Raw genomic sequence first — 72,089 nt, 5'->3', positions numbered from 1 at the left:
GTATCGCCATCGTCCTGCGTTTCCCCCCAGCCACGCACCAGTGATGGGCCCGAGCTGCGTTGGGTGCCACCCCTCTGTGAACACGCTTCATCCTCCTCCACCTCCTCCTCGTCCTCCAGTAGTGGGCCCTGTCTGGCCACATTTGTACCTGGCCTCTGCTGTTGCAAAAAACCTCCCTCTGAGTCACTTCTAAGAGACTGGCCTGAAAGTGCTAAAAATGAACCCTCTTCCTCCTCCTCCTCCTCCTGGGCCACCTCCTCTTCCATCATCGCCCTAAGTGTTTTCTCAAGCAGACATAGAAGTGGTATTTAACGCTGATAACGGCGTCATCGCCACTGGCCATGTTGGTGGAGTACTCGAAACAGCGCAACAGGGCACACAGGTCTCGCATGGAGGCCCAGTCATTGGTGGTGAAGTGGTGCTGTTCCGCAGTGCGACTGACCCATGCGTGCTGCAGCTGAAACTCCACTTTGGCCTGCTGCTGCTCGCACAGTCTCTCCAGCATGTGTAAGGTGGAGTTCCACCTGGTGGGCACGTCGCATATGAGGCGGTGAGCGGGAAGGCTGAAGTTACGCTGTAGCGCAGACAGGCGAGCAGCGGCAGGATGTGAACGCCGGAAGCGCGCACAGAGGGCCCGCACTTTATGCAGCAGCTCTGAAAAAAAGTGTGAATGAACTTCTGCACCACCAAATTCAGCACATGCACCAGGCAAGGGATGTGCGTCAAACCGGCTAGTCCCAGAGCTGCGACGAGATTTCGCCCATTATCGCACACCACCAGGCCGGGCTTGAGGCTCACCGGCAGCAACCACTCGTCGGTCTGTTGTTCAATACCCCGCCACAACTCCTGCGCGGTGTGGGGCCTGTCCCGCAAACATATGAGTTTCAGAATGGCCTGCTGACGTTTACCCCGGGCTGTGCTGAAGTTGGTGGGGAAGGTGTGTGGCTGACTGGATGAGCAGGTGGAAGAAGAGTAGGAGGAAGCCGAGTAGGAGGAGGAGGCTACAGGAGGCAAAGAATGTTGCCCTGCGATCCTTGGCGGTGGAAGGACGTGCGCCAAAGAGCTCTCCGCCTGGGGCCCAGCCGTCACTACATTTGCCCAGTGTGCAGTTAGGGAGATATAGCGTCCCTGGCCGTGCTTAGTGGTCCGCGTATCTGTAATTAGGTGGACATTGCCACAGATGGCGTTGCGCAGTGCACACTTGATTTTATCGGATACTTGGTTGTGCAGGGAAGGCACGGCTCTCTTGGAGAAGTAGTGGCGGCTGGGAACAACATACAGTGGGACAGCAAGCGACATGAGCTGTTTGAAGCTTTCTGTGTCCACCAGCCTGAATGACAGCATTTCATAGGCCAGTAGTTTAGAAAGGCTGGCATTCAGGGCCAGGGATCGAGGGTGGCTAGGTGGGAATTTACGCTTTCTCTCAAATGTTTGTGAGATGGAGAGCTGAACGCTGCAGTGTGACATGGTGGAGATGCTTGGTGACGGAGGTGGTGGTGTTGGTGGTATATCCTCTGTTTGCTGGGCGGCAGGTGCCAACGTTCCTCCAGAGGCGGAGGAAGAGGCCAAGGCAGCAGCAGAAGAGATAGCAGGGGGAGCCTGAGTGAGTTCCTTGTTTTTAAGGTGTTTACTCCACTGCAGTTCATGCTTTGCATGCAGGTGCCTGGTCATGCAGGTTGTGCTAAGGTTCAGAACGTTAATGCCTCGCTTCAGGCTCTGATGGCACAGCATGTAAACCACTCGGGTCTTGTCGTCAGCATATTGTTTGAAGAACAGCCACGCCAGGGAACTCCTTGAAGCTGCCTTTGGGGTGCTCGGTCCCAGATGGCGGTGGCCAGTAGCAGGCGAGCTCTCTTGGCGGCGGGTGTTCTGCTTTTGCCCACTGCTCCCTCTTTTGCTACGCTGTTGGCTCGGTCTCATCACTGCCTCTTCCTCCGAACTCTGAAAGTCAGTGGCACGACCTTCATTCCATGTGGGGTCTAGGACCTCATCGTCCCCTGCATCGTCTTCCACCCAGTGTTCCTCTCTGACCTCCTGTTCAGTCTGCACACTGCAGAAAGACGCAGCAGTTGGCCCCTGTGTTTCATCATCAGAGACGTGCTGAGGTGGTATTCCCATGTTCTCATCATCAGGAAACATAAGTGGTTGTGCGTCAGTGCATTCTATGTCTTCCTCCGCTGGGGAAGGGCTAGGTGGATGCCTTTGGGAAACCCTGCCAGCAGAGTCTTCAAACAGCATAAGAGACTGCTGCACAAGTTGAGGCTCAGACAGTTTCCCTGATATGCATGGGGGTGATGTGACAGACTGATGGGCTTAGTTTTCATGCGCCATCTGTGCGCTTTCTGCAGAAGACTGGGTTGGAGATAATGTGAACGTGCTGGATCCACTGTTGGCCACCCAATTGACTAATGCCTGTACCTGCTCAGGCCTTACCATCCTTAGAATATCGCTGTAAATTCTGGCGTCTACTGGGACTTGAGGTAGTTGGTACACTAGGACGTGTGGCTGTGGCAGAACAGCCACGTCCTCTCCCAGCACCAGAGGGTCCACTAACACCACAACGACCATGTCCGCGTCCGCGTCCCTTACTAGATGTTTTCCTCATTGTTACCGTTCACCACAATAAGAAAAAAATTATTTGGCCCAATGTATTGAATTCAAATTCAGGCCTTTTTTTACAGGCACCTAACACTATCTAGCTATCTATTTAGGTACCGTATTACACTAATACAGGCACAGCAGTAACAACAGATTTAGCTGAATATAAATTGTAGGCCTAGTATTTAGGCGGTGGATGACAGGTATATGTTTACAGACAGAATTAGACTTGGTGATGCACGGTAGCGTTTGAAGTTATTGAGAATGACCCTATCCGCACCTTCAATCTAATATACCCTTTTATGGATCAATTTAAACTTGGCCTGATACAGCAGAAAAAATATATTTAGGGGATTGCTAAGTTGGGAATTGTATTCAAACCAGAACAAAAACTGTGCTTTGGCGGACACTAAATAAATTGACCAACGCAAACGCCCCCTCAATAAAGGAATAGATTACCAAGGTAAATCAAATCTGTAGTTTCGAAGAAATGACAAGTTGGATCAACAGAAACCACTAGAAATTTCTGAAAACCTGGCACCCTTGGAGGTCATGGAATGATGGGCAGTGATGTGAAATTAGCTGATAACCCCATATCATAACAAACCACTGATGAGCTAGAGTCATCTAACCGACACCCTGATCTAGATCTTGAGCATAGTTCCTTAGTTCCTCAACTCATACACAGTTCTACTGAGCACTGAAATAGCTTAAACCTCGATTACTATCTATCCCCCCTCCACCCCCCTCCTCTTCTTCATCTTTCTTCTCTTCTCCCCTTTTCTTTCTTTTTCAATATCTTTTTCTATCTTATCTTTTTTATGTATAAATGGCATATGGTCCAGACAACCATGGTCCCCCTTGATACTTTGATATACTTTGCTATGCAATTCTTTACTTAACACCTCTAGGAGTCATATAGGGGACTGAGATCATTGCTATACCGCATGATATTACTTATGGATCTATAAAGAAACGTCAAATAGTTAATATATGTAATGTATATGACCTGTGATATCAACTTTGTATACTACTTTATATGGCCAAATGGTCATTGTTTGTTTTGAAAAATTCTGAAAATAAAGAATTTGCAAAAAAAAAAAAAAAAAACTTGGCCTGATACAGCAGAAAACAATTATTTAGGGAATTGCTAAGTTGGGAATTGTATTCAACCCAGAACAAAAACTGTGCTTTGGCAGACACTAAATAACTTTGCCAGGCACAGCAGTAACCACAGATTTAGCTGAATATAAATTGTAGGCCTAGTATTTAGGCGGTGGATGACGGTATACGTTTACAGACAGAATTAGACTTGGTGATGTACAGTAGCGTTTAAAGTTATTGAGAATGACCCTATCCGCACCTTCAATCTAATATACCCTTTTATGGATAGATTTAAACTTGGCCTGATACAGCAAAAAAATATTATTTAGGGAATTGCTAAGTTGGGAATTGTATTTCAACCCAGAACAAAATATATCCTTTGCCAGACAGCAGACAGTATTACAATTGGCTAGCCACAGCTGAAACACCAGATTAAGGTACTGCTATTTTGGCAATTGTATTTTACCCCTCAATAAAATAGCAAGCACAGCCAAGCCCCTGATGTAGGATATAGCAAAAAAACAACAACACACTATTGATGGTTAAAAATGGACTTGGTGACAGCTTGTGCTGGCGCACCACAAGACACAAAATGGCCGCCGATCACCCCAGAAAAAAGTGACTGAAAAACGGCCTTAAAACAGTGAGCAATTGAATAGCAGAGGTTGTATGAAACACAGCTGTACATCGATCACTTCAGTAAGTAAATCACTGCCTAATCTGGACCTAACAGCAGCAGCTGCATCCTATTCCTACACTGATCAGAGCAGAGTGACGTGCGGCACTACGTGACTCCAGCTTAAATAGAGGCTGGGTCACATGCTGCACTGGCCAATCACAGCCATGCCAATAGTAGGCATGGCTGTGATGTCCTCTTGGGGCAAGTAGTATGACGCTTGTTGATTGGCTGCTTTGCAGCCTTTCAAAAAGCGCCAAGAAAGCGCCGAACACCGAACCCGGACTTTTACGAAAATGTTCGGGTTTGGGTACGTGTCACGAACACCCCAAAATTCGGTACAAACCCGAACTATACAGTTCGGGTTCGCTCATCCCTACCTCCGAGTCCACCAGTTTATATGGGAGTAGTTAGCGGGCTATCAGTTTCGACAAGCCAGCGTTCAGCCGTTGAGCGAGAGGGTTATCCAGCGTCTTTAAATTTTTGCGTTCGAACATTTGGGCCACAGAAGCCTGCCGTTTGCCAGATGAATGCGACGACGGCCCGATGAAAGGTGGAGTGGAGGACAAATGGGAGGAGAGAAGAGAGAGAGAAGAGGCAGGACGTGGAGCGCCGGGAGTGTGGCTTTGTGGGTTCTGACGGTGTTGCTCCGACTGGGCTCGGTGAGGGGAGGCCAGGTTCATTTTTAAGTGCTCATCCCTAGGTGAGTGTTGGGCTTACTGAGACGTATGCATTGACAGCACAGGCTGCAGATGTCAACACTATTGTCAGCAGCTGATACGTTAAAAAAAGCTTCCCGGGAATGCAAGATGTGACCGTGCATTGTGGATGGCTCGCTCCAGATACATTTGCAGTCTGCTTTTTGCCTCCTGTGCACTGCGAGTTCTGCCTGCTTCTCCTCCTTCTACCCCCTATCTGCTGCTCTGTGTCTCCCTTTGAACTCCCCTCCTCTTCCTCTCTTGTGGGCAACCACGTGACATCCATCAACACCTAATCATCGTCGCCTTCACCCCCACTGACACTGAGATCTCGGAGTTGGCAGCAACAGTGGGGACCTCCGTCCTTGGGCTGATCTGGGTACTGTCGTCAGACCGCTGGGTGGTGGCCGTTGCTACCTCCTCTTCCTGCTCCGATGCCAAGAATGGCTGCGCATCGGTAAGGTCTGGGAATAGATGGGAAAATAATTCCTCTGACTCGTGTGGAGGGGCTATGGTGGTGGTGGTGGTGTCTTTGGGGGTGCACACAGCAGAGAGTGAGAAGGGGCAGATACAGAGGATGAGGAGGGTGCAGAAGCAGAAGGCTGATTGAGCCACTCAACCAACTCTGGTGCGTCCTTTGACGTAAATGCACGCACCTTCTCCAACTTCCCACTTAGGCTCCGGCCTGGTGCACCTGCCCGACCATTACCACCCCTGCGGAATGGCCTGCCTCTTGCTCTGCCTGTCATTTTCAAAATGACCCTCTGCCTAAATCCGTATAGAAGAGCAGTATTTGTGGAAGCAGGTATATTGCAGGCCTCAATCAATATTTGGTGGAAGCCGGTATATCAATCCCCTCTATCAGTATTTTGTGGAAACAGGTATATAGAACCCCTTAATGAGTATTTTCTGGAAGCTGGCATATCAAACCACTTAATCAATATTTGGTGAAAGCCGGTGTATCGCAGGCCTCAATCAATATTTGGTGGAAGCCCGTATATCAACACCCTCTATCAGTATTTTGTGGAAACAGGTATATAGAACCTCTTAATGAGTATTTGCTGGATGCCGGTAAATCAAATCCCTTAATATTTGGTGGAAGCTGGTGTATCGCAGGCCTCAATCAATATTTGGTGGTAGCCGGTATATCAATCCCCACTATCAGTATTTTGTGGAAACAGGTATATAGAACCCCCTAATGAGTATTTTCCGGAAGCTGGTATATCAAAACCCTTAATCAATATTTGGTGGAAGCTTGTGTATTATAGGCCTCAATTAATATTTGGTGGAAGCCGGTATATCAATCCCCTCTATCAGTATTTTGTGGAAACAGGTATATAGAACCCCTTAATGAGTATTTGCTGGAAGCCGGTTAATAAAACCCCTTAATCAATATTTGGTGGAAGTCGGTGTATTTCAGGCCTCAATCTATATTTAGTGGAAGACGGTATATCAATCCCCTCTATCAGTATTTTGTGGAAACCGGTATATAGAACCCCAAGATGAATTTTTGCTGGAAGCCGGTAAATCAAATGCCTTAATCAATATTTGGTGGAAGCCAGTGTATCGCAGGCCTCAATCAATATTTGGTGGAAGTCGGTATATCAATACCCTGTATCAGTATTTTGTGGAAACAGGTATATAGAACCCCAAAATGAGTATTTGCTGGAAGCTGGTATATCAAACCCCTTAATCAATATTTGGTGGAAGCCAGTGTATCGCAGGCCTCAATTAATATTTGGTGGAAACCGGTATATCAATCCCCTCTATCATTAATTTGTGGAAACAGGTATATAGAACCCCTTATTGAGTATTTGCTGGAAGCTGGAAAATCAAATCCCTTAATCAATATTTGGTGGAAGCTTGTGTATCGCAGGCCTCAATCAATATTTGGTGGAAGCAGGTATGTCAATCCCCTCTATCAGTATTTTGTGGAAACAGGTATATAGAACCCCTTATTGAGTATTTGCTGGAAGCTGGAAAATCAAATCCCTTAATCAATATTTGGTGGAAGCCAGTGTATCGCAGGCCTCAATTAATATTTGGTGGAAACCGGTATATCAATCCCCTCTATCATTAATTTGTGGAAACAGGTATATAGAACCCCTTATTGAGTATTTGCTGGAAGCTGGAAAATCAAATCCCTTAATCAATATTTGGTGGAAGCTTGTGTATCGCAGGCCTCAATCAATATTTGGTGGAAGCCGGTATGTCAATCCCCTCTATCAGTATTTTGTGGAAACAGGTATATAGAACCCAATAATGAGTATTTGCTGGAAGCTGGAATATCAAACCCCTTAATCAATATTTGGTGGAAGCCAGTGTATCGGAGGCCTGAATCAATATTTTGTGGAAGCTGGTATATCAATCCCCTCTACCAGTATTTTGTGGAATCAGGTATATAGAACCCCTTAAAGGGAATCTGTCGCCTAGTTTGAGCATATTAAACTGTTAACATAGCAATGTTCAATAAAGTACCTTCATTCCAGCATGTGTCTTCTTTCTTTTATTCAAGTTTTCATTTTGATCAAAAAGCAATTTTTCTAATATGCTAATTAAGCTTCAAGGTGCCCAGAGGGGCGTTATTCCTCTCCTCTAGTGCCCAGTAACGCCCCCCTGCAGTGCCCAGCCGGCCTTTATTTCAAGCTCAGCACGCCTCCTCATAACTTAATTTACTCCCACATTGGAGCCGAACGGTGCCGCCCCCTCCACTACGTCATGTCATTTATTCACCCCACGATCCATGCGTCCTCCTTTCTTTCCCCAGAAATCTTGCGCAGCCGCAGTATTTGCTGGAGGCTGGTATATCAAACCCCTTAATCAATATTTGGTGGAAGCCGATGTATCGCAGGCCTCAATCAATATTTGGTGGAAGCCAGTTTATCGCAGGCCTCAATCAATATTTGGTGGAAGCCGGTATATCAATGCCCTCTATCAGTTTTTTGTCAAAACAGGTATATAGAACCCCTTAATGAGTATTTTCTGGAAGTTGGTATATCAAACCCCTTAATCAATATTTGGTGGAAGCTGGTGAATCGCAGGCCTCAATCAATATTTGGTGGAAGGCGGTGTATCAGTCCCCTCTATCAGTATTTTGTGGAAACAGGTATATAGAACCCCTTAATGAGTATTTGCTGGAAGCCGGTATATATATAGATATATCTATATATCTATATTGTGAGGGTTAGCTCGCTTCCAGGGGTCACGCTTACATATTTCTTCTCAGACCTCGTATTTTTCATAACCAAACCGTGCTTTATTGCGACACAAGCACCAAGAGAAACAGTACAAAATAAAAGCCTGCCCGTCTCAGTAACTGAAGCCCTGACTCAACTACAGGTTACAATTCATTCCTGGCATCAGGCCCGGCTTTCCCAGTCAAACAGTTCACCAGCCCCCAGGCTGTGCAAATACGAGTCTCTTTAGGGGATTGTGTTCCAGCAGTCCTCCCGACTCTGGCCTTGTGACCCTTGTGCCGCAGGCGTCACTGCGTCCCCCAAATTACAGGCTGTCACTTAGCCTTGTGGTCCCTCAGCCTACCCGGCTGAGACCACTAAAAACCTCTGCAGGTCTCTGTTCCCTGATAACACACTCCCCCCTAACTGACACCCTGGGAGGTGCTTTATCCCAGTCTGATTATCGCAGACCTCCCCTGCGATCCTCGCTGGACCAAGGGAACCCCATCCTGGAAGGGTGTGGATTGGTAGATCCCACTTCCAGTACTATCTGCCAATCCAACAAAAATCCATCCAACTATATACAAAAAGCAACCTTGTCTCAGCAACCTACATGCTGCTGAGACTATTGCATCCCAGATTTTAGCTACCCCACCCAACTGAGGTATATGAGTGGATACACACACCTTCCTGCACTGTCCACCTTATCACAGTATATATACACATCATGCCTGGACAGTCTACAGCTATCAGCCTACAGCAGGGCATGGTGGGAATTGTAGTTTTACAACAGCTGGAGAGCCGCAGGTTGGCCATGCCTGACCTAGAGCTTGGTAAGAACGTGGTAAAAGGTATAATAGATGCAGTGGGTATATAAAGTATATAAAAGTATATATAGCAGCGTACTGATAAGTGAGGTACTAGATATAAATTACATCTTATAACTCACATATTAGTATACTGCTGTATACATCAAATATCTGTACAAAGTGTACCTTGTACCTTACATGTCAGTACCCTGCTGTATATACTATATATTTTACACACTGCATTTATTATACCTCGTACCTCACATATCAGTATACAGCTGTATATACTATATATCTGTACCAACAGCATATGTTATACCTCATACTTGACATACAGCATATACAGCACTCTTATATATATAAAAATGTGTTGAGTGAACTTAAGTGAAACATCCAAAGCGGAATTTGGTCCAAAGTTTAGTAAAAGTTTGATTCTAAACAAATCCAAATTTCCTGGCACTTCATGGTAACCAATCAGTTTTCCTAAAATGGTAGCTGCACGTGTTAGAAAGTGAAAGCAAGTGGCGAGGAGACAAGTTTGGGAACGCAAGATCCCCCATAATTCCGTGCAGCCCACTAATCCGCAGGTAGCCTTCCCCCTGTGATGGCACAGCTAGACAGGGCCCTATGAAACCCTGATCAATCGTGGTCACCGCCATTTTCCTTTGAGCTGAGCATAGGGAGAGACGTGATAAGATGCTCATGCACTAGGGACAGTGTTGCTGAAAACTTTTAACAGAGAATGTAGGACAATATTGGAGAGGGAGAGTGCAGGAAGAGCATAGGAGAATGCTGAACTACAGACTCTGCTACAATCTGTATACCTGCGGTAATGAAGCAAATCCGCAAACAAATGCTGCACTACCCAAAGGCACTATATAGAAAGTATATTATTGGTATATCTGCGGAAAGGGGCGGGCACTGTGGAGGTCACTGTTTTTAAAAGGGTGGGCACAGTGGAGGTCACTGTTTTTAAAGGGGTGGGCACAGTGGAGGTCACTGTTATTAAAGGGGCAGGCACTGTGGAGGTCACGTCAGTGTTATTAAAGGGGCGGGCACTATGAAGGTCCCTGGTAAACGGCCGGGCACTGTGAAAGTCAGTGTTAATGGGGCGGTCACTGTGAAAGTCACTGTTAAAGCAGCGGTCACTGTGAAAGTCACTGTTAAAGGGGCGGTCACTGTGAAAGTCACTGTTAAAAGGGCGGTCACTGTGAAAGTCACTGTTAAAGGAGAGGTCACTGTGAAAGTCCTTGTTAAAGGGGCGGTCACTGTGAAAGTCACTGTTAAAGGGGCGTTCAGTGTGAAAGTTACTGTAAAAGGGGCGGTCACTTTGAAAGTCACTATTAAAGGGGCGGTCACTGTGAAAGTCACTGTTAAAGGGGTGGTCACTGTTAAAGGGGCGGCCACTGTGAAAGTCACTGTTAAAGGGGCGGTCACTGTGAAAGTCACTGTTAAAGGGATGGTCAGTGTAAAAGTTACTGTTAAAGGGGCGGTCACTGTGAAAGTCACAGTTAAAGGGGCGGTCACTGTAAAAGTAACTGTTAAAGGGGCGGTCACTATGAAAATCCATATTAAAGGGGCAGTCACTGTGAAAGCCACTGTTAAAGGGGTGGTCACTGTTAAAGGGGAGGTCACTGTGAAAGTCACTGTTAAAGGGGCGGTCACTGTGAAAGTCACTGTTAAAGGGGCGGTCACTTTGAAAGTCACTTTTAAAGGGTCGGGCACTGTGGAGGTCTCTGTTAAAGGGGCGGGCACTTTTGAAGTCACTGTTAAAGGGGCGGCCACTATGAAGTTCACTGTTAAAGGGGTGGTCAATGCTAAAGGGGCGGTCACTGTGGAGGTCAATGTTAAAGGGGCGGTCACTGTGGAGGTCAATGTTAAAGGGGCGGGCACTGTGGAGGTCATTGTTAAAGGGGCGGGCACTGTAGAGGTCACTGTTATGGGGGAAACTGTCAATATCTTTTTATGACACACGGAAACATAAAATGAAATAGATTAAATATATCCGTGCGAATATATATAACTCACATATCAGCAGTGTACTGATATGTGAGTTACACAGTATAAATAATGCAGTGTATACAAATATATGGTATATACAGTAGTGTAGTGATATGTGAGGTACGAGGTATAATAGATGCCATGGGTACAGATATATACACTGCGTGCAGAATTATTACGCAAATGAGTATTTTGACCACATCATCCTCTTTATGCATGTTGTCTTAATCCAAGCTGTATAGGCTCGAAAGCCTACTACCAATTAAGCATATTAGGTGATGTGCATCTCTGTAATGAGAAGGGGTGTGGTCTAATGACATCAACACCCTATATTAGGTGTGCATAATTATTAGGCAACTTCCTTTCCTTTGGCAAAATGGGTCAAAAGAAGGACTTGACAGGCTCAGAAAAGTCAAAAATAGTGAGATATCTTGCAGAGGGATGCAGCACTCTTAAAATTGCAAAGCTTCTGAAGCGTGATCATCGAACAATCAAGCGTTTCATTCAAAATAGTCAACAGGGTCGCAAGAAGCGTGTGGAAAAACCAAGGCGCAAAATAACTGCCCATGAACTGAGAAAAGTCAAGCGTGCAGCTGCCAAGATGCCACTTGCCACCAGTTTGGCCATATTTCAGAGCTGCAACATCACTGGAGTGCCCAAAAGCACAAGGTGTGCAATACTCAGAGACATGGCCAAGGTAAGAAAGGCTGAAAGACGACCACCACTGAACAAGACACACAAGCTGAAACGTCAAGACTGGGCCAAGAAATATCTCAAGACTGATTTTTCTAAGGTTTTATGAACTGATGAAATGAGAGTGAGTCTTGATCGGCCAGATGGATGGGCCCGTGGCTGGATTGGTAAAGGGCAGAGAGCTCCAGTCCGACTCAGACGCCAGCAAGGTGGAGGTGGAGTACTGGTTTGGGCTGGTATCATCAAAGATGAGCTTGTGGGGCCTTTTCGGGTTGAGGATGGGGTCAAGCTCAACTCCCAGTCCTACTGCCAGTTTCTGGAAGACACCTTCTTCAAGCAGTGGTACAGGAAGAAGTCTGCATCCTTCAAGAAAAACATGATTTTCATGCAGGACAATGCTCCATCACACGCGTCCAAGTACTCCACAGCGTGGCTGGCAAGAAAGGGTATAAAAGAAGAAAATCTAATGACATGGCCTCCTTGTTCACCTGATCTGAACCCCATTGAGAACCTGTGGTCCATCATCAAATGTGAGATTTACAAGGAGGGAAAACAGTACACCTCTCTGAACAGTGTCTGGGAGGCTGTGGTTGCTGCTGCACGCAATGTTGATGGTGAACAGATCAAAACACTGACAGAATCCATGGATGGCAGGCTTTTGAGTGTCCTTGCAAAGAAAGGTGGCTATATTGGTCACTGATTTGTTTTTGTTTTGTTTTTGAATGTCAGAAATGTATATTTGTGAATGTTGAGATGTTATATTGGTTTCACTGGTAAAAATAAATAATTGAAATGGGTATATATTTGTTTTTTGTTAAGTTGCCTAATAATTATGCACAGTAATAGTCACCTGCACACACAAATATCCCCCTAAAATAGCTAAAACTAAAAACAAACTAAAAACTACTTCCAAAAATATTCAGCTTTGATATTAATAAGTTTTTTGGGTTCATTGAGAACATGGTTGTTGTTCAATAATAAAATTAATCCTCAAAAATACAACTTGCCTAATAATTCTGCACTCCCTGTAGTATATACAGCATTGTATATACAGACCTGTCTCCATACAGCATTAAAATGTATTTGCTACGCTGCACAGAGGCAAAATTCATTAATTCCCGAGTTTCACAAGTCTTTGGTGAAGAACTTCGGTCTTCGATTCTGCTGTACAACTTTAAAAACATTATAAAACAGCAATACAAAGTCGGCTTCTGTACCTTGGTACCAGTCAGTACTTAAGCTGACTTCGGATTGCTGTTTTATAATGTTTTTAAAGTTGTAGAATTGAAGGCCGAAGTTCTTCACCGAAGACTTGCGAGACTTCGGGCTTAACGAGTTTTGCCTCCGCGCAGCGCATACATTTTAATGCTATATGGAGACAGTACTCCGTACAGAATTAAAAAAAAGTTGGGGAACGAATCGACTTCGGATCTTGGACACGATGCGAAATTTGCTCACCCTTAATTTTCAGCTGTGAGATCTTATATAGACAAGGCTGTATCTTTCCAAATAATATCCAATCACTTAATTTTTTAAAATTTTCAATTTTGGGACTCTTTAATCCCTTCCTGATGCAGCAAATTTCAGTTTTTGCATTTTCATTTTCGCTCCCTGCTGGCCATAACTATTTTTCTAATCATATAGTCATGTGAGGGCATGTTTTTTACTGAACAAGCTGCACTTTCTAATGGCCCCATTTAATATTTCATGGAATGTAGTGGGAAGCTGGAAAAAAATTACAAATAAGGGTACTTTCACACTTGCGTTGTTTGATTCCGGCAGGCAGTTCCGTTGCCTGAATTGACTGCCTGATCAGGCAAACTGTATGCAAACGGATGTCATTTTTTCTGACTGATCAGGCATTTTTCAGACTGATCAGGATTCTGATCAGTCTGAAAAATGCCTGATCAGTCAGAAAAATGCATTGCAATACCGGATCAGTTTTTCCGGTGTCATCAGGCAAAACGGATTCGGTATTTATTTTTTTCTCATTTTTAAAGGTATGCGCATGCGCAGACCGGAAGGACGGATCCAGCATTCCGGTATTTTGCCGTATCCGGCATTCAGGCAAGTCTTCAGTTTTTTTCGCCGGAGATAAAACTGTAGCATGTTACGGTTTTCTCTTTTGCCTGATCAGTCAAAATGACTGAACTGAAGACATCCTGATGCATCCTGAACGGATTACTCTCCATTCAGAATGCATGGGGATATGCCTGATCAGTTCTTTTCCGGTATAGAGTCCCTGTGACGGAACTCTATGCCGGAAAAGAAAAACGCTAATGTGAAAGTAGCCTAAGGTGAAATAAAAAATAAATAAAAAAAATTCGGCCACAGTTTTATGGGTTTTGTTTTTACGGCGCTCACTATGCCAGATTGCATTTTGTATGGGATGGAATTTTCTCCATTATCAAATACAGAAATATCTATATTACAATTCAGTGCTACTACCTGCTGGCCTGAGTTGTAACATACAAGTAATGAGCCTGGAAGCCTAGTTCAGGCTCAGACTCATTACTGACATGGAACACCTTGCCGGATCTCTTTCGGAGGGAGGCCTTCCTGCCTGTGAAGCGCGCTCTTCCGGATTTCCGGCTTCTCAAATGCTGTGGTCACATTTTACCATGGCATCTGAGGGGTTAAATGTCTGTGATTGGGATTTCTGCTAATCGCGGACATTAGCTGCGTGTGTCTTCTGTATGAAATAGCAAGCACCCGCTAGCTATGGTGCTCGCTCCGCTCCAGAGCAGGCGCTATCTTTAAAGACCCAACATCCGCCATACTTGTACGGTGGATGTCGTGAAAGGGTTAAAGTCAGTATTCTGATAAATTCTGTAAGGGATTGCGCTCACTCAGGGGGTCGCAATCACAGATGTCTCGCCAGACAACGGATTTAAAATCCAAATGATGCTTTATTTTGGCACCAGCACAAACATAAACAGAATGAAATAAACTTCTGTCCATCTGGGCTCTAACTAACACAAAGTTCTATTCCCAGACTCACCTTTAAGCACAGCTCGTACACTGGGTCTCAAGCTTCAACCCTTAGCAGATACTCTCACCAAACACAAGTCCACACAGGGAAGAGATCTGGCTAGACACAGCCTCATGGCCCCCCAGCCTTCCTGGCTGAGACCACACAGAGCCTCTGCAGGCCTCTTGTTTCCAAGTCCTCTCTTTTTAAACTGACACACAGAGGGTTGGTTTTATGCCTCCTTAATTGCAGCAGGCCTCACTTGCGATGACCTCAGGTTAGTGGAAAACATGCCCTGGAATGGGGGTGGACTGAGAAGGTCCCACTACCAAACCTACCTTCCCAGTCCAAATAAAATCCAGCCCTTGTACTTTAATAAACAAATAGCTCCAGCAACTATGTTTTCTGAAGCCAGCGCCATCTTCCTGGATTTTACTTATCTCACCAAGTTGAGGAACCTGGGTGAGATATACACCCCAAGACTTTACCACAATTCCTTGATATATTTCTCCCCCATATGTCATGTACTACTGCTCTTGCCCAACCTTTGTCCTCTGTATAAGAAAAATATTCCAACAAAGCAATCCATGGCAAGAAAATCTGCTGTTCTTTGTTTATTTTACATGCCTGGGGCCAGTGTTAGGACATGTTAACTAAGCAGAAAAAGCACAATTTTCTTTCCAGTCACAGTTAATGTTTGTTTACATGAGTAATTGATTAAATATTCCAACATTTTGCAACTAAATGGACAAATGCAGTAAGAACAAAAACACAAGTTACATCACAGCTGATAATATGTTTGTACTGTACGTTTTGTGCATATACTGACCTTGAAGGAATCATTCTTAGAACAATTTTTTATTTTTTGAATCAAGACAGGAGTGTGATAAGAGTCAGACGAGCTGTGTTGGAGGCTTACTCACAGTTACAAAATCCCAAAAATGATTGCGACGAATACTCAAAAACTGAACGTTACATGGGAAACATAGGAAAACAGCCTAAAGAAGCACTAGTACAAACATGTCATTTCTGATTCGGAATCTAAACATGTAAGAGCACACACTGTTGATTTGTGTACTTTTATCTGTAACACTTTATCTGAAAACATAGACATCCAAATGTTCCCAAAAACTTTTGGGGCTTTTCCTTATATTTTATGGTATTCACAAATAGCAAATTTGTTGCAGAATTTTCTTAGATTTTTTTTCCTACAACTGAATTTGGTTTGTAAATCCCTACATACACTACATGAACAATTCAGATATACGGATTACATTTTTATTCCATTTATTTTACTAGCAATTTTTTCTATAAACATACAAATGGTTACATCAGGCATGCTCAACCTGCGTCCCTCCAGCTGTTGTAAAACTAAAACTCCCACAATGACCTGCTGTAGGCTGATAGCTGTAGGCTGTTCGGGCATGCTAGGAGTTGTAGTTTTGCAACAGCTGGAGGGCCGCAGATTGAGCATGCCTGGGTTACATAGTTGATAAGGTTGGCAAATGACACAGGTTCAACTTATAATATTACCTGTCTGGCCTGGCCCTCAAAGCAGCGATGGAGAGGCTAGCCACAGAAAGGAGTGAAGTTTGGGTGCAATGAGAGCAACCGTGATGCCCTTGTTGCGCCATACATTTAATTTGCATATTAGGACTATTAGGAACGGACATCAACAAAAGAAAAAAAGTTTTTTTATCAGGTGAACTACAGCTATGTGTTTGTGCAAACAGTTGGATAGTGAGGTCGCTGATGCCACACTCCATTTGAGTGAGAAAAATTCCTTCAAAACTCCATATAGGGCAATCAGAATAAATCCCTGGATTAATGCCCCTTCAGAAATCAGCATCCAAGAAATGCATCCATACCCTTCTCGAACATGTTCAATGAATCAACCATCACAACTTTCACTGGCGGAGGGTTCCATAGTATCACTGCTCTTGCATTATCCCACTGCTAGTGCAGTGCTCCACTGCTAAAAGGGTTCAAATGTGCTCCACTCTGTAGGCTGCACAGTAGGCTAATCAGCTCTTCTTAGAAACCACAGCTAGTTGGGGCTTCTCAATCTTCCCATAAGGAGAGGTTGTTTACTAAGTGCAATGTAAAATGAGACAGTGAGAGAGAAAGAAGCAAGGGAAAAGCCGTAAGGAGAAAAAAAACAGCCAACTGTGAGACAAAGCCGCAAAACTAGAGAAAGAAATTGAGAGAAATTAGTGGGCATTACAGCCTTTAAGGAGAGGTGCGTGATAAGAGACTGTGGAGTTAACCTGTTTAAAGCTTTGTGACTCCATGGTACATTTGTCTGGGGAAAACAGGAACAGGTCTTCCAAGTATACTTTAGAAGCAAAATGACCATCTACTAGAGGACTTTGCTAAGCATTGTAGTGCCACAGTTTGATAAAAGAGATTGAAAGAGTCAGCAACCTTTAAAAGAAATGGAACTTAGGCCTCGATCACATTTCCGTTTTTCACTGATGTGTGCTGTTCAGATTTTCCACCGACAGCACACGTTCTTATTTATTTTAATGTGTGTGTTCACACATCAGTATTTTTTTTACTGACCGTGGGTCAGGGAAAAAATCACAGAGACGTGCACTACTTTGGTCTGTAATGTAGACCAAACACACCAATTGAAGTCTATGGGTCTGTGAAAATCATGGGCACAACACGGATGGCATCTGAATTGCATCTGTTTTTTACTGACCACTGATAGGAGAAGTTTTTGAAATGAAAAACAGTGTACATGGAATACGGATGACACACAGATTTTTTTCAGTGACGTGAAACGGCCACGGGAAATGTGAACGTGGCCTTTGTCTGTCATATTGGGACAAAGTGTGATAGGGCAGAAAGCTAGAAAATAAATATTGCACCTTTATGGTTGTATGTGAGAAGTAAAGTTTCAGTAAGTCTCTCTTTACTTAGTACAACATGTAACTTCTGCCACAGTTTTAGGCCCCTTTCACACGAGCGAGTTTTCCGTGCGGGTGCAGTGCACCCGCACTGAATCCTGACCCATTCATTTCAATGGGTCTGTGTACATGAGCGTTGTTTTTCACGCATCAGTTCTGCGTTGCATGAAAATCGCAGCATGTTCTATATTCTGCGTTTTTCACGCAGCCCTGGCCCCATAGAAGTGAATGGGGCTGCGTGAAAAACGCATTGCATCCGCAAGCAAGTGCGGGTGCAATGCGTTTTTCACTGATGGTTGCTAAGAGATGTTGTTTGTAAACCTTCAGTTTTTTATCACGCGCGTGAAAAATGCATCAAAATGCATTGCACCAGCGCAGAAACAACTGAACAACTGAACGCAATCGCAGACAAAACTGACTGAACTTGCTTGCAAAATAGTGCGAGTTTCACTGAACGCACCCTGAACGCATCCGGACCTAATCCCTCACGCTCGTGTGAAAGGGGCCTTAGGCTGCGTTCACACGGGCGAGATTTCCGCGCGGGTGCAATGCGGTAGGTGAACGCATTGCACCCGCACTGAATCTGGACCCATTCATTTCAATGGGGCTGTTCAGATGAGCGATGATTTTCACGCATCACTTATGCGTTGCGTGAAAATCGCAGCATGCTCTATATTCTGCGTTTTTCACGCAACGCAGGCCCCATAGAAGTGAATGGGGTTGCGTGAAAATCGCATGCATCCGCAAGCAAGTGCGGATGCGGTGCGATTTTCACGCACGGTTGCTAGGTGACTGTCTATACACTGTATTATTTTCCCTTATAACATGGTTATAAGGGAAAATAATAGCATTCTGAATACAGAATGCATAGTAAGTGATCAATTGAGGGTTAAAAAATAAAAAAAATTAACTCACCTTGTCCTCTTGTTCGCGTAGTTCTCCCGGTCTTTAGTTCTTTAAAAAGATGAACTATGGGCTAAAGGACCTTTGGTGACGTCAGATCACATGCTCCAATCACAGGGTCCATCACCGCGGTGATGGACCCTGTGATTGGAGCATGTGATCTGACGTCACCAAAGGTCCTTTAGCCCATAGTTCATCTTTTGAGAAGTAAAGAAGAGACCGGGACTTACGCGAACAAACGGAGAAGGTGAGTTAATTTTTTTTATTTTTTTTAACCCTCAACTGATCACTTACTATGCATTCTGTTTTCAGAATGCTATTATTTTCCCTTATAACCATGTTATAAGGGAAAATAATAACATCTACACAACACCGAACCCAAACCTGAACTTCTGTGAAGAAGTTCGGGTCTGGGTACCACAGTCGGATTTTTATCACGCGCGTGCAAAACACATTGCACACGCACGATAAAAACTGAACATCGGAACGCAATCGCAGTCAAAACTGACTGCAATTGCATTCCTACTCGCGCGGGTTTGCCGCAACACACCGGGACGCATCCGGAACTAATCCGGACACGCTCGTGTGAACCCAGCCTTATAGTTTTTTTTTTTTACATTCACTATGCGGTAAAACTGACTTGTGCTCTTCATTCTCCAGGTCAGTATGAATCCGGTGATACCATGTGTCTAGTTTTATTAGCATTTTAATATCAAAAAAAAATATATAATTTTGAAAAATCACTTTTTGTAAAAAGAATTGGGAGATAAAGGGATGAAAAAATGGCGAATCAGCCATTTTTTTTTCCATGACACCATTCACCATATGGAATAACTTTTTAAAATATTTTAATAGTACGGGCGTTTTCACACACGCCAATGCCGATGCCTGCGGTATGAAATATTGGGCAACATCTTTAAAAACCCAACATTGGCAGTTCCTGCAACCCCATCTTAGAGCTGAACGGGAACATGTTTATTTTAGCTAGGCTCTGTTTTTTACAATCTATTAGACTGTTCACTTTACATTATATTATTCATATATGTTCAGTGTATATGCTGGAGAATTCTCCCAATGTGCAGGGCTGTATGTACTATTAGGCACCTGGGTCACGTGCATAGCGTGGAGCCCAGTGGGGAAGAGGGGGGGAACCAGCAGGGGGTTTTATTTATTTTGTATTATTTTCACTCCCTCTCTGCCAATAAGTTGTCCTGGTCACTTTGGGTGGGAGGGGAGATGGGGAGGTTTAGCTGTGGTGCTGTGACCAGTATTTACTGTGTATCTGCTGTCTGTTGTGCTTAAACACCATAACTGAAGGACTTGTTATGAGTCTGACGTCACAGTCATGAGGCCAGTTGAGCAGTGGAAGTGGTGATGAAGGACCTGTGATGACGTCACAGTCATGAGGCCAGATCAGCAGTGGAAATGGTGATGAAAGACCAGTGATGAAATCACTGTCATGGGATAAGTGGGGGGAAAAGCAGAGATCATCAGTGGAGAAAAATCAGGAAGGACCTGTGATGACATCATGCAATTTCTAGTGGGAGAAAGAGATTTTATATAACTGGGATTCAGGGATTGTATGTTAGAAGGACTGAAGCGATGTTATTTACATGGGACTGTATGTTATAGTAAACTGGATGGGAGAGATATTATTTAGATGGGACTGTATATTATAGAAAACTGGAGGGAGGTGACTGATGTTGTTTACATGGGAATGTATGTTATAGAAGATGGGAGGGAAAGGAGTGATGCTATTTATGTACATGGGACTGTATATTGGATGCAGCTGGGGAAGGTAGTGATGTTATTTTCATGGGACTGTGTTTTGGAGGCAGCTGGGGACAGGAGTGATGTTATTTACATGGGACTTTGTGTTGGAGGGGGTTGAAGGCAGGGGATTAATGTTATTTACATGGGACTGTATATTGGATGGGCTGAAGGGAAGAGAGCAATGTTATGTGGCAGTGTGATGGCTGTTTAAATAAGAACCAGTTATTGTCTAGGGGGCTATTCACATCGCTGCTTTCTTAATGGCCAGTGAATAGAAGCTGTCAAAAAATAAGACTGTCCTATTTTTGGCTGTGAAATCAATGGGATTGTTTTTAATGGTCAGTTAGACAGGTATTCAATTGTCTAATGGCTGTTAAAAAGGTGTACACTAAGGAAAAAATAGCATCTCAGGGGTTAAAAAAACCAATACTCACCTCAACTTACTGCATGCGTGGAGACACTTGTTCTTCACGGAATGCAGTAGGACCTGTACTCCTAGTGTGATGACATCACATGATAAGGTAAGTCGTTTTTTAATTGGCAGTCAAAAAAATACTGGGGGGGTGGGGCATTATTAAAAGGGTTATCCCATGACTAATGTAAAAAATGAAAACAGTACATGACAACCTCTTTCTAACAAACCTAGCCCTGTACCTCACATTCATTGCTCTGCTAGATTTATTGAAGCTGGCAGCTCAAGGGGAGTGTCCTTTCTGCTGCAGCTCAGGGGGCGTGTCCATACTCTCCCTATCACAGCTCAGGAGGCAGTTGAAGGATGAAACTGATCATGTGTGACCTTCTCAGTGAGCAGGACAAAGACATAAGAAAAAGAAACAACAGGTGGCTCTATACAGATACATATTATTGAATAACTCAGTGGCTATGCAACATTTTTTTATTACATGAAATTAAAAAAGAATTCAGATCCAGGTGCTGTTTGGAAAACTAGAAAAAAAATTGTGGGACAACCCCTTTAATGCTGAGGGACACTAGGGGCAACATCATTTAGGGGAAGTGAGGGGAGTGATGTTATTTACATGGGACTGTATTTTGGAGGGGCTGGGGCATTATAATTTCTGTTCAGTTATTGTGAGCCAAAATCAGGTGCTGGTCAAAAACACAGGACAGCAGCAAATCTTTCGATTATAGCTTATCTCTGTGTAGGCTTTACTACTGGTTTTGGCTCACAGTAACTGATGAAAATAACTGAAGTGGGAACTCTACCTTACTCCAGTGGACTTCTTAATAACACTGGAATAGGAAATATCATCCTTAGTATAACCTGCCCCATAGGGTTTTGTAGATTTTTTTGCAGTGCAGCTTGGGGAAGTCATGAGAGATAGCTGATAGGCCTAGGGAATGATTCACCGTCAACTATCTAATTGTATGGACTTCAGTAAGGGGTGAGGAAGCCAGCACTAAAGTGCCTTGGGCAGCATGAACTCTAATGGCCCTGCCGATGTGTGCATAGAATGTAAGCCTGCGAAGTATGCAACTACATGCCAATATGTCTAATATATTTTGGTGAAGCCTGATTATATGGGGTTGTTTCACAGCCAAAGGCGTTGGATACTTGACCAGGATCGATGGCAGTCTTAATGCTGAGCTATATGTGAGTATCCTACAATATAAGTTACTTCGTACACTCGAGTACTGGGAGTATGAAAAGGATGACATAGTGTTCCAGCAGGATAAAGACCCGAAGCATACCTCGAGATTGGCAAAGAAGTGTTTAAATGACAATGAAGTAGAGATGCTGGATTGGCCCCGACAGTCCCCAGACCTCAACCCAATTGAACACTTGTGGGTAGAGTGGAAGAAAAAGCTGTATTCATACCCAAGTGAGTCGACCAGTATGCACCAACATTGGGAACATGTAGAAGAGACCTGGGAATAGATTTCGGTTGAGACTTGAATTTGATTGAAAGCATGCCCAGAAGGATTCAGGCAGTGTTGAAAGCCAAAGGTGGATTTACAAAATACTAACAAAATAATACAAATTTTTAATTTAGAATTTTAGGAACAAAACAGTAACAATGCAGTTACATGACAAGAATCTGCATAACTAATCATATGCTAAATAGTTGCAAGTCCAATCTATGTATGAGATAGCCAAGATGATTGTCTATAACAGGCATGCTCAACCTGCGGCCCTCCAGCTGTTGCAAAACTACAACTCCCAGCATGCCCAAACAGCCTACAGCTATCAGCCTACAGCAGGGCATTGTGGGAGTTGTAGTTTTACAACAGCTGGAGGGCTGCAGGTTGAGCATGCCCGGTCTATAAAATGATGGTATTCTCACGTTCGAAGCTGTAGTGGATGGTGAGATATGGAGCCTGAAAGTCAAAAATTCAAAACATTGTTACCCTTTTGCTCATCAGTGTATATCGCACTTTCTAATATAGCCTTTGTTGATGTCCTGTGCCATGTTCTATATTTAATAAGGTATGCACCCTTGTTTGACAAAATATTTTGGGCTGTCCACACAGAGGCCTTGTCCATAAAATGGCTGCTGATGAAGGGTCATGTGACCAGACAAATCACCTCAATGTGATGTCTTCATCGTTCAAATACACTACCTCATGGGCAGTCTGTTGGGAGTCTAGTACAGGTACGTACAGTGTATTAGAATAAAGGAGACATCACATAACCCTCCTCCTGCAGCCATTTTATGTGTGGACGGCCCAAAACACATGGCTAACAAGGCAATGTGACTTAAGAAATATAGCAAACGGCACAGAGTATCAACAAAGACTATGGTGGAGATTTATCAAACTGGTGTAAAGTAGAATTGGCTTAGTTGTCCATAGCAACCAATCAGATTCCTCCTTTAATTTTTTACAGCTGCTTTGGAAAATGAATCGTGGAATCTGATTGGTTGCCAAGGAGTGACTAAGTCAGTTCTACTTAACACCAGTTTAAAAAAAATCTCCTCCTACATTACTAAGTGTCATATAGTGATCTTATATACAGATTGTTCACAAGTAACCAGAGAGTGACAAACCAAAATTTGTATATGCCTGACAGATATTTTCCAACAGTCCTACTGAGCCAAAAGTGCAACAGATCAATTTCGAGAGAGATGAAAGTACTGGCCCTCTATGTACCCTGTTCTGAAATGTTTTCCTTAAATCCTCTTTGTAATTAATGGCTTGATGCCAAATGTATGAGTCAGAGAGACTTGGCAAACACTGGGGCTCCTCAGTTTAAATACTGAAGATTCTGCCGTTCTGCACACTTTGGAAGAAGAGCAGAAACTGCAAGCACCAAGAGCATAGACTAAAGGGAAACAGCAGAATGGCCATGTTCTGGAAGATATGTGTCGTAGTCATATTGGCTCTATGTTCTCAAGTCTTTGCACAAACAGGAAAAAGGTTGCCTTTGGGCGGCTGGGCAGATGTTAACGAAAACAATGAACATGTGCAGAATGCATTGAAGTTTGCCAAAGACGAATATAACAAAGAGAGCAATAAAGATTACATCACTGAAATCAGCAAGATCATCCGACTAAGAAGGCAGGTTAGTCATGAGAACAGATCATAATGATTTACACCACAAAAAGGGATCCCTTCTCCAGCTGTTTTTTTTTTTGGTAAGCAGTACATATGGCACAACCACAACATGGAAAGGCTTTCCCTTTGGTTACTAAGACTGGGAGACATATGGGGATGGGGCATGTATGGTGTGAGTGTCTCTGCAATGTTGTTTTTTTTGTTTTTGTTTTGTTCAAATACAAAAATTGTGGAGCATCTTTCCTTGTAACTCTGTGTTGTGCTGTTCCTGTGTTGCTCCTCTTTAAAGTTATTGGTAGAAGCTAGTAAAGGCTGTCTTTTTTGAGAAACAGCTCCACTGTTGTTCCTGGTCTGTGTCTAGTATGGTATCACTGTTCCATTATAGGATAAGAGTGGCGTTGCTTCTCCCCCCCCCCCAAAAAAACCCCCAAAAAAACAGACCCCTTTATCTAAACCATAACAGGATCTGGTAGAGGATGTAATTTCGGACTAGGCACCAGAGTATTACATAACCATGATGATGACTGATGTAAATGGCACGAGCACCAATCTGTCCATCTATGATTATTATTATTGTTGTCCAGCAAACTTTTGACTGTTTTAGTACTGACTTTAGTTGACTGTATGTTGATTTTGTTTCTAGTTGATGTCAATCGAATCATAAATATTCTTTTAGTATTTAGAGAGCAGGAAGTGGACATCATAAGGCACACATGCAGTTTTTTATGGAGTTTCTTTGAGCCAAAGCCAGCAGTGGATCCAAAAGAGAGACATATAAGTCTGGTGTCACACATAGGTTTTTTTGTTAGTTTTTGAAGCGTTTTTTTGAGCCATACCTATATAGCATTATATTTAACATGTAAAATATATGAATGAAACTGAATCGCACATCCTCAAGGCTATGCTTTTATCCAATAACTGCTTCTCAGCATAATGGACATACCTGTAGCTTCTCAGTGCAATATATACAATACCTACCTCTATGTTGCATACTGTACATGAGGCATTGGAATACAATTTGATCAAAAAGCATAGGCCCACTCACCACGACCAGGTTGCCTCCTCGAGTGGGAACCTACTCTAACTTTGGCGCGGCGCTGTGCCCCTCTGGTATCAGCACTCCTCCCCATTCGGCCCAGGTGATTTTCCTTCTTTTGGGATTAACGTAATGTGAGCTAGTGTCATGTCTTTTGAGAGCTGATTCCCTTGTAAGGTCGAGTTACATACTGAAAGTAAATGAGGAAGTAGTATTTGTTGGTAAGTTTTGTAATATGAGACAGTTAAGCCGTCTGGGCCTGGACTGTTACTAGATGGTGCTTGTTTTAATGCTGTTGATAATTCTGTCATGGTAAATGGGGAGGATAATTGCTGTTGGGTATCTGGAGAGAGAGAAGGGAGATCCAGTGTGTCTAAGAAGGAGGAAGTTAGTGTGGAGTGTGATTCTGGAGTAAGTGAGGGGAGTATGTTATATAAAGATTCGTAAAATTCCTTAAAGCAGGAAGCAATCAACTTAGAGGAGTATAACGGGGTTCCTTGAGGGGAGTCTATTTGGTGGATATAGTTTGCAGCTTTTCTTTTTTTAATTCTATGCATCACGAATTTTGAAGCTTTGTCTCCATGGGCATAAAATTTATGCTGTGAGTTTAAAAAGTATTTTGTAGTAGATTGTTGGAGTAGTGATCTTATTTCTGCTCTGTAATTGGAAAGTTCCTGAAGGTGGGAATCGAAGAGGGATCTTTTGTGTAGGGATTCTAATGTTTTAATTTTTTGACATAAGACATCTAGTTTTTTACCCCTTTCTTTTTTGAGGAAAGAACCTAAGCTAATAAAGTGTCCTCTAATGAATGGTTTATGGGCGTCCCATAAAGAAAGGTCCGATGTTTCTGGGTTTGTGTTGAATGTAAAGTATTCTTTTAACATTTCTGATATTTTTTCGCTGGAAGTTTTGTCTCCCAACAGAGATTCATTAAGCCGCCATCTAAATTTGTTTGTAGTTGGGGTTGGAGCAGAAACCTTCAGGAAAATAGGGGCATGGTCAGAAATATGAATAGAACCTATTGATGCTTCTTGGCATAGTTGTAGGTGTGACTTGGAAATAAAAAGGTAATCCAATCTCTGATAGGACCCGTGGACATGGGAAAAGAAACTATAATCCTTTAGGTTAGGATGGAACGTGCGCCATAGATCAATAAGGTGTAGATTCCATAGGCCCTCCCTTATTTTGCGTAGAGCATTGTGAGATAGAGCAGATCTCAGGGTAGATGAGTCGATTTGTGGGTTTAATGTTGAGTTTAAATCCCCACCCAGCACCACTAAGCCTTCTGCAAACCCCTCAATAATTGGGAAGATCGCAGAGAATCACTTAGATTGACCGGTGTTAGGTGCATAAAGGTTTATAATCGTATATATTTGGGGGCCTATATTACCTTTGATCATAATGTATCTCCCCTCAACATCCAACATTTGTGAGATCAGCTTGAACGGGACATTCCTCTGAAATCCAATGCTCACTCCTCCAGACGCAGATGAATTACCTCCACAGTGATACCACTGGGAAAAATGAGCAAAGGATAGATTGGGGTAATGGTTGAATTTGAAATGTGTCTCCTGTAGGAGAAGGACACTGGCCCCCGATTTGCGCAACAATGTAAAAGTCTGACTCCTCTTAGAAGGAGAATTGAAGCCTTTCACATTATAAGACGCAAATGATAGGTCAACCATGTTGACTACAGCAAGGATGGTTACTTAGCTGGGACGTGTCCCCCTCCCACGGAGACACACCTCTTCCATGTAGATTCTGGTCTTTCAGGCAGATCGGATTGGACAACAGAGGAAACCCCGGATTACTTCGCTTCTTCAGTGCATGAGGATTATGTACCTTGAACATAACAAAAACAAAAGCGTTTGAAACACTAGTGTGAACATATAACAAAGTGGACCCGCCAAATAGGGTCAAAACATTGAGTATAAGTAGGGTCGTAAGGGGGGAAATGGTTAATCAACCCAGTTACGATCCCCACAGAACCAGCATAGGCCTCAGTGAAGAGGTTGTCATAAAAAGGAGAGGATCGTATAAGCCATAGAAGAATGGGCCTGACCGACTTACATAAAGAACAGACACAGGGGTGAACTTAAAAGAAAGGATAACGGATAAGAGAAGAAAATGAAGGATTAGGGTTGAGGAAATAAGTTTAGAGGTAGACCAACTCTAGTAACTGCATGACAAGCATGGTGGTGAAGGACGAGTCGTATTCAATCCCTATGGTGTAAATTGAATGTTCCTTCGTTTAGCTTTCTGTGATTTTTGGGTGCGTTGCTGTTCGAATGGAACTATTGCAGGTAGGTCTGGAAGCTCCAGGATGTCTTGATAGAGCTCCCAGTTCTCCATCTCCATTGGCGGAATTTGCAGGTGGGCGAACACGCCGGCCAGGTCAGAGTATGTAGTGATAGAGAGACGGTGACCTGCATGGGAAAAGGTAATTCCGAATGGGAATGTCCACCGGTATAAGATCTTGTTTGAACGAAGCCAGTCGGTCAGGGGCTTAAGGGATCTCCGTTTTCTAAGTGTAGAGGGAGCTAAGTCCTGGAAAACCGAGACTGGTGAATCTTCGCAAGCAATATTTTCCTGGTTCCTGGCAGCTTCCAGTATTGCCGCTTTATCCTGGAAGTTAAGGAATCGGCATATTATATCTCTAGGTGGTTCAGAGGGTTTAGGTTTTGGCCGCAAAGCCCTGTGGGCACGTTCAATGATGATATCAACTTGCCGATCTGGGCCTAGTAGTGATTTGCAAAGTGCTTGTACTGTGGCTGGTATTTCCATAGCTTGGATTGATTCAGGTATCCCTCTGAACCTGAGATTGTTTCTGCGTCCTCGATTCTCTTGATCCTCCAGTGCACTCTGGAGGTCATTAAGATGAGTGTGGCATTTCTGCAGGGAGGATGCAGTAGCGTTTTGATGGGCAATAATAGTAGCTTGGTGCGTCTCTAGTGAGACCACTCTGTCGCCCACATGTTGCATATCATGGCGAAGCGCAGAAAGTTCACTCAGGATCGGCTCCATGGCCCTGCTGAGTGTTTGTTTCAGGAATCGGCGAGTGATCGGAAGCGCTGACTTACTGAGGGTTTCCTCGTTATCAGATTCTCCTTCCGAGAGGTCAGTGGAGCGCTCACAGGCTTTAGGCGCGGGAGTCGGCGCCATCTTGGGTTCCCGTGCTGCGACAGTGGCTGCTGCTTTCCGGATAAATTTATCCATTTCGCCTCCCGCATTAGCCGCTCTGTTGGAGCTAGAGGGCTCAGCCGGTTTAGACTGACCTATTTTTACCATTTCTCCGGTGATAAGCTTAAGTTTGCTGGTGCTGTGAGGAATCTAGTACGGAGCGCACACGACTATGCTGCCATCACAGTCAGGCGCTAGCTCCGCCCCCCCGGCCCAGGTGATTTTAATTAGCAGGAGACTGCATAAGGGTGTATAAATTCCTACCACCTCTCAGTAGGAGTTCCTTAGAGGATGTGATAAGATGAGCTTTGACAATTGTTCACATGGTGCGGTGCGGTGCTGTGTGGCGGCCATTGTTGCTCTGGTGCTGTGCTGGTGGGTTGGTAGGGTCCAGTGCCAGGGTGGCTCTGCCAGACAACGGGGCATTGTTTGGCTGCTGGGTCCCGCTGCCTATTGGGGCAGTGCTGCGGCGCCTGTGGTTGCCACACAGCGCCATGCCAAATTTAGAGTAGGTTCCCACCCAAGGAGGCAACCTTGTCATGGTGAATGGGCCTATGCTTTTTAATCAAATTGTATACCAATGCCTCATGTACAGTATGCAACATAGGGGTAGATATACTATGAATTGCGCTGAGAAGCGATGGTAATTATGCTGAGAAGCAGTTATTAGATAAAAGCATAGTATTGAGGATGTGCAACCAGTTTCACTCTTATATTTTACATGCATAGCATTATATTGATTTATGATGCTATGTAAAATCTTAGAGGTCTGGAATATTTTAGATGACACTGACATATTGCTGCCAGTGTTATCCAATACATTCCAGAACTGTAAAGGTTACACAGCATCATAAATCAATATAATGCTATTAGACCCCGACAATGCTGGGAGGTCAGGACGGGTGCTGCGCTGCGAGTCCGGAGCATGACTGGGGGCATCAGGGGGCGAAGGCACGCCGAAACGCGCGTCGAGGTAGCGCCATCCTGGTTTGGGTACAGTGAGTTTCTTAGGTGAGTCTCTTTTTATCTGGTTCGTTGTTACTTTTTTGCCCTCAGCAGTCTATGTTTTTGTCCCTGTTTTATGGGCAGCACATTTAGTGTTGATACTGTTTTTTATGACTGCTGGGAACAGTTTGGAGATTTTTGTCTCTCCTGTATACATTGCTGCAACGGAACTCATCCGTACTGATGTATGATAAAAAATTGTTGTTTATTATAATGCATATGTACCCAGTGTCCCACTAGGATGGTGTCTTTCTTTGCTGCTACCTTCTTTTTAGCTACAACGTCTTTTATATGTGTATTGCTGTGATTTCAATACAATATATTTTTGTATTGGTGCTTTGTGAGCTCCAATAATTTGTAGGTTTTGTGTTTTGATGTAGGAGCTTGTACTCTTATATTTTTTCAAGTGTGGGCCTCCTGAATTTGCCGCAATATGTATTGTTTATACTAACTTCTAACTTTAGTTCTGGCATGTGGGACAGTTTTGGTCTTGTGTTTATATTAACCTAATATGTGCAGGTAGCCTAAAGCTACTTTCACACAGTCAGTAGATCATTAATATTTTGCCCTTTTGTCTAGAGGTTTCACTCTTGCTTTTGGCTTAGAAACGTAAACCAAATGCTGACCGTGTAAAAACGGCCTCCTATGAGTTTCATGTGAAGTCCACCTTCATGTACTAACATTAAGCATCCTCTCACTGATTGTAGCATTGGTTTACTGACACTTACCGTACTTTCCATTAGGTGGTTGCTGGTATGAAATATTCACTGGAAGTTGAAGCAATGGTCAGTCCCTGCTCTGAAAGTGAATTTACTACAGGAGAATGCCAAGATCAACAGACGACAAAAAAGGTGAGGGTATCTTTGTGGAAGACATGATAGAATTTTTTTTTTTATTACATATGTAAAAAATGTCATAACAAAGCATGTAATTGAGCCTTAAAACACATAAATACAATAGAAAAAATGGCTGTTTTTTTAGAGGATGTGTGATGAAATATTCAGACATGGCAGATTCTTTGCAGAAAAAAAGGAATGGAATGGATTTTTAAAAATTATATTTTAATATATGACAACATACAAACCATATAAATATGATAACAAAGTACATCATAAGCCCCAGGAGATACCCTCCCCCTCCCGAGCATCCCCTTCCTTACGCCAATTAGACCAGGTAGCAGGGGCAAAAAAAATAAAAAAATTATAAGTTCAATATCCATAATACTTTCACACTTGCAGCAGCAGGGTCTGTTTTTCCGTACTGCGGCTGGACTTCCGGCCTGCCCCCATTATAGTGAATAGGGCCGGAGCTGACTTCCAGTGGCATGGGCGGCTAGGGTTAGCACGGATCCGGCAGGCTGTTCCCCTGCTGGACCCTGCTGCACCAAGTGTGAAAGTAGCTTTAAAATACAATTTTTCTAATAAAATTATATGGAATAAAATTTTCTTCCAACATTTCTCATTTAAATTTTTTTAAATATTATCCTACAAGCTGCAAATAGGATTTTTTCCAATATCCTCCTAATTACCCAGTATCTTTATACCATTTAAATCACCTAAAACACAATTAAAGTGAAATCCTATATGTCTATGCTGAGAAAATAGGCAGGTGAGCGGAGCTGCAGTTTTCTGTGCTGACAGTGTGTATGCCATGTTACTGTACACTTACTGTCAGCACTTCCCTGTGCTCAGTAAATACATTCTTATGGAGCTGTCAGCAGTTAGCTCTGAAATCAAGCCAGATAGGACACAGCAGTGATAGGGCACCAGGGGCTGGGGTAGTGACAGGGGCAGGTTGGAAGCCTCTATATGTTACACACAGGCGTCTTCAGCTCTCAGTAGAATGCTGAAGACAGACTCTTTAGTAATGCTTAGTTAGAGCTTGGCTAAGAAGACTCTTAATTAAAGAGGACCTGTCACCTCTCCTGACATGCCTGTTTTAATAGCTACATGCATTCCCCATGTAATAACAGTTCTTGAGCCTCTATTTTTATGGCTCTATGTTGTGCCATTCCTTTATTATTTCTAGTAGAAGTTATGAATGAATTTCTAGCAGTCTGCAGTAAGGGTACAGAGGGGTGGTAACCAGTTGGGGGGGTGTACCTGCACAGACTGATAATGGAAACACTGACTGGATAGAGCGAGACTGTGCTTGGCCACACCCCCAACTGGTTACCACCCCTCTGTACCCTTACTGCAGACTGCTAACAATTCATTCATAACTTCTAGTCAAAATAATAATGGAATGACACAACATAGAGCCATAAGAATATAATTTTTTTTTGCCACTAATATATGCCAAAAAGGGCTGTATTTTTCTCACTTTACCACACAACGGCTAATAAGCCATTTTTTCCCATTAATACAATCCAAAAAAGGCTTTAGAACATATAACTGCACCTCTGAAAGGCAACTAATACTTTTTTTGCTACTAATACACGCAAAAAAGAGCTGTAATTTTCTCACCTCACCAAATGGCTAATAAGCCCTTTTTTCCCCACTAATACACGCCAAAAAAGGCTTTAGAACATATAACTGCACCAATGAACAGCAAATAATCCTTTTTTTGCCACTAATACACAACAAAAAAGGCTTTAGAACATATAATTGCACAGCTGAACAGCAAATAATACTTTTTGTTTTGCAACTAATAGACGCCAAAAAGGGCTGTAATTTTCTCACTTCACCACACAATAGTTAATAAGCGATTTTTTTCCACTAATACACGCCAAAAAAGGCTTTAGAACATATAACTGCACTGCTGAACGGCAAATAATACTTTTTTTTTTTGCCACTAATACACGCTAAAAGGGCTGTAATTTTCTCAGTTTACCACACAACGGCAAACAATACTTTTTTTTTGCTACTATTACACGCCAAAAAAGCTTTAGAACATATAACTGCACCGCTGAACTGCAAATAAGCCCTTTTTTCTCACTTATATACGCCAAAAAAAGCTTTAGAACATATGATTGCTCTGCACAAGGCCTAGTAATAAGACATAGAAATATTTCCTAGTAATACACCCTGTTAATGGCTGTATCACACAGCACTTGCACCCCAATATAAAGAACTGTTTGCTGGAATTACAGAGGTATCATCTATTGCAAACCTGAAAGCAGCAGTAAAATGGCAATTTGGTTCCCCAGTCAGTGCAGCAAGGTGTAATAGGATTGTTCCTATTACCCAGGCTGTACACTCCCTTATTGGACTCTGTTCTTTTATAGTGTGGAATAATTCATCCCTATCCTTTCCCTACACTTCTAATGATCTTTCCCTGAGTTTCTATTCAGCAAAATAAAAGTTTTAAAGTCTTTCCTAGCACTGTCTCTAGCGCCTGCTAACGTCTCTCCCTGCACTAAGTACACTGGGAAATGGCTGAATCCAAGATGGCTAAGGCTATTTATAGGGTTGGCTGGCTGCTGATTGGCTGCATGCATGGCATTGTGGGTGTTTCCTCGTTCCCAGAGTTCTTTGCTCCATGTCCTAACATGTGCAGCAGCCATTTTAGGAAAAATGTGATTTGTTACCACAAAGCGTGAGGAAATTTGGATTCGACTTCAACTTCAATTCACTCATCTCTAATGGTAACTTTATGAACTCCTATGCACTGAGCTCACCCTAGTGTTAGCTTCAGGCAGACAGTTTTGTAATATATAAAGTGAAGGAGAAGATTTAACCTCTTAAGGACACATGACGTACCGGTACGTCATGATGTCCTGGTACTTAAGGACACATGACGTACCGGTACGTCATGTGTTGTTCCGATCACTGCCGCCCGGCCGGCAGTGATCGGAACCCGGTGCCTGCTCAAATCATCGAGCAGGCACCTAGGCTAAATGCGCGGGGGGGTCCCGTGACCCCCCCATGTCGGCGATCGCGGCAAACCGCAGGTCAATTCAGACCTGCGGTTTGCTGCGATTTCTGCAGTTTCTGATCCCTGCGGTCCCTGACCGCGGGGATCAGAAACTTTAGTATTCCTAAAATAGATCTGTATCCCTCCCCCTGCACCCCCCGAGTGATTTTAGCCCGGTGGGAGGTGCAGGGGGAGGGTTGCGGGCAGTGCGGGCGGTGCGGGAGGCGGGCGGTGTGGCAGGCGGGATCGCGATCCCCCGCCCGCCTCCCCCTGTATAATCGTTGGTTTCTAGTGGGTATACCAGGGTGCCAGCACATTGCTGGCACCCTGGTATAAACGGCTGACATCTGCGATGCGATGTCAGCCGTTAACCCTTTCCATACAGCGGTCCGTACGGACCGCTGTATGGAAAAGGTTAACAGCGCAGGGAGCTCCCTCCCTCTCCCATCGGGGGGCTGCTGTGCCTTTGCAGCCCCCCGATGGGAGAGGGAGAGAGCCGCCAGAGAGCCCCCCTCAGCCCTGTGCTTACCCTTCCCCGTCTGCGCAGTTCTGAGCAGACGGGGAAGGTTCCCATGGCAACAGGACGCCTCTCAGGCGTCCTGCTGTCCATGGTGCTGAACAGATCTGTGCTAAAAGCATAGATCTGTTCAGTGTAAGTAAAATACAGTACAGTACAATATATATTGTTCTGTACTGTATTATACAGACATCAGACCCACTGGATCTTCAAGAACCAAGTGGGTCTGGGTCAAAAAAAAAGTTAAAAAAAGTGAATAAAAAGTAAAAATCAAAAAACACATTTATCACTGATTAAAAATAAAAAAAATAAAAATCCCTACACATGTTTGGTATCGCCGCGTCCGTAACGACCTGATCTATAAAACGGTTATGTTACTTTACCCGAACGGTGAACGCCATAAAAATAAAAAATAAAAAACTATGATGAAATTGAAATTTTGCCCACCTTACTTCCCAAAAAAGGTAATAAAAGTGATCAAAAAAGTCGCATGTACGCCAAAATAGTACCAATCAAACCGTCATCTCATCCCGCAAAAATCATACCCTACCCAAGATAATCGCCCAAAAACTGAAAAAACTATGGCTCTTAGACTATGGAAACACTAAAACATGATTTTTTTTGTTTCAAAAATGAAATCATTGTGTAAAACTTACATAAATAAAAAAAAAGTATACATATTAGGTATCGCCGCGTCCGTATCGACCGGCTCTATAAAAATATCACATGATCTAACCCCTCAGATGACCACCGTAAAAAAAATAAAATAAAAACGGTGTAAAAAAAGCCATTTTTTGTCATCTTACTTCACAAAAAGTGTAATAGCAAGCAATCAAAAAGTCATATGCACCCCAAAATAGATGCCAATCAAACCGTCATTTCATCCCGCAAAAAATGAGACCCTATTTAAGATAATCGCCCAAAAACTGAAAAAACTATGGCTCTTAGACTATGGAGACACTAAAACATTTTTTTTGTTTTAAAAATGAAATCATTGTGTAAAACTTACATAAATAAAAAAAATTGTATACATATTGGGTATCGCCGCGTCCGTGACAACCTGCTCTATAAAATTACCACATGATCTAACCTGTCAGATGAATGTTGTAAATAACAAAAAATAAAAACGTGCCAAAAAATCTATTTCTTGTTACCTTGCCGCACAAAAAGTGTAATATAGAGCAACCAAAAATCATATTTACCCTAAACTAGTACCAACAAAACTTCCACCCTATCCCGTAGTTTCTAAAATGGGGTCACTTTTTTGGAGTTTCTACTCTAGGGGTGCATCAGGGGGGCTTCAAATGGGACATGGTGTAAAAAAAAACTGTCCAGCAAAATCTGCCTTCCAAAAACCGTATGGCGTTCCTTTCCTTCTGCGCCCTGCCGTGTGCCCGTACAGCAGTTTACGACCACATATGGGGTGTTTCTGTAAACTACAGAATCAGGGCCATAAATAATGAGTTTTGTTTGGCTGTTAACCCTTGCTTTGTAACTGGAAAAAAAATATTAAAATGGAAAATCTGCCAAAAAAGTGAAATTTTGAAATTGTATCTCTATTTTCCATTAAATCTTGTGCAACACCTAAAGGGTTAACAAAGTTAGTAAAATCAGTTTTGAATACCTTGAGGGGTGTAGTTTCTTAGATGGGGTCACTTTTATGGAGTTTCTACTCTAGGGGTGCATCAGGGGGGCTTCAAATGGGACATGGTGCCAAAAAAACAGTCCAGCAAAATCAGCCCTCCAAAAACCAAACGGCGCACCTTTCACTCTACGCCACGCTGTGTGCCCGTACAGTAGTTTACGGCCACATATGGGGTGTTTCTGTAAACGGCAGAGTCAGGGCAATAAAGATACAGTCTTGTTTGGCTGTTAACCCTTGATTTGTTAGTGGAAAAAATGGGTTAAAATGGAAAATTAGGCAAAAAAATGAAATTCTCAAATTTCATCGCCATTTGCCAATAACTCCTGTGCAACACCTAAAGGGTTAACGATGTATGTAAAATCTGTTTTGAATACCTTGAGGGGTGTAGTTTCTTAGATGGGGTCACTTTTAGGGAGTTTCTCCTCTAGGGGTGCATCAGGGGGGCTTCAAATGGGACATGGTGTAAATAAACCAGTCCATAAAAATCAGCCTTCCAAAAACCATACGGCGCACCTTTCACTCTACGCCCCGCTGTGTGGCCGTACAGTAGTTTACGGCCACATATGGGGTGTTTCTGTAAACGGCAGAGTCAGGGCAATAAAGATACAGTCTTGTTTGGCTGTTAACCCTTGATTTGTTAGTGGAAAAAATGGGTTAAAATGAAAAATTAGACAAAAAAATGAAATTCTCAAATTTCCTCCCCATTTGCCAATAACTCTTGTGCAACACCTAAAGGGTTAACAACGTATGCAAAATCAGTTTTGAATACCTTGAGGGGTGTAGTTTCTTAGATGGGGTCATTTTTGGGTGGTTTCTATTATGTAAGCCTCGCAAAGTGACTTGAGACCTGAACTGGTCCCTAAAAATTTAGTTTTTGTAAATTTCTGAAAAATTTCAAGATTTGCTTCTAAACTTCTAAGCCTTATAACATCCCCAAAAAATAAAATATCATTCCCAAAACAATTCAAACATGAAGTAGACATATGGGGAATGTAAAGTCCTCACAATTTTTGGGGGTATTACTATGTATTACAGAAGTAGAGAAACTGAAACTTTGAAATTTGCAAATTTTTTCAAATTTTTGTTAAAATAGGTATTTTTTGGTGCAAAAAAAATAATTTTTTTGACTTCATTTTACCAGTGTCATGAAGTACAATATGTGACGAAAAAACAATCTCAGAACGGCCTGGATAAGTCAAAGCGTTTTAAAGTTATCAGCACTTAAAGGGACTCTGGTCAGATTTGCAAAAAATGGCCTGGTCCTAAGGTGTAAAAAGGCTGTGTCCTTAAGGGGTTAAGAACTGGCATGGGATTCAGCCAGTTCCCTCCAGTTCTCCAGATCCGTTTGTTAAAATTACAACTGGATCGGAGAACCGTGTTCCCAGCTGAGTCCTGATCTGGTGCTCTGGTGGCAGCAGGGCAGCAGGAGATGTTCGCCTCCATTGCTTCGCGCACCGCTGATAGTTTAGCTCCTTAGTTGGGTGGTATGTGTGTGTAGTGTATATATGGTGTATTTATGTATGTGAACCATGAATATGATTTATGTTTTTTTGTTTGTTTTTTACAGAGGTGCTCATTTGAAGTTCTAATTGTTGCATGGGAAAACCGCAGGGAGCTGAGAAAAGGTTATTGCAGCTCAATAAGGAATTAATAGCAAAATCCGGACTACCGAACGCTGCTGTCAGTTTCTCAGAAAAGCGAAAAACAACTTATATTGCATGCCGAAACTGCACATGTATCGTGCCTATTAAACATGTAAAGTCTCTTAGTGTGTGTTGTGCTGCTTTTTTATTGCTGATGCTGCCTAGGAACAGTGTAAAATTGTAAGGGCTCTTTCACACGAGCGGATCCCGTGCTTGGAATCCACTGCGTGAAAAAGTGCCAAGCCCCGTTCCGGACATCAGAGACACGAAGCATTAACATGTGTAATGACCCAGAGTGCCATTACCACTCCACACCCCACTACTATCTTGTATGGGCTAACACAGTGTCATCTTATGCATTTTTTTCAGTCCACTACAATGTGCATTGCTATTTCTATACAACTGTTATTGTTCATGTAATATACCTGGTTCACCAAAAGGTGGCAGCAAGCATGGCAGGACTAGATTTGTAGAGGATGGAACCTTCTTTCCATTCTCTTCTCTTCCTCTAAGGAAGAGTTTAGTTGGTTAGAGGTCAGTGGAGAGTACCCCCTGCTTGGGGAAGGAAGCAGGTCCACGTCCCTGCTGGACGTGTCCTGCCTAGAGTACCTTCTTTTTTTTTTAATAGCGTTTATTTAACATTTTGGCATTTAATACAACACTCCCAAGAGAGAACAAAGAAGAACAATTCTTCATGACACACGCACTCACATTAGCAAGTCCATCATTAACATATATCTTGACCATAAAAGACATATATGTGACTTTAATACAAAGTATCACTGTCATCACTAAGTTGCTTCTAGAACTCACTCAAATCGCATACACACTCTCATACACACATTAGGTGATACAGTCGCCATCGCCGATGACTTCAAGTCGTACCCTCAGCCTGGACCCAAAGGCCCCAGATTTTATCAAATCGATCAGGCATTCCCCTTGCCTCATATGTCAATTTATACATCTGAAGGTCCTTATTTATGAGGAGAACCCATTGGCTCACTGTAGGACACTTGGGCAGTTTCCAGTTCAAAAGTATATTCTTCCTCCCATAGAACATCAACAATCGTAACAGTATTCTATTATATTTGGAAGGAGTAGCTTCAGAAACTAACCCTAACATACAAATTACCGGGTTACAAATCCCTGGGAGCCCCAGCTTAGCATTAATAAAGTTACATATTCCCTTCCAATATGTCTTCTTCACCGGGCAGAGCCAAACCATATGGAAGAAAGAGCCCCTCACCTCTCCACATCTATCACATCCTGGATTCGGTATTTGCCGCATCTGATAAAGACGTAATGGGGTCAAGTACACTCTATGCATCCATTTAGCTTGAATGAGCTGATCCCTAGCACTTATAACCGACGTCCTCCACCTCAGACGCCACTCCTCCAAATGAGAATCTTCCAACTCCGGGATATCCTCAGCCCATTTAACAAAGGAACGCCTAATAGGAGATTCTTGCATTTTGACAATCTCAGCATAAAAGGAAGAAATTGGTTTGTATGGGAGTTTCCTCCTGGCTACTGATTCTAGTGGGCCGCACTCTAAATTTAGGGTCAGGGATTTAAATTGTTTCTCACAGGCATGTCTCAATTGGAGGAAGTGGTAAAAGCTCGTCTGGGGCAGCAGGAACTCAGCCCGTAGGCTCTCAAAGGATCGGAAGATCCCTTCATGGAACAATTGTCTTAGATATTTAAGGCCCTTTCTAGGCCAGAATTCAAAATCTGAAAGGTGTAAGAGCTCCGGAAGGAGCTTGTTACGCCATAGTGGAGTGTAAGGGGACCAGGTGTCGCCTGTCTGATTTTCGGTATGTATCGCCACAAATCTCACCCAAGCCTCGATAACTGTCACCATAGTGTCCGTATAATTCCCAGGACCTGTGGCCTTGCCCCCCTATACACCAGATTAGTTAGAGCTTCATAGGACCCAGCCAGCGCCGCCTCTGATACCACCGCTGGGTTATTGGCATCCGCCCTAATCCACCAAGATGCATACATTAGGCGTGTTGCTATATAATAAATATACATATCCGGAAGCTGCAATCCACCTTGTGCGTAGGAAGCCTTCAGTGTCTTTCTCGCTAGTCTGGGGGACGGATGGTGCCACAAGAAACGGGACATGGTTCTATCTAAGATGTCAAAATGGGACTTAGGGATCCTTACCGGAGCTGCTCTATATACATACAAAAGTTTGGATAGCAACACCATCTTAACAATGTTGATTCTTCCCACTAGGGTTAAAGGAAGGTTTTCCCAGGCCTCCAGCTTACGCGTGACATATTCCATGGTGGGTCTCAGGTTCAATTGACAGAACTGTCTAGGGTCCCTATGAATATAAATCCCTAGGTAAAGAAAGCTTTCTACTACTCTCAGGGGAGATACCGGGGAGATATCTACGGCTTCGTCCACGTCTACTATGCATAAACTAGACTTGGCCCAGTTTACCCGTAATCCTGAGTACCCACCATATCCATTTACCACATCTAGCAGGGTTTCTAAGGAAGGGCCAGGGTCTGCCAAGTAAACTAACAGGTTGTCCGCGTACAGTGACACCTTCTCCTGAATCCCCGCTATCGTCCACCCTTCTATCAGAGAACTATTATTAATCAATTGTGTTAAGGGTTCCATTATCAGGGCGAACAACAATGGGGAGAGAGGACACCCTTGTCTAGTGCCTCTATACAACCTGAAGGGCCGGGAGATGACTCCATTTACTCTAATACGTGCTATAGGTGCCTGATATAACAATTGGACCCACTTGATAAAGGAGGGAGGGAAATCAAGGCGAAACATTGTCTCCCAAATAAAATGCCACTCTACCGAGTCAAAGGCCTTCTCATTATCAAGGGATGCCAAGACTCTTGAACCCGCATTATCGTGCCTGACCTGCAAGTTTGTAAATAATCTCCTGAGGTTTATATCAGTTGTCTTTCCGGGCATAAAACCAGATTGATCTGGGTCAATAATGGACAAGACTACCCCGCCAAGACGCCTAGCTAGGACTTTGGCTAAGATTTTTGCGTCCGTATTTAGTAGGGAAATTGGCCTGTATGATGCACACTGATCTGGAGGCTTCCCGATTTTTTGAAACACCACGATGGTCGCCTCCCCAAAGGAAGAAGACAACTTCCCGGACTCATATGCATAGTCAAAAAGTCTAAGCAAACGTGCAGATTGCAAAGTGACATCCAACCTGTACCATTCAATCGGGAAGCCGTCCGGCCCAGGTGACTTCCCAGGCGCCATGTCCTCGATTGCTGCCTTGATTTCCCCTTCATCAATAGGTCTCCCCAAATACTTACTATCAGCCGCAGCTAAAGGTGTAAGTGGGATGGATTGAAGGAATGAACGGACCTCATCCGGAGAAGAGGTGGATTTAGAACTGTATAAGTCAGTATAGAACTGAACAAACTGTTCACAAATATCACCCGGCCGATATACCTTCAAGCCATCCCCACAGGTAATGTGTGGAACTACCGTCTGTGGCACCTCAATTCTAGCCAGGAAAGCTAAGGCACTCCCATTTTTGTCTCCATCTGCGAAGACTAGGCGCCTCTGGAATAGCAACTTCTTCTGGGTGTACTCTGTGAGATGCAAGTTAAGCTTCCTCTGTGCCTCGTCCCATAGACTACGGTTCACAACATTTGGTTCTGTGATATAAGCCTGTTCTTTCCCTACTACCTCGTCTTCTAATTTAACTCTAGTGGCGCTCAGTTCTTTCCTATATGATGCAATTGCCTGGATCAAGGTACCACGCAACACAACTTTAAAGGCCTCCCACTCCACCAGAGGATTAGTAGAGCCCTCATTGAGTTCCCAATAATCTTTCATCCCTTGCTGCGCAGCCCAAACCACCGGTAGTACCTTTAGCCATTTACGATTAAGTCTCCATAACCTTTCGGCAGGCGCAAGAGGCTGTCTCAGAATCACCAATAAGGGGGCATGGTCAGAAATGCCTCTCGGTAAATATTCAGTGGCTACTAGCGAGGGCAACAACGCCTTACTAAGAAATACTAGATCAATCCGGGAGAGCGCTGCATAAGAAGCCGAATAACAAGAGTATTGCCGAAGTTCAGGGTGCATATATCTCCAGCCCTCTGTTAGAGCAAATACCTCTGCCCAGGAGATCAACGCGTCAGTATGTGACCCACCAGGGCGAAGCCTATCCATCGACCGGTCTAATACCGCATTGTAATCCCCAAGCACAATCAGAGGCACCGGAGGCAATGCCGCTACTCGTTTCATAATTTCGTCCAATATATCCCTCTGAAACGGGGGGGGGGGACATAAACCCCTATCACAAGGTAATCAATGCCTCTGATTGCAGCGTGAAGGATCACAAAACGCCCCATAATGTCAGTTTGAACAGAGTAAGACCGGAAGGGAAGGGACTTCGCCACCAGAATTGACACACCTCTCGCCCTGGAATTATACACCGCATGGTAAGCCGCTCCCACCCAGGGTCTCCTCAGTGCCAGCAATTTCCGCCCCTGCAAATGTGTCTCCTGCAATATCAATATATCAGGGTTATGGTTCTTTACGAAATTAAAGACAAGGGATCTTTTGATTTTATCATTTAGGCCCCTGACATTCCAGGAGACAAACCGACAGACTGCCATTACGGCGGAATGGCAAAGCTATAACCCACGAGGAAACTGCACCACCCAAGCCATACATACACACAGTCACACCAATTCTTCAAGAATACAGTAAAAACATCCCAATATGCCCAGAACTGCGGGCAAATCCCCCCACCCTGCCCAGATAACCCCAACATATCCAAGCCTAAATACCCCGCGTTCAGTCTCCTCTCTAGTAGATAAGGACCGGGAGGCCCGTACTGCAGCCCACCACTCTAGGTAAACCAAGAACTGAACCTAGATAGTAGGACAACTTAATTTTTAGCACATTCAACTACATCTTATAAAGTGACCATCCTAAACATAAATTAAGACTCTCAATACACAAGTCCCAATATACTCAGCCCCTGCGGTCGAGCCAGTCAGACGCCTCTTCTGGGGTGGCGAAAAATTTCACCAGTTCTCCGTCCTGGACTCTGCGACGTGCTGGATACATCATGGCGTAGACAAGTCCTTTCTCCCGCAACCGAACTCTCACTGCTGTGAATTGCCTACGTTGTTTCTGGACCTCTGTAGAGAAGTCCGGGTAGAAGGAAATCCGGACGTTTTCAAAATGAATGTACTTCAGACGACAGGCCGCCGCCAGTATGGCATCCCGATCTCTATAATTTAGCACTTTGAAGATGAAAGGACCTGGCGGGGCTCCTGGGGGTAGAGGACGGGTAGGGATCCTGTGTGCCCGTTCCACTGCAAAAGTCACCGAGAGGTTAATTGGGTCCAGGACTTGCTTGATAAGGCGCTCCGTAAATTCCTTAGGGGAAGGGCCCTCTGCCCTCTCTGGTAATCCCATAATCCGAATGTTATTTCTCCTATTTCGATTTTTGGCGTCTTCCACTTTCGCCACCAGGGTTTTAACTTGATTTTGCAGAGCACGGACCGCCGAATCGTCACGTTGAACGCTATCTTCCACCTCTCCCAGCCTCCTCTCCACCTCAGTTGTTCTCTCCCGGATCTTATCAATATCATGCCTGAGGAGAGTGAGGTCGGCCTGGACATGGTCAATTTTGACCGTGAGCGCTGTTTGGCAGTTAGTGATGGCCGCCATAACTTTTGCAAAATCCACCTCAGCTTCTTGGTCATCTGTTTGGCTCATATTGTCCAGCATTAACTTAGGAGGGATAGAAGGCCCTGAGGTGCCCGTTTTGCGGCCCATAAAACCTCCAGCCAACACCTCACTTTGAGGTTAAAAAGAGCACTCCAGCAATACCACTTGTGGCCTAATACATGAGCCAGGCCTCTCTATACAGAGGGAAACGGAGTCACAATGTCCCCAACACAGCGTCACACCACACCAGGAAAGTCTCTTTTGTAGTGCAGGGGAAGAGAGGAGTCTTTACCTGGAGCGCGGGCTACAGAGAAAGGAGCGCGGCAGTCTTCAGTGCTGCGGCCAAGATGGCGCCTGTAGTAATTGCACGTGCAGGGATCACAAGCCAGCCGTCCGGCAGGGAAAGATTATAAGAGGACACACCGATCCGAACCTCCAGGCTCCGCTCAGCCTCCGGCGCAGGTAAGTATAACAGGAGATCACCTCCCACCGGCTCCCCCACCGACAGGTCAGGTCAGCAGACAGGGATGTTGTCCGGCGTGCAGGCCCTGCCCAAAGATACTATCCGGAAGCGGCCGCAGGGCAAAGAACCAGACGTTCTTTAGGGGGGTCAGGTACTGGGACTCACAGAGGGTCTTTTAGTCAAGGAATCAGGATCCACCAGAACGGATGGTCAGGATATTCTCAGGATAACACCGGAGCTGAAGCGACCTGCGTCCTCACTCCATGCCGGTCAGGCCACGCCCCCCGCCTAGAGTACCTTCAGCTCTGCTGGACACAGAGGCCAAAGCATGAAGCCTCTGAAGCCAGGAGGTATAGTTCTTTGGAATTAATCTAGAGACAGACTACAGAGAGAAGATGAAGCATAAAGAAAGAAGCAAAGTTATACAGTAAACTTGTCAGCACAGCAGAGCCAGAGAGCAACAGATGTAGAATAGTTGAGTTTGTTTGCCTGACAGAGTTAATGCTAATGCCTGATGGAAACCAAGACAAAGCCTGAAACTGTTGGAGAAACGTTTATTCAAGTAAAGCTGTTATTGAACTTCATCACAAGGTCTGGACTCAATTTATTTCTTCAAATCCCTCAATTATTCCCCCTATTTGCTCTGATTCGGACGACATTGCCTGGGATCCATTGTATCCAGGTAGGAGCACCGTGACACGTGCACAAAACATCAAGGGACCTTATATGCTACCCTACACCACCCTGACATTCCTACACATGGGAACCAACTGGCGTCACGAAAAACATTTACTTTAAGGGACCCCTGGCCGTTGCCATGCATCGCACATGATTAATAATGCTCTTTGCCTCTCTGTGACCATTTTACTACAAAATCACAGTGACAAATTTATCCCATTGTGATTTTGTAGTAAAAAGATCACAGAGAGGCATGGAGCATTATTAATCAAGTTAATGCTCCATGTCTCTGCTGTCCGGAACGGGGCTTGGCTCTTAAAGAGGGACACTAACTGTTATGAGACGCCGGGGCGCTCGCTCTCCTCAGCGCCGCTGGCGTCCCGTTTCTGTTCTGGAGCGAGGACGTGCACAGCGTCCTCGACTCCTTGGTGATAGGGGGCGGGACGGACCGGCCGCGCATGTCTCCTCCGCGTGGCCGGCGTCCCCAGTTCCCCCAGCAACCAGGCGAGGTCTGAGCACCGAGCTGGGCACAGCTGTACTTCCTGGTGCGGGTCATGTGACGCTGGCCACGTCACATGATCCCAGCTAACCAGTATTTAACAGGCAGCCTGCTGGCCACAGGTTGCCTGTTAATTTAGGTTTCCTGGCGATTTGTTTGTTACTTGTATACCTACCTGATCCTGTTCCCTGACGATCCTTTGCCTGCTCCATCTGTACTGCGCATCCCACCTGACTATTCTTTGCGGACTCCTGTTGTACTTCTCTACTCTCCTGGTATTTGACCCCGGCTTCTCCTGACCATTCGTTGCTTATCCCTCTGTACTGCGTTGCCTTCTTGGTTTTGACCCGGTCCGTTCACTATCCGTTATTTGTCTTGTCTGTCCTTCCCGCACGTATCCTAAGTTAGGGACTGCCGTCCAGTCGTCCCCTGTCATCAGGACTCGTGTGGCAAGTAGGCAGGGCCAGGGGTGAGGGTGGAGCGCAGTGGTCACTATCCACCCCCCTGTGTGTGTGTGTACATGACTGTTACACTAACATCTCATTGTGTGAAAGATCTAATCGCTGGCTGAGGCAGCTCATGGCTGCAATCAGTAATTGGCTGAGCAACATTCACAGCCATTTCTTGCCATGTCGAGACAGCAGGGGCCCTTGACTTTCAGAACGAGTGATTGGTAAGTATAAGTTCCGTAATTTTTTTTACAAATTAGCACAAAAATCATCTGATTATAGACATTTTAAGATCCAACTTGCACCAAATAGTGAAAAATATATAAACTATATAGGTAGGAACCAGATGGATAGTGTCTGGAGAAGTTTAGTAAGTTTACTGCAAATGTATTTCTCAGGTAAAAATAGTGATGAGCGGGAGGTGATTGAATATTCGTCTTTTATTCGTCGATATCGAATATATGTCATTATTCTATTTATCGCGAATAATATGCGGTTTAATTATTTGCGTATTGCGATTTTCTTTTAACTGTATCAGGCCTATTGTTTGGCTATGGCTAATATGTGTATTTATGAATATTCGCTATATTGCTATATATTCTTTTTTAGAATATTACGAATATTCTAAAAAATGAAGTTATAGCAATATAGCGAATATTCGTAAAATACACATATACACTGCGTGCAGAATTATTAGGCAAATGAGTATTTTGACCACATCATCCTCTTTATGCATGTTGTCTTACTCCAAGCTGTATAGGCTCGAAAGCCTACTACCAATTAAGCATATTAGGTGATGTGCATCTCTGTAATGAGAAGGGGTGTGGTCTAATGACATCAACACCCTATATTAGGTGTGCATAATTATTAGGCAACTTTCTTTCCTTTGGCAAAATGGGTCAAAAGAAGGACTTGACAGGCTCAGAAAAGTCAAAAATAGTGAGATATCTTGCAGAGGGATGCAGCACTCTTAAAATTGCAAAGCTTCTGAAGCATGATCATCGAACAATCAAGCGTTTCATTCAAAATAGTCAACAGGGTCGCAAGAAGCGTGTGGAAGAACCAAGGCGCAAAATAACTGCCCATGAACTGAGAAAAGTCAAGCGTGCAGCTGCCAAGATGCCACTTGCCACCAGTTTGGCCATATTTCAGAGCTGCAACATCACTGGAGTGCCCAAAAGCACAAGGTGTGCAATACTCAGAGACATGGCCAAGGTAAGAAAGGCTGAAAGACGACCACCACTGAACAAGACACACAAGCTGAAACGTCAAGACTGGGCCAAGAAATATCTCAAGACTGATTTTTCTAAGGTTTTATGGACTGATGAAATGAGAGTGAGTCTTGATGGGCCAGATGGATGGGCCCGTGGCTGGATTGGTAAAGGGCAGAGAGCTCCAGTCCGACTCAGACGCCAGCAAGGTGAAGGTGGAGTACTGGTTTGGGCTGGTATCATCAAAGATGAGCTTGTGGGGCCTTTTCGGGTTGAGGATGGAGTCAAGCTCAACTCCCAGTCCTACTGCCAGTTTCTGGAAGACACCTTCTTCAAGCAGTGGTACAGGAAGAAGTCTGCATCCTTCAAGAAAAACATGATTTTCATGCAGGACAATGCTCTATCACACGCGTCCAAGTACTCCACAGCGTGGCTGGCAAGAAAGGGTATAAAAGAAGAAAATCTAATGACATGGCCTCCTTGTTCACCTGATCTGAACCCCATTGAGAACCTGTGGTCAATCATCAAATGTGAGATTTACAAGGAGGGAAAACAGTACACCTCTCTGAACAGTGTCTAGGAGGCTGTGGTTGCTGCTGCACGCAATGTTGATGGTGAACAGATCAAAACACTGACAGAATCCATGGATGGCAGGCTTTTGAGTGTCCTTGCAAAGAAAGGTGGCTATATTGGTCACTGATTTGTTTTTGTTTTGTTTTTGAATGTCAGAAATGTATATTTGTGAATGTTGAGATGTTATATTGGTTTCACTGGTAAAAATAAATAATTGAAATGGGTATATATTTGTTTTTTGTTAAGTTGCCTAATAATTATGCACAGTAATAGTCACCTGCACACACAGATATCCCCCTAAAATAGCTAAAACTAAAAACAAACTAAAAACTACTTCCAAAAATATTCAGCTTTGATATTAATGAGTTTTTTGGGTTCATTGAGAACATGGATGTTGTTCAATAATAAAATTAATCTTCAAAAATACAACTTGCCTAATAATTCTGCACCCCCTGTAGACTGCAATTCAGCTAATATAGTGTTATAATCTTTTTTTTATAGTCTAATTTTTTTGGTCTCTTCTGAAGTTCAGATTTGGCAAAAATTTACACTATTAAAAAAATAATACTATAGCACTATATTAGCTAAATTGCAGTCTACTGTATATGTGTATTTCACGAATATTCGCTATATTGCTATAACTTCGTGTTTTAGAATATGGTGAATATGACGAATATTCTAAAAAACGAAGTTATAGCAATATGGCAAATATATTCGTTATTTAGAATATTCGTATATATATTTTTTTCAATCTGTACTGTTATTCCACTTTGGCATTCTCCTCCCCGACAAGCATCCCCGTCACCATGGAAACACCTGTGGGTTAGAATATACCATCGGATCTGAGTTTTCACGATCTCAGGGAAAACTCAGATCCAATGGTATTTTCTAACCCACAGGCGTTCCCATGGTGACGGGGACGCTTGTCGGGGAGCAGTATGCGAACAACTGTACAGATTGGAAAAAATAAATTAAATATTCTAAATAACGAATATATTCCCTATATTGCTATATATTCTTTTTTAGAATATTCGTCATTTTATTTTCCATATGAAAACATGATTCCTTCCTGCTTAAGTTGCTTGTGGGCCAATGAGTCATTGACCCACAAGAAAGAAGCAGGGAGGAATCATGTTTTCAGATGTTAAAAAATGACAAATATTCTACTGTATATAGCGAATATATAGCACTATATTCAAAATATTTGCGAATTAGAGAAGTTGCGATATTCGCGATTAATACTCGCTATTCGAATATTCGCGCTCAACACTAGGTAAAAAAATGAGATGTGAGCAAAAAAGAATGCCTGACAATCTTGTTCCTAAAAGGCATCCTATATCCAATTTAGGGTACTTTCACAGAACAGTGAAAAAATAAACAAAAAAACGGCTGTTGAAAATGGATAAACAGTCAGTTTTTCATGGCCATTTTGCATGTGTGTTCGCATCCATTTTCTGTCTGTCTGTCTGTTTTTAATGTCTTTTTGTCATCCGTTTTGCATCTGTTTTTAACTCTTAGAGGACCTGGTGATTTTTCCATTTTTGAGTTTTCATTTTTCACTCCCAGCCTTCCCAGAGTCATAACTTTTTTATTTTTCCATTCACATAGCCTTATGAGGGCTTATTTTTTGTAGGACAAGTTGTACTTTCTAATGGCACCATTTAGGGTTGCCAATGTAGTGAGAAGCGTAAAAAAAAATCCAAATGGGGCGGAATTGGAAAAAAAAATAATTTATGCCACAGTTCTTTTGGGTTTTGGTAAACCAGGTCAGTACGATTACAACAATACCACACTTGTATCGTTTTTTTTTCTGCGTTTTAATACTGAAAAATAATTAAAAACCTTGAAGAAAGTGTTTTTTTTCATCACGATATTCTGACCTATATAACTTTTTTATATAACTTTTTTTTGTAATTATGCATACAGAGATGTATGAGAGCTCACTTTTTGCGGGGCTATCTGTACTTTTCAGTGATACCATTTTGAAGAGTGCGTGACTTTTTGATCACTTTTTATACAATTTTGTGGGGAAGTGACAAAAAAGGGCAAATTGGATGCGTTTTTGAATATGGCGATGTGCATGGTGTTTTTTAAGTATTTTAATTTTGGGGAAAGAGGGGGGGGGGTGATTTAGCCTTTTATATATTTTAATATTTTTTTTATATTTTTAAAAACTTTTTTTTTTACCTTTTGTTTAAGTCACCCTGACTGACTATAACTGGAAATCATTAGATTGCCCATTTTGTTTAGTGATGGCTATATAGCCTTCATTGAAAACTTCATTTTCAATATAACAATACAGTGTTGCCACCTAGTGGCCTGTATTGGCATATTTCATAAGCTGCTGAAGCCTGCTGGAGGCTTCGGGCTATTAGAACAGTGTAAAAGGTTCCCTCAGCCTGGGAATGCTGTTACAGGAGTGGGAACATGCGGCTCCCATTTCCACACTGTTCAGATGCCGTGGTCACATTTGACCACAGCACCTGAGGGGTGAAATGTATGTGATCAGCCTTATGGCTGCAGCAGAAACCCAGCGGCTATGGGGCCCACTGCACACGCGAGCAAGAGTAATGTTTAAAGATGTGTACCGCGGAGGTCGCGAAGGGGTTAGGGGACTTTCACACTTGCGGCAGAGGATTCCGGCAGGCATTCTGTTTTACCAGAACACTTGGGGCCGGCATTCCGGCAAGTGTTCAGGATTTTTGGCCGGAGAGAAAACTGCAGCATGCTGTGGTATTTTCTCCATCCAAAAAACTTAAGAGGGACTGAACTGATTCATCCTGATGCATACTGAATGGAATGCTCTCCATTCAGAATGCATTAGGATAAAACTCAGTTTTTTTTTTCGGTAATGAGCCCTGAGGACCGAACTCAATACCGGAAAACTTTAACACAAGTGTGAAAGTACCCTTAATGGTAGTTAAAAATGTATGAATTTCGTTGAATGAATAAACCCCCATATCAGACCTCAGATCAGACTCCATTTATCAGACCTCAGATCAGACCCCCATATCAAACCTCAGATCAGACATATCAGATCCTCAGATGAGACCCCATATCAAACCTTAGAAAAGACCCCCCATATAAGATCCAATTATTAACTTACCTCCCCTGTTCTTCCGCTCCTCTCTGGTGTTCTCCCCTGCATTCTTCACTCCCGGTCTTCTCCGGGCCCGCACTGCACTGTCACCTCACTGTCTGCAGCGTCAAGTCATAGTGCGTGCACTGCGTCCTGACACTGTATGCAGTAAGGAGAGTGCAGCGCTGCACTCCACCACCTCCTGCTTACTAGTGAGTGCTTCCATAATGTAAGCGCTCACTAGTATTCGCTTTATAAAAAACACTGAGTCTTAAAAAGAGAAAAAATACAGTGCTTAGGGGCCCTGTCGCAACCGCTGCGACCCCTATACCTATGCCACTAACCAGTAGCCTAGCTATACATGCTGCAGTGGTTGCAGTTGCAATGGGGATCCAGAGCCAGGGGGTCCTTGGCCCATCTACACCACGTCTTTCAGCAGAATTAGGCTGGGTTCACATCAAGTTTAGATCCTTCTGTCAGAGGTATACGCCAGGAAGACTTCTGATGTGTACCTCTGACAGTAGGCTGTAATGTATCCCACTTTATAGGCATACACATCCCCTCGCCCTCTTTACCATTCCTTATTATCAGCAGCACATCCTTGTACAGGGCATCCCAAGCTTCTCAGAACTTCCTAACTTCACAGCAGCTTCTCTGTTAACCCTTTTGTCACTCAGTCTGCTGCACCTCTATCTGCAGCAGATAAAGTGAGTTCAGGCATTTACTTGGTTTTATCCCCTGAGAATGGTCCCGACCTCAGGAAATCAATATCAGACACACACAAGGTCAAAAGACCCAATTATTCCCTGCTAGAGACTCTCTCTACTTAGTAACATAATAAAGCTACTTTCACACTCGCGTTTTGGCTTTCCATTTGTGAGATCCGTCATAGGCTCTCACATGCAGTCCAAAACGGATCAGTTTTGCCCTAATGCATTCTGAATGGAAAAGGATCCGCTCAGAATGCATCAGTTTGCCTCCGTTCAGTCACCATTTCGCTCTGCAGCATTTTGCTGTCCGCTTGACGAAACTGAGCCAAACAGATCCGTCCTGGCACACAATGTAAGTCAATGGGGACGAATCTGTTTTCTCTGGCACAATAGAAAATGGATCAGTCTCCTATTGACTTTCAATGGAGTTCATGATGGATCCGTCTTGGCTATGTTACAGATAATACAAATGGATCCGTTCATGATGGATGCATGCGATTGTATTATTGTGACAGATCAGTTTTTGCAGATCCATTAAGGATCCGCCCCAAACACGAGTGTGAAAGTAGCCTAACATAGTTTATAAGGCTGAAAAAAGACATCTGTCTATCCAGTTGAGACTGTTATCCTGCAAGTTGATCCAGAGGAAGTAAAAAAACAACAACTATGAGGTAGAATCCAATCCGACTGCAATCAGGTAATCAGAATAACTCCCTGGATCAACGACCCATCTCTAGTAGTGTTGATCGAGCACCATGCTGCTTGTGTGCTCTGGCTGAACACATCTGTATGCTCGTATGCTCTACCGAGCACCCGAGCACAATGGAAGTCAATGAGAGAACCCCAGGCAGCCCCTGCTCAGAAGAGAAGAGGGTGTCTGGTTAAAAAAAAAAGGCGAAAAATTGATGGAAACCCCATCAAAATGGTTTGGAAACAGCATTAAGAGGATAGCTGGATGCTTCTTGGACTCCTATTATCTATGACATACAATAGACAACCACACAAAGGCTATATGCAAAAAGCCAGGTATGTGCAAGCCATCAATCTATCCATGAGACAGATAACAGGCTTAGTCAGCATACCTTACAATGGCAGCCTTGTGCACTATGAGACATTCTAAACCAGCTCTAATATGACTGAGAGCTAGTAAGCCTCAAAGTTACTTCAGGTGTTGAATGGCTTTGGTGGACATGCGCACCTAGATCAATATCATTAGGCAGACAAAAAGTTTTCTGATTGTCCTAACAAAATATTCAATAACTTTTTATACAGTTTTGTCATGTAAAAACTAATTTCCATAAACATGGGCATATGGAAAAGACATGCAAATGAGCAGAATCTGCCTTGTTTTTCATCTGAAAAGCCATTTGCATGGAAAATTTGCGATATACACTACTCATGAACAGCGCCATCTATTGGTTTTATAGTATTATGACAAGACTATTAGTGTAGCCTTTTGCATGCAAAATTTGCGATAAAAATTCGCGATTAGAATATTTGCCATCTACACTACTCATGAACAGCGCCATCTATTGGATTCATAGTCTTGTCATGGTGCTGTTCATGAGTCATTACAAGCAGGGCAATAGTGCTTATATTACTGCAGATAAAGTGCTAGAAGATGTGTGAATGATAGTAGCAATCCGATATACACCTCAGTGTTAGCGCAGGCCAGAGTGCTACACTGTGTGTGGACTCTGTTGAGCAGTGTGCCCCACTTACTAGCGCCCCAACAAGATGATCAGCGCCATCTATGGGTTTCATAGTCTTATGACAAGAGTAATAGTCTTGGCATAAGACCATGAAACCAATAGATGGCGCTGTTAATGAGTAGTGTAGATCGTGAATATTTTAATCGTGAATTTTTATCACTAATTTTCCATGCAGAAGGCTACACTAATAGTCTTGTCATAAGACTATGAAACCAATAGATGGCGCTGTTCATGACTCATGAACAGTGCCATCTATTGGTTTCATAGTCTTATGACGAGACTATTACTCTTGTCATAAGACTATGAAACCAATAGATGGCGCTGTTCATGAGTAGTGTATATCGCAAATTTTCCATGCAAACGGTTTTTCAGTTGAAAAACAAGGCAGATTCTGCTCATTTGCATGTCTTTCCCATATGCCCATATTTATGCAAATGTGTTTTTACATGACATAACTGTATAGAAAGGTTATTGAATATTATGTTAGGACAATTAGAAAACTTTTTGTCTCCCTAATGATATTGATCTAGGTGCAAAGGTCCACCCAAGCCATCCAACAGATCTGAAGTAACTTTGAGGCTTACTGGCAGATGAGAGCTGGTTTGGAATGTCTCATAGTGCACAAGGCTGCCATTGTAAGGTATGCTGACTAAGCCTGTTATCTGTCTCATGGATATCTTGATGGCTTGCATATACCTGGCTTTTGGCATATAGCCTTTGTGTGGTTGTCTATTGTATGTCGTAGATAATAGGCATCCAAGATGCATCCAGCCATCCTCTTAATGCTGTTTCCAAACCATTTTGATGGGGTTTCCATCAATTTCTAACCTTTTTTTGTGAACCAGACACCCTATCTTCTTCAGAGCAGGGGGTGCCTGGTTTGATGCTCGGGTCTCCCATTTACTTTCATTGTACAAAATTGTACTCGAGCACCCGCAGTATTCGGCCGAGCACTCAGATGTGCCGAGCATAGCGATGTTCGAGCCGAACAGCAGTTTGGCTGAGCATGCTCGCTCAACACTAATCTCTAGTAACTATAACCTGTAATATTATTACACTCCTGAAATACATCCAGGCCCCTCTTGAATTCATTTATTGTACTCACCATCACCACCTCCTCAGGCAGAGAGTTCCATAGTCTCACTTCTCTTACCGTAAAGAATCCTCTTCTATGTTGGTGTACAAACCTTCTTTCCTCCAGACGCAGAGGATGTCCCCTCATCACAGTCACAGTCCTGGGGATAAATAGATGATGGGAGAGATCTCTGTATTGACCCCTGATATATTTATACCTAGTTATTGGATAGCCCCTTAGTTGTCTTTTTTCTAAAGTGAATAACCCTAATTTTGATAGTCTTTCTGGGTACTGTAGTCTATCCATTCTAGTTATTGCTTTAGTTGCCCTTCTCTGAACCCTCTCCTGCTTTGCTATGTCTACCTTGTTCACAGTAGCCCAGAACTGTACACAGTACTCCATGTGTGGTCTGACTAGTGATTTATAAATAGTGATGAGCGGCAGGGGCAATATTAGAATTCGCGATATTTTGCGAATATTTGGTAGAATAGTCGTTATATATTCGCGAATTCAAGATTATTTTCTTGATCGCAAAAAATCGGCAATGTAATATTTGCGTAATGCGCACGAAATACAGGCTTGGGTCACTATAGCTACATTTTTCAAGCTGCTAGAAGTTTCCTGAGACTGGAGAAAATGGTTGGCACGTCAGAACATTAAAAATGGCTTTATATGCAGTTAGAGTGATACAATATATTCGCGATTGCGAAATTGCGACTAATAAAGCGAATATTTTGGCGCAATACGTGCAACTTCACATTTAACAGGTCTGACTACTTATTAGTGATTGTTGCACTAAGTATTGTTGTGACATCACAGCACATACATACATTCAGCACTATGTATGTAGAATTCTTGTATGGTCAGCTATACTATATCGCTATTTAACCTACACTGACTATCTCCCACTAACTATCTGTATTATATATATAAGCTAACTAACTATCTAATGTAATGACACAGGAAAGCAGAGAGCACAGCAATAACACCGCTGTCTCTCTCAGATCTGCAAAATACTGCATACAAGGGCTGCTGAGGAGGTTCTTATATAAGGGGTAAGCAACTTTCCTATTGGTTGCTAGGGATGTTGCTAAGCTCAGACAAAGACATTGCAGCCTTCTCATTGGCCACAAGCAAAAAGGGTGGCTACTGATGAAAAAAAAATCTATAATATTCAAAATTCTGAATATACAGTATATCACTATATTCTAAATATTTGCAAATTCTCGAAGTGCCGATATTCGCGATTAATATTCGTTATTCGAATATTCGCGCCCAACACTATTTGTAAAGTGGCAGGACTATGTTCTCATCACGGGCATCTATGCCCCTTTGGATGCAATCTATTTTCTTATTGGCCTTGGCAGCAGCTGCCTGACACTGGTTTCTGTAGCTTAGTTTGCTGTTCACTAAAATTCCTAAGTCCTTTTCCATGTCAGTGTTACCCAGTGTTTTACCATTTAGTATGTACTGGCGACATGTATTTTTTTATTCCCATGTGCATAACCTTACATTTGTCAGTGTTAAACCTCATCTGCCACTTCTCTGCCCAAGCCTCCAATCTATCCAGATCCATCTGCAGCAGTATACTGTCCACTTCTGTGTTAATTACGTTACACAGTTTAGTGTCATCTGCAAAAATTGATATTTTATTGTGCAAGCCTTCTACAAGATCATTAATAAATATATTGAAGAGAATAGGGCCCAATACTGACCCCTGTGGTACTCCATTAGTGACAGTGACCCAATCTGAGTGTGTACCGTTAATAACCACCCTCTGTTTTCTATCATTGAGCCAGTTACTTACCTACATACAGACATTTTCTCCCAGTCCAAGCATTCTCATTTTCCATACTAACCTTTTATGCGGTACAGTGTCAAATGCTTTGGAGAAGTCCAGATATACGACATCCATTGAATCACCGCGGTCAAGTCTAGAACTTACCTCCTCATAGAAGCTGATTAAATTAGTTTGACATGACTGATCCTTCATGAAGCCATGCTGATATGGCATTATTTGCTTATTTTCATTAATGTACTCCAAGATAGCATTTCTTAAAAAAAAACTTCAAATAGTTTACCCACGACAGATGTTAAACTTACTGGCCTATAGTTTCCGGGCTCTGTTTTTGGACCTTTTTTTTAATATTGGCACCACATTTGCTATGCACCAATCCTGTGGAACACTCCCTCTCAGTATAGAGTCCTTAAATATGAGAAATAAGGGTCTGGCTGCGACATTACTTAATTCTCTTAGGATACGGGGGTGTATGCCATCTGGTCCTAGCGATTTGTCTATTTTCATCTTTTTAAAACGCAGCTCCACTTCTTCCTGGGTCAGACACTGCATTTTTAATGGGTAATTTACTTTTACATTCTGCATTTCATCTGACAGTTTTTTTCCTCAGTGAATACAATGGAAAAAAAAATATTCAATAGCTTTGCTTTCTCCTCATCGCTGTCTGCAGCTCCCCTCTCATTACTCTGTAAAGCTCATCACTCTGTAAGGTCGACACCTTCAGATTTATACTTTTTACCATTTATATAATTAAAGAACATTTTAGGGTTAGTTTTACTCTCTTTGGCAATGAATCTCTCTGTCTCCAGTTTTCTGCTTTTATTTGTCTTTTACTTATTCAATTTTTTTCTTTATAGTTTTTCAGTGCTTCCGTGCTACCCTCCTGTTTTAGTGATTTAAATGCTTTCTTTTTGTCATTTATTGCTTTCTTTACAATTCTATTGTAATACATAGGTTTTTCTTCTTGTTCCTTACCCTTTTATTCCCATAATGTATGTACCTCTCACAATTGTTTAAGATTGGTCACTATTTCCCAGGTGTCGCCAACATGCACATCTGTCTTTCTGTTAGGGCTCTTTCACACTTGCGTTGTCCGGATCCGGCATGTACTCCACTTGCCGGAAATACACTCCGGATCCGGAAAAACGCAAATGTACTGAAAGCATTTGAAGACGGAACCGTCTTCAAAATGCTTTCAGTGTTACTATGGCAGCCAGGACGCTATTAAAGTCCTGGTTGCCAGGACTTTAGCGTCCCGGCAGCCATGGTAACCATTCAGAAAAAGCTAAATGTCGGCTCCGGCAATGCGCCGAAACGACGTTTAGCTTAAGGCCGGATCCGGATCAATGCCTTTCAATGGGCATTAATTACGGATCCGGCATTGCGGCAAGTGTTCAGGATTTTTGGCCGGAGCAAAAAGCGCAGCATGCTGCGGTATTTTCTCCGGCCAAAAAACGTTCCGTTCCGGAACTGAAGACATCCTGATGCATCCTGAACGGATTTCACTCCATTCAGAATGCATGGGGATAATCCTGATCAGGATTCTTCCGGCATAGAGCCCCGACGACGGAACTCTATGCCGGAAGAAAAGAACGCAGGTGTGAAAGAGCCCTTAGGTCTATAGGTAAGTCCAGTATGGCCATCCTTCTAGTTGGGTCCTGAAACAGTTAGGAAACGTAATTGTCTTTTGTTATTGCCAAGAACCTGTTTCCTTTATGAGATGTACAGGTTTCAGTTTCCCAGTCTATATCTGGGTAGTTGAAGTCCCCCATAATAACAACCCCATGATTTTCTGTGGACTCTGGTATATTAGGTGGCTTATAATAAACTCCTATTAGTATTTTATTATTGTTTTTGCCTCAATGTATTTCTATCCACAGGGAATCCTATCCCTCATTTATATCTTCCCGCAGTGTGGGTTTTAGGGTACTTTCACACTAGCGTTATTCTTTTCCGGCATTGAGTTCTGTCCTAGGGGCTCAATACCGGAAAAGAACTGATCAGTTTTATCCTAATGCATTCTGAATGGAGAGCAATCCATTCAGGGTGCATCAGGATGTCTTCAGTTCAGTCTTTTTGACTTTTCAGGACGGAGATAATACCGCAGCATGCGTCCAAAATTCCGGAACACTTGCTGGAATGTGGATCCGGCATTTTTCCCTTTGATATGCATTAATGCCGGATCCGGCCCCGAGTGTTCCGGCAAAACGGATCTGGAATTGCGATCTGCGCATGCTCAGACCACCAAAAATTTGAAAAAAATTAATGCCGGATCAGTTTTTCCGGATGACACCGGAGAGACATATCCGGCATTTCAATGTATTTGTCATACGGATCAGGATCCTTATCCGTCTGACAAATGCCATCAGTTTGCATACGTTTTGACGGATCCGTCAGGCAGGCAGTTCCGGCAACGGAATGTTACTTTTATTAAGTAAAAATTTGAATAAAGGAAAACCCCAAGAAAATGATTAAAACTGTCAGTGACTACAGTCACCAGCATTGTTAAGTTATTTGTTTGTGCAGGTCCCACTGGGGCTTGGTGTGTAAAGTGCCTGTGTCTGCACTTAAATAATTGTGCAACATGTGCGGTTGCTAAACATACAGGAAAAAGTGATGTGAACCCACCCTTAGTGTAGTAACTAGGAACTTTTTAGTTTCCATTAGATAAGATTATTGGACCCTAGTAGCTACAGTAACTCTTCCATATTCTTACCCTTTTTGCTCCAGTGTTGGGTTCTTTTAAATTCCAGGAGACTGTGTACAGTGTGCATAAAACTTCCTAATGCTGAATGGCGCTAGGGCTCTGTGTGGCCATACTAAGGCTGAAAATCAGCTCACCCAGGTGAGAGCAGCAGTAAATAATGCAGGGGGATTTAGTCTGAATTCATGTTGGGGGTCTGGTGTAATGATGTGGCCCGGCCTGAAATCTGAATTCATTTTGGTTTCTTTATTCAGTTTGTGGTCTTGTCTGAGGTCAGAATAAATTATGTTGAGTTGAGTCTGGTGGTCTGATATTATTTTATTTTGGGTATGGACTTTAATATTTAGCAGAAATCACAGGGAAAATGGAAACATCAGAATGGTAGAACCTTCTTATCTTGTTTATGCTATAGTTTTGCATAGGTATTCCTGCACCTGTCTGTGATAGAGCAGCCACAATTTTATAACTGATGGATTTATATAGAATTCAACAGGAAAAACTCAGTATGCCTTCATATGAAATCAGAGGCAATACAGAGGTACATAGAGTGCCATATTACAGCTTTGTACAATCTAAAGTTGTACAGAGCCATGATATGTCTGTGTGTCTGAGCACCTACTCACATGAGGTGTACAATATCCACAGTGAGACTGGGGGATGGGGGGCATTTTTAATATGGGGTCACCTTAGAGGTCACTATTGGAGGCACTAGAGACACCATATGGGCTTTACTTGGGCACTGTGGACATTTGTAATACTGGGGGCACTAGTATAGGGACATTATTGGAGCCACTAGTGGCATTTCTAATTCTGGGGACACTGCAGGGGGTCCTTACTCAGGGTATTTTTAGTAATGGAGGTACAATAGGGGGACATTAATATTACTGGATGCACTATAGTAAGCATTATTAATAATGAAGGCACTGTAGGGCATTTAATATTATTCTGGTCATTTTAGGGCAATATTATTGCTGTAGGCACTATAGTGGGCAATATTAATAGTGGGGCCATTCTAAGGGGAATTAGTATCACTGGGGCTTTTTAACGGGGCATTATTATTGCTGGGGGCACAATAGGAGGTATTAGTACACTGGGAGTATTATATAGGACATTCTTTTTACTGGAGGCACTATATGGGACATTTTACTACTGTGGGCACTATTATTTGTAGTTTATTATTTGGGCATAAATTACGAGTTGCGGCACTGTTGGGGTACCAGGATAGGGAATTTATGTTGAAAAGGTGGTGTAGGAAAGGTATGATGGAAAGTTGAGGAACCTACTCACACATCATGGCAGTTTGGGCCAAATGGAGAAGACGAAGAAAGAGAACATGTTCATCATAGGATACATCACTGGGTGTAATAGATATTTAGTGCTGCATTCTCTTGTATGTCCGGTAGTGCCGAAAAGACCAGGCAGTATGTTGAAGGTAGGGATAACTTGGCTGCTGTGGCCCAAATCTCACCTTCTCAGTCCCCTTCTTTATATCTTATTTAGAAACAACTGGAACAGATGGAGGAAGCACTGTCCACCATTGAGGGGTAGTTTGGGGAGGTATTTTATGCTGCACTGTGGTATTTGGTACTGCTGGAGCAGCATATTGTGCTGCACTGTGGTATTTGGTACTGCTGGAGCAGCATATTGTGCTGCACTGTGGTATTTGGTACTGCTGGAGCAGCATATTGTGCTGCACTGTGGTATTTGGTTCTGCTTGAGCAGTATTTTGTGCAGCATTATGTCATTACTGACCCTACTTACTTGTGTTGGCCATGCCTACTGTAGGAAGGCGCAAGAGTCCGTCATTGACGGAAGGTATGTGTCACCGAGATTCCTGGCAAAAACTTTAAGTTTTCTGTGGAACATAGGGCAGGCAGGTTACAGGGAAACGCAGATGCCCTGTCCCGCGTACACTGTCTGGCAAGTGTTCACCCCCTCAGGGTTGAACAAAGAGGGGAGGTATGTAGGAAGGTGCAAGGGTCCGTCATTGACGGAAGGTATGTGTCACTGAGATTCCTGGCCTCGGTGAGGTAAAAGCCAGTAATTTTAAGTGTCAGCGGCAGTTAGTGCTGACTGACACTATTTGTTATTTAGTATGGCTGTAAAGCCGATTTGGGCCGGCTCTTACTGGGAGCAGCCAAAGTGTAGGGTGGGTGGCTTCTCCCCACGCTCGGCCTGGATATAAAAACCCAGCCAGCAGTCTGAGCTGTGTGGATTTTACCTCCATCTGACAGTGAAGCTGTGGAGCCTCTATGCTGAAGGCTGAAGACTGCAAACAGGAGTGCAGGCCGACTGGAAGAGGCCAGTGAACTTTTCTGTGGCTGAGCATTCAGCCGGGTGTGAACTGACACCTAGGATTCCAGGTGAACACTGTGTTGTTTTGCTGTGTGTGAACAAGCACCAAGACTGTTATGTTTTTGCTGAGGGTGAATAAAACACTGAAGTTTACATCCTGGTTCCTTGCCTCTATACTGCATCCGCTAACCTGTCTACCAGAGCAAATCCCCACACTACATTGTGCAATGTGCCCCCCTACAGGGCCAATTGGGTCCCAGGTATATAGGAATGCCGAGTGGTGTGGTGCGGCCCCAATAATCAGCTCCTACCTGGATACCGTCGCTCCCCAGGGTTAGGAAGCAATAAAAGGGGATGAATAATGGGGGAAAATAAGTCGAGTCCAGACTCTTATACAGTTCAACATCTTTACTTGCATCAAGTGGTATCCAGATAATATTCAGGCTATCTCTTGGTTCCAGCAGGCTTTGGCATAAACTAGTAGGCAAACTTGATAACCCTTCAGAGATTATGCCCAGATATGTGCTCCTTCACAATAGTTATGGCCAGATATGTGCTCCCTCACAGTAGTTATGCCCAGATATGTGCCCCCTCACAGTAGTTATGCCCAGATATGTGCCCCCTCACAGTAGCGATGCCCAGATATGTGCCCCCTCACAGTAGTAATGCCCAGATACGGTATATGCCCCCTCACAATAACGATGCCCAGATTTTTCCCCTCACAGTAATATGCCTAGTTGTGCCCCATCACATTAATATGCCAAGCTGTGCACAGTATTATGCCAGTTGTGCCTCCGCTTAGTATAATGCCAGTTGTGTCCCCTGACAGTAATATGCCAAGCTGTGCCCCCTGACAGTAATATGCCCAGCTGTGCCCTCTGACAGTAATATGCCCAGCTGTGCCCCCTCACAGTAATATGCCCAGTTGTGCCCCCTCACAGTAATATGCCCAGAACTGTGCCCCCTCACCGTAATATGCCCAGCTGTGCCCCCTCGCAGTAATATGCCCAGTAAAGTGCCCCCTTCACAGGCAGTAAAAAAAAATATCTTACCTTGTTCCCCAGCAGCAGCAGGAGGAGGAAACACGGAGCTGCCAGCCGGTCCCAACCCTGCCTAGACCTGCAGTGTGACACAGGGAGGAATGATGGAGCAGGGAGCCGACGGACCACTCTTGCTTCATCGTTACAGGCAGCTGTCTCTGCTTCCTATAGAAGCAGAGAGAGCGGGACATACAGTATCTCCCCTGTACCGGTACCGCGGGATAGCCACTGAAATCCGGGACTGTCCCGTCGGATCCTGGAAGGTTGGGAGGTATGCACGGGTACTGGCCATGTGCACTCTGCATTGCAGTGCAGACCCATTGATTTTAATAAGTTTGCGATCCATGAGATGTGGCTAAAAATAGGACATGTTCTATATGTTGCGGCGTGGATGCACGAACCCGGAAGCACACAGAATGCCTCCACACCTCAAAAGATAGAACATGTCCTATTTTTTCAACATTTTTGATATGAAGTCAATGGGTCCACATTGCGATGAGGAGTGCATGTGGTCAGTGCCTGTGTTTTGCGGAACCGTGGTTTGTGGTCTGAGACACGGGTAGGGCGGCGACACAGTCCTGTGCATGAGGCCTGACATGTATGAAACATGGTTAAACTGTGTCTGTTCCTTTAGGCCTAAAATCCCTGGATCTTAGCGGAATCAATAACACAGTACCAGATTATTTTGATGGTAAAAATAGTGCTGCATGCTTCCATAAATGATGGAATCTGTAATTGAGGCTCCAAACACAGATGTGCATCCAAGAAAAGGATAGGAAGAAGCTCCCTATGTGAAGAACTGTTGGACAATGGCTATATATTGGTGTGTCAGTGAACATGCAGTCTCCTGGGAGTGTTTTAATAGGCACAGCACCTATATGTAGCAGTGACATATTGCAAACATACACCATGGCTGCTGGATCAGGAGTACAGATGATTGCTGGTAGGAGCGTGGAGAGAGACAAACACTATCCTATGTTGGTGCTGTCATCAGAGAAAGGAAAAATGGTTTCATTCCAACGTATTCTCCAATAAAAAGCCTTTATTTTGTACAGTGTATCTATTGCTCATAGCAGATACAGAGACAAAACAGAAATGTAAAAATACATTTGGTGCTAAAACCTCCAGTCTAAAGGTCTGAAGAGAGAAGGCTATAAACAATAAACATGCAGAAAAAAGATTCCATGTATGGACCACTAAAAGCAACAAAATAGCAACAGTAAATAAAGTTGACAAAAATATCAGTAAACAAAACTAAACACATATTGATAGTAAATGAAACAAAGTGTCTATTTGTACTGTATACTCCTTTCCCGATGTTGCTTATTGGTAAATTATATTTACAAGTAACTTGTTCATATTTACAATGTTGCCTGTTTGCAAGCTGTCCATTTACAAATCACCTCAATCCATGTTTGTAAAAAGTTCTTGTAATGTCGCCAATGGTATCCTGCGTTTTTTTTTAATCTTGTCAACAGCGGCATCTAGTGGCTCTGTATGGTATTTCCTTAAACTGATTTTCTGTAGCTACTTGTTAGAACTCGCATATTAGACATCCCCAATGGAAAGGCAGTTTCTAGGCAATATGGCCCCAACAGGGCAGAATTCAAAGAAGATCCCTATCAAGATCCCTGCTACAACCCACCACCTACCTGTGCATAGAAAGCGAGGTCAGGAATGTCTCCATATATGTTGTAAAATTATTTGATACACTACTAGACAAAAACCACATTAGGGCCCATGATAGATGACTATAACTATTTAAATTACATTTCACACTACCAAACATACAGGAGAATACAGGACCACATACCTCCTACATCCAGTAATGTCTCCTCTGATGTAGATGTTCTCTTTCCTCATCTTCTCCATTCAGACCAGACCGCCATGATGACTTCATTTAGTCATCTATTGTCTCTTCAGAATTTGACACACAGACATCTTAGTTTCCTACTTTTCTAAACACCCCATCCTGCCACCCCCACAACTGTGCTCACATTATTCCCCAATACCATACTACAGAAACACATAATCGCCCTAAAAATGTTATAACCATCCAGAAAGGGCCTCCTTTAATAATTATTGACAAACAATGGCCTCGTAAATAATGATTCTGCCCAGCAAATCTAACAGTCGAAAACATAGAGTCCCCCAAAATAATTATGCTAAGCTAATACTGTGCCAGGGTGTCCCCCCACAGTAATATAGTTCCCAAAAGTCCCACCAATAGTAATAATTGTCTCCCAGCGTGCTCTTAGTTGTAACAGTGCCCCTACGGTGCCCCCAATAGTAATGATTTCCCCCATTGTGCCCCAGACTTAATAATGCCCCCATAGTGCCCATACTAGTAATCATGTTCCCCATAGTCCCCCAGTAGTAATAATTTCCGTAATAGTGTTTCAGCAGTAATAAAAATGCCACCTTAGAAAGTGTGACAGTACAAAAATACCCCCTTATAATGTGTGCCAGTACAAAAATGCCCCCTTATAATGTGTGCCAGTACAAAAATACCCCTTTATAATGTGTGCCAGTACAAAAATACCCCCTTATAATGTGTTCCACTATAAAAATACTTCCTTATAATGTGTTCTAGTAGACAAAATACCCCCTTCAAAAGTGTTCCAGTAGAAAAATGCTCCTTTATAATGTGTGCCAATACAAAAATACCTCCTTATAATCTGTGCCAGTACAAAAATGCCCCCTTATAATGTGTGCTAGTGCAAAATTCCCCTTAAAATGTTTGCCAGTTCAAAAAATGCCCCCCTTATAATACAGTGGGATGCAAAAGTTTGGGCAACCTTGCCATCAAACCTGAATGAACTAAAGATGTTTTGTAAAGAGGAATGGTCCAAAATACCTTCAACCAGAATCCAGACTCTCATTGGAACCTACAGGAAGCGTTTAGAGGCTGTCATTTCTGCAAAAGGAGGATCTACTAAATATTGATTTAATTTCTTTTTTGTGGTGCCCAAATTTATGCACCTGCCTAATTTTGTTTAAACAATTATAGCACACTTTCTGTAAATCCAATAAACTTAATTTCACTTCTCAAATATCACTGTGTGTGCCTCCTATATGATATATTTAACTGACATTTTTTATCGTAACAACCAACGATTTATACAGGAAAATCATGACGATTAACAAGGTTGCCCAAACTTTCGCATCCCACTGTATGTGCCAGAACAAAAAAATGCCCCTTATAATCCATGGCAGTACAAAAATGCCCCCTTATAATGTGTGACACTACAAAAATACCCCTTTTTGTGTGCTAGTACAAAAATGTCCCCTTACAATGTGTTCCAGTACAAAAATTCCCCCTTATAATTTGTGCTTGTCCAAAAATACCCCCTTATAATGTGTCAGTATGAAAATACCCCCTTATAATGAGTGCCAGTAGAAAAAATGTCCCCTTATAATGTGTCAGTACAAAAAAATGCCCTCTAATAATGTGTGCCAGTGCAAAAAAAATGGCACTTATAATGCGTGTCAAAAATGCCCAATTATAATTTATGCCAGTACAAATATACCCCCTTATAATGTATGCAACTAGAGAAATTCCCCCATATAATTTGTGCCAGTACAAAAAATGTTCCTTATAATATGTGCAAGTACAAAAATACAACCTTATAATGCATGCCAGCAGAAAAAATGACCCCTTCTAATGTGTGCCAGTAGAAAAAATGCTCCCTATAATGTGTGCCAGTGCAAAAAAAATGGCGGGGCAGGGATGCCGCGCTATAGCATCTAAGTGTGGAAGCGCTCATTAGTTAATAGTGTCTTCCCGGCGCTCTCACCCCCCCCTTTAGCTAATAAGGGTTGCACCCTTCACCTGGTCTTAAAAACAGTCCTGCCCAATGGTTAAACTTGTTATCAGACTATAGCAAAAAATATATATAAACATCTTACTGACCTCTAGTGGTCAACTAATATCCTGTTACAAGGAAAGGAAAGGAAAAAAACACAAGATCAAATAAAAAAAAACAGAAATTCATGTATGTACACAATATCATATTTAACTAGAGAGATAAAATCTAAGGATATGTCACCTTGCCCAATGTTGTAAAAATGTTTTTTAATCTTCTATTTTACATACTGTTCGATTTACTATGAATTATCACTGTAAATAGAAGCCCAGTTTTATTTATTTTTTCATTTACTATAAATATTGAATTATGTATATTGATGCTTTTTCTCAATTTGGTTTATTTTCTTTTGTTGCAGTCTCTTTTCTGTACATGTCTTTTGTACGACCACCTCTTCTTTGACCTTTAAACTGGGGATTTTAGCACCAAATATATGTTTCAATTTTGTTTTTTTCTCTGCTATGTGCAATAACCTGATCTGTCCTCATAATGCGCTATTTACACTGTACAAAATAAAGGCTTTTTGTTGAAGTATACAGTACAGACCAAAAGTTTGGACGCACCTTCTCATTCAAAGAGACTATGAAAATTGTACATTCACACTGAGGGCATCAAAACTATGAATTAACACAGGAGTACAGATATTCTAAATTCCCTACTGGGGTTATCTCTACAACAAGTGGTTGAGGAGCCAACCCGGACGGAGGCCATTTTGGATTTGGTATTCACAAATGGGGATTCGGTATATGATGTCATTGTAGGCGAAACCTTGGGATCTAGTGATCACCAGTCATTGTGGTTTAATATAAGAACTGTGAAAGAGTCCCACCACACAAAAACAAAAGTTTTAGATTTTAGAAAAACAGACTTTTCAAAAATGAAATTAGTAATAAATGAGTCCTTATCAGACTGGAACGGATTACATGGAGTCCAGGAGAAATGGGACTACTTAAAAGGTGCATTATTGAAGGCAACAGAAAATTGCATTAGACTTGTCAGTAAAAGCAAAAAAAGGAAAAGACCACTGTGGTACTCAGCAGAAGTGGCCCAAATCATTAAAAATAAAAAGCTAGCATTTTGTAATTATAAAAAAAACCAGAGCAATGAAGATAAGGAAATCTACAAGATTAGGCAGAGAGAGGCCAAGCAAGTTATAAGAACTTCTAAAGCGCAGGCAGAAGAAAAACTAGCTCAGTCTATGAAAAAAGGGGATAAGACATTCTTCAGATATATAAATGAAAAAAGGAAATTAAAACAAGGAATAACTAAATTAAAAACAAAGGACGGAAGGTATGTAGAAGAGAATAAAGGGCTAGCCGACTGCCTTAATGAATACTTCTGTTCAGTTTTTACAAAAGAAAAAGGAGAAGGACCTCCACTAGAAAGGATGACTAATAAATCATTTGATGCATGTATCTTTACAGAGGAAGATGTTCTAAGTTTGCTGTCTAAGGTGAAGACAAATAAGTCACAGGGGCCTGATGAGATACACCCAAAATTATTAAAAGAGCTTAGTGGTGAGCTGGCAAAACCGCTAACAGATTTATTTAACCAATCATTAGTAACAGGAGTCGTCCCGGAAGATTGGAAATTGGCAAATGTCGTGCCCATTCACAAGAAAGGTAGTAGGGAGGAATCGAGCAACTATAGACCAGTGAGTCTGACATCAATAGTAGGCAAATTAATGGAAACCCTATTAAAGGATAGGATTGTGGAACATCTAAAATCCCATGGATTGCAAGATGAAAAACAACATGGGTTTACTTCAGGGAGATCATGTCAAACAAATCTTATAGATTTTTTTGACTGGGTGACTAAAATAATAGACGGTGGAGGTGCAGTAGACATCGCATATCTAGATTTTAGTAAGGCTTTTGACACTGTCCCACAGAGAAGACTTATCAATAAACTGCAGTCATTGAGCATGGACTCCCATATTGTTGAGTGGATTAGGCAGTGGTTGAGTGACAGACAACAGAGGGTTGTAGTCAATGGAGAACATTCAAAACAAGGTCATGTTACCAGTGGGGTTCCACAGGGATCTGTACTGGGACCAATTTTGTTTAATATCTTCATAAGTGATATTGCAAAAGGCCTCGATGGGAAGGTGTGTCTTTTTGCTGATGACACAAAGATATGTAAAAGGGTTGATGTTCCTGGAGGGAAACGCCAAATGGAAAAGGATTTAGGAAAACTAGAAGAATGGTCAGAACTCTGGCAACTTAAATTTAATGTGGATAAGTGCAAGATAATGCACCTGGGGCGTAAAAACCCAAGGGCAGAATATAGAATATTTGACACAGTCCTGACCTCAGTATCTGAGGAAAGGGATTTAGGAGTAATTATTTCAGAAGACTTAAAGGTGGGAAGACAATGTAATAGGGCAGCACGAAATGCCAGCAGAATGCTTGGATGTATAGGGAGAGGTATAAGCAGTAGAAAGAGTGAAGTGCTTATGCCGCTGTACAGAACACTGGTGAGACCTCACTTGGAGTATTGTGCGCAGTACTGGAGGCCATATCTCCAGAAGGATATAGATACTCTAGAGAGAGTTCAGAGAAGAGCTACTAAACTAGTACATGGATTGCAGAATAAAACTTACCAGCAAAGGTTAAAGGACCTTAACATGTATAGCTTGGAAGAAAGAAGAGACAGAGGGGATATGATAGAAACTTTTAAATACATAAAGGGAATCAACTCGGTGAAGGAGGAGAGCATATTTAAAAGAAGAAAAACTACCACAAGAGGACACAGTTTTAAATTAGAGGGGCAAAGGTTTAAAAGTAATATAAGGAAGTATTACTTTACTGAGAGAGTAGTGGATGCATGGAATAGCCTTCCTGCAGAAGTGGTAGCTGCAAATACAGTGAAGGGGTTTAAGCGTGCATGGGATAGGCATATGGCTATCCTTCATATAAGATAGGGCCAGGGGCTATCCATAGTATTCAGATATATTGGGCAGACTAGATGGGCCAAATGGTTCTTATCTGCCGACACATTCTATGTTTCTATGTTTCTATGTGGAATTATATACATAACAAACAAGTGTGAAACAACTGAAAATATGTCATATTCTAGGTTCTTCAAAGTAGCCACCTTTTGCTTTGATTACTGCTTTGCACACTCTTGGCATTCTCTTGATGAGCTTCAAGAGGTAGTCCCCTGAAATGGTGTCACGAGGGTGTCAAGAGCCACGCCTGACTCCGTTATACCTGGGGTCAGGAAGTCGCAGCGGGTGGCTGCGCGCTCTATGTCTAAAAACAGTGCTGTTTATTAATGGTAGCTTTCTGGGTTTGCCTTGCAATCCTTTTTGGCTCACTCAGGGATCAGTAGCTTCTCCTCCTCAGCTGTTTCTTGTCCAGCAATCCCAACCTCCTTATATTCCCATCTCTCACTTCTCTGGTTGCCAGATATAGAGCTTCCTGCCTGGACTTCTATACTGACCCACCGTCCTTATGATTGCCCGGTTAACCTGATTCCCGGTGCAAAATTACCCAAGACCAGGTTATATAATCTTTCGGGTCCGGAGAGACAAGCCATGAAAGATTATATCTCCAAGAGCTTGGCTAAGGGACACATCAGACCCTCTTCTTCACCCGTGGCTGCAGGGTTTTTCTTCGTTAAAAAGAAAGATGGGGGCCTGCGTCCTTGCCTAGATTTTCGCGAATTAAACCAGATAACCATCTGAGACCCATACCCTCTTCCTCTCATTCCTGACCTGTTTAATCAGATTGCGGGTGCTAGGTGGTTCTCCAAACTTGATCTTAGGGGGGCCTACAATCTGATTTGTATCAAGGAAGGGGATGAGTGGAAGACAGCTTTTAACACCCCTGAGGGGCATTATGAAAATCTAGTCATGCCTTTCGGTCTGACCAATGCTCCTGCTGTCTTCCAACATTTCGTTAATTAAATTTTTAGTCATCTTATCGGCAGGTTTGTGGTGATATACCTAGATGATATTTTAATTTATTCGTCTGATCTGAAAACACATGAGGTGCATGTCAGACAGGTACTGCAGGTACTACAAACGAATAAATTATATGCTAAAATTGAAAAGTGTGTCTTCGCCGTTCAGGAAATACAGTTCCTAGGTTATTTATTATCTGCTTCAGGTTTCCGTATGGATCCTAGGAAGGTCCAGGCAATTTTAGATTGGGATCTTCCTGAGAACCTCAAAGCACTGCAACGGTTCTTGGGCTTTGCTAATTTCTATAGAAAGTTCATAAAAAATTATTCGGTGATTGTAAAACCCCTTACTGACATGACTAGGAAGGGGACAGATTTTTCTAAATGGTCTGACGCAGCTAAAATTGCTTTTTCCTCTCTAAAAGAGAGGTTTACCTCGGCACCTGTACTAATCCAACCTGATGTCTCCCAGCCTTTTATTGTTGAAGTAGATGCGTCAGAGGTGGGAGTGAGGCTGTGCTGTCTCAGGGTCCGTCTCCTGGCAAATGGCGTCCTTGTGCGTTCTTTTCTAAAAAACTATCTGCAGCAGAGAAGAACTATGATATTGGCAATAGGGAACTATTAGCTATTAAACTAGCGTTTGAAGAATGGCGTCACTTTTTAGAGGGGGCAATCCACCCCGTCACTGTGATTACGGACCACAAAAACCTTCTGTACCTTGAATCAGCCAAGCGTCTCACCCCTAGACAAGCTAGGTGGTCGCTATTTTTTACCAGGTTTAACTTTGTTATTACCTATCGTCCTGGGGCAAAAAATACCAAGGCAGATGCACTATCTCGTTGTTTCCCTGGAGGGGGTAATGTGAGTGATCCGGTACCCATTCTACAAAGAGGAGTGGTTGTCTCTGCAGTACACTCTGTTCTGGAGGGGAAGGTGTTAGAGGCCCAGGGGGATGTCTCGGTCTCTTGCCCCTCAGAGAAATTGTTTGTACCGTTAAACCTGCGTCTCGAATTATTAAAGGAACATCATAATTCGACACTTGCTGGGCACCCGGGTAGTAAAGCAACCTTGGAGCTATTGTCTCGTCGTTTTTGGTGGCCAAGATTGCGTCAGGATGTAATGGATTTTGTGTCTTCCTGTTCTACTTGTGCGCGCGCGAAAGTCTCTCATACACGTCCTGCAGGGTCTTTATTGCCACTTGTCATTCCCAATAGGCCATGGACACATCTGTCAATGGATTTTATCACTGACTTACCTTTGTCTGCGGGTAAAACAGTTATCTTGGTAGTAGTGGACAGGTTTAGCAAAATGGTACACTTCATTGCGTTACCCGCACTACCTAATGCTAAGACTCTTGCTCAGGTATTCATCAGTGAAATCGTGAAGCTTCACGGGGTCCCTTCCGATGTTGTTTCGGATCGGGGAACCTAGTTTATTTCGAAATTTTGGAAAGCTTTTTGTTCCCGTTTGGGGGTACACTTGTCCTTTTCCTCAGCTTTCCATCCTTAGTCGAATGGACAGACTGAGCGTACCAACCAAAACCTTGAGACATATCTAAGATGTTTTGTGTCTGAAAACCAAGAGGTGTGGTCATCATATTTACCGTTAGCCGAGTTTGCCATAAATAATCGCCGTCAGGAATCTACTGGCAAGTCACCATTTTTTGGTGCATATGGTTTTCATCCCCAATTCTGTACTTTCAAAGAGGGGGGCTCTTCTGGGGTTCCCGAAGAGGAACGGTTTCCGCCATCTCTTTCTTCTGTATGGCAGAAAGTGCAAGCTAATTTGAAAAATATGGGAGGTAAATATAAATGCATGGCTGATAAGAGACGGTCGCCAGGTCTGGACCTAGGAGTGAATGACTATGTGTGGTTGTCTACTAGGAATATTAAATTAAAGGTTCCCTCTTGGAAACTGGGTCCTAGGTTCATTGGCCCTTACAAAATAGTAGCCATCATTAACCCCGTGGCTTTTCGCCTGGAGCTACCTCAGACTTTTAAAATCCATAACGTCTTCCATAAGTCGTTACTCAAGAAGTATGTTCCACCTCTAGAACCTTCACCGCTGCCACCTCCTCCTGTTGTTGTGGATGGTAATCTACAGTTTCAAATATCCAAAATTGTTGATTCTCGTCGGGTCCGCCGCTCTCTTCAATATCTGGTGCATTGGAGGGGTTACGGTCCCGAGGAAAGAATGTGGGTTCCAGCGTCTGAGGTAAACGCCGACAGGTTAGTTCGGGCTTTTCATGCCTCTCATCCTGAGAGACCTAGTCCTGAGTGTCCGGAGGCCCCTCGTAGAGAGGGGGGTACTGTCATGAGGGTGTCAAGAGCCACGCCTGACTCCGTTATACCCGGGGTCAGGAAGTCGCAACGGGTGGCTGCGCGCTCTATGTCTAAAGACAGTGCTGTTTATTAATGGTAGCTTTCTGGGTTTGCCTTGCAATCCTTTTTGGCTCACTCAGGGATCCGTAGCTTCTCCTCCTCAGCTGTTTCTTGTCCAGCAATCCCAACCTCCTTATATTCCCATCTCTCACTTCTCTGGTTGCCAGATATAGAGCTTCCTGCCAGGACTTCTATACTGACCCACTGGAGCTGTGTAGCTGTGTTCCCTGGTTGTTGTTCCAGAACGTTACCCTCCGGATCCCTGTTGGGCCTTGGTTGTCTGCTGTTGTCGCCCACCTGGGATTATATGTTTGTCTGTATTGTCTGTCCTCTCCTTGGTGTTTTCCTCTTAGTGTCAGTGGTGCGGACTAGTGATCCCACCGCCCTGTTCACTACATAGGGCTCATCTTAGGGAAAGCCAGGGTTTAGGCACGTGATCGGCGTACGGGTGAGGAACCCGTCTAGGGACGTCAGGGCAGTCAGGTGCCAGCCGCAAGGTGAGTCAGGGGTCACCATCTTTCCCTCTCCCTTGGACAGGGCCTTCCCATTTACCTCCCTTTGCGTGATGCCGGTCATTACAGTAGCAGACGGACTCTCTTGGAGGCGGGTGTTCTGCTTTTGCCCACTGCTCCCTCTTTTGCTACGCTGTTGGCTCGGTCTCACCACTGCCTTTTCCTCCTAATTCTGAAAGTCAGTGGCAATACCTTCATTCCATGTGGGGTCTAGGACCTCATCATCCCCTGCATCGTCTTCCACCCAGTCTTCCTCCCTGACCTCCTGTTCAGTCTGCACACTGCAGAAAGACGCAGCAGTTGGCACCTGTGTTTCGTCATCATCAGAGACGTGCTGAGGTGGTATTCCCATGTCCTCATCATCAGGAAACATAAGTGGTTGTGCGTCAGTGCATTCTATGTCTTCCACCGCTGGGGAAGGGCTAGGTGGATGCCCTTGGGAAACCCTGCCAGCAGAGTCTTCAACAGCATAAGAGACTGCTGCATAACTTGAGGCTCTGACAGTTTCCCTGATATGCATGGGGGTGATGTGACAGACTGATAGGCTTGGTTTTCATGCGCCATCTGTGCGCTTTCTGCAGAAGACTGGGTGGGAGATAATGTGAACGTGCTAGATCCACTGTCGGCCACCCAATTGACTAATACCTGTACCTGCTCAGGCCTTACCATCCTTTGAACGGCATTGGGCCCCACCAAATATCGCTGTAAATTCTGGCTGCTACTGGGACCTGAGGTAGTT

At 43.2% G+C, this 72,089-nt stretch overlaps 1 protein-coding gene and 1 long non-coding RNA gene across 2 annotated transcripts; one reads left to right on the top strand and one right to left on the bottom strand.

The window, feature by feature from the left end:
* Window positions 1-23,538: 23,538 nt before the first annotated feature.
* Window positions 23,539-36,831, top strand: LOC120998811 (cystatin-like). Its single transcript, XM_040429657.1, has 3 exons — window positions 23,539-23,834; window positions 29,792-29,899; window positions 36,633-36,831. Exons 1-3 carry the CDS (start codon window positions 23,613-23,615, stop codon window positions 36,714-36,716), a joined length of 414 nt encoding a protein of 137 aa, XP_040285591.1. The 5' UTR covers window positions 23,539-23,612; the 3' UTR covers window positions 36,717-36,831.
* LOC120998812 lies at window positions 26,476-43,219 on the bottom strand. Its single transcript, XR_005778486.1, has 4 exons — window positions 43,160-43,219; window positions 36,631-37,317; window positions 27,822-27,823; window positions 26,476-26,486 (listed from the first exon to the last, which is right to left on the bottom strand). It is a non-coding gene; the product is annotated as an uncharacterized LOC120998812 (long non-coding RNA).
* Between the last annotated feature and the right edge of the window lie 28,870 nt (window positions 43,220-72,089).

Source organism: Bufo bufo, chromosome 4, assembly GCF_905171765.1.
Source record: "Bufo bufo chromosome 4, aBufBuf1.1, whole genome shotgun sequence".
In the NCBI taxonomy this organism is placed as follows: domain Eukaryota; kingdom Metazoa; phylum Chordata; class Amphibia; order Anura; family Bufonidae; genus Bufo; species Bufo bufo.
This window is presented reverse-complemented; position numbering and strand designations above follow the sequence as displayed.

Bases quoted from the DNA above. Each gene is read 5' to 3' on its own strand.
- LOC120998811 (XM_040429657.1), top strand. From the start codon at position 23,613: ATGGCCATGTTCTGGAAGATATGTGTCGTAGTCATATTGGCTCTATGT. The intron at 23,835-29,791 runs GTTAGTCATGAG...ACTTTCCATTAG, and splicing joins TCATCCGACTAAGAAGGCAG to GTGGTTGCTGGTATGAAATA. The intron at 29,900-36,632 runs GTGAGGGTATCT...TGTTTTTTACAG, and splicing joins ATCAACAGACGACAAAAAAG to AGGTGCTCATTTGAAGTTCT.